This window comes from Neoarius graeffei, chromosome 3 (genome assembly GCF_027579695.1).
Source record: "Neoarius graeffei isolate fNeoGra1 chromosome 3, fNeoGra1.pri, whole genome shotgun sequence".
Lineage (NCBI taxonomy): Eukaryota > Metazoa > Chordata > Actinopteri > Siluriformes > Ariidae > Neoarius > Neoarius graeffei.
The window spans coordinates 53072828-53144916 of record NC_083571.1 but is presented as its reverse complement, the minus strand read 5'-3'; the positions used below and the strand labels follow the sequence as shown (position 1 = coordinate 53144916).

The 72089-nt window shown below is 40.1% G+C and overlaps 1 protein-coding gene across 4 annotated transcripts; it reads left to right on the top strand.

Moving 5' to 3' along the window:
* The first annotated feature begins 15830 nt into the window (after positions 1–15830).
* LOC132883402 (adenylate cyclase type 4-like) lies at positions 15831–66755 on the top strand. 4 transcript variants are annotated; one of them, XM_060916996.1, is made up of 26 exons: positions 15831–15949; positions 25455–26302; positions 28261–28458; positions 30292–30453; positions 31182–31331; positions 35001–35146; positions 35261–35372; positions 35514–35641; positions 39220–39378; positions 39913–40069; positions 40171–40344; positions 43402–43445; positions 43566–43625; positions 43724–43787; positions 43888–43985; positions 44132–44216; positions 44872–45006; positions 45140–45220; positions 45408–45586; positions 52153–52237; positions 52401–52559; positions 56130–56276; positions 56578–56685; positions 59687–59801; positions 61932–62056; positions 66135–66755. In XM_060916996.1, the coding sequence occupies exons 2-26, from the start codon at positions 25724–25726 to the stop codon at positions 66264–66266; spliced, it is 3582 nt and encodes a 1193-aa protein (XP_060772979.1). In that variant the 5' UTR covers positions 15831–15949; positions 25455–25723; the 3' UTR covers positions 66267–66755. The 4 variants fall into 4 exon arrangements, with proteins under 4 accessions (XP_060772979.1, XP_060772976.1, XP_060772980.1 ...); XM_060916993.1 differs by having other exon boundaries at positions 44869–45006; XM_060916994.1 differs by lacking the exon at positions 15831–15949 and adding an exon at positions 17898–18023 and having other exon boundaries at positions 44869–45006.
* The last annotated feature ends 5334 nt before the right edge of the window (positions 66756–72089 follow it).

The window sequence follows — 72089 nt, the reverse complement described above, 5'->3', positions numbered from 1 at the left end:
AAAGAGAGCTGTGACACCCCACCGCATGTGTGCTTAGTGTGTTTATGTTTCATCAATAGTGACTGAAAAGTGTGCACAATAAAACGAACTCACCTGTTCTGAAACCTGCTTCCTGTTCCTCTGTTTCCCAAAGTTAGAGAGTTGTTGCAACCAGGTAGTCATGATCTGTGCTGTCTTACATCTCCTTCAAAAAATGCTAGAATGCAGAATGTAATTGAAGAAGAAAATCAATGACATGTTTTGCATGTTTAACTCACTGAATTCATTATAAAACTAAGTTTTATTTGCTATAAGCTATATTGGTATATTAATGCATGTGTATTAAAGGTACTGACTGCAAAGTCATTTGAAATTTTTTTTATTATTATTATTATTATTGGGCATGGCATTTTCCTTTATCCCACAAGAACAATATCATGCAGACGAGATGAGATCATTTTGATGTGCTGAGGTTGCTTTTCTCCATTTTGGGACCGTTTTCCTACCTTTTCCGATATAATGATGTGACATAGTATAAAGTCACCAACAAGCCAGCTCTGCCCAATCACATGACAGCTACAAACCAGGGAGAGTGGAGACAAGCATGTGTTTCATCTTCACCATGAGATGCCAGCCAGCTCTGTTTTTTTTAAACTGCTGTAACAGGGCAGATAAACACACTCAGAGGAATGTGCTATCTGCCTTCTTCCGCATACATGGGATTGACAGAGGACAGAGGAATGCTAATTTTGTTCCCTTAATTGGGCTGTGGCATCTCATCTCATTATCTCTAGCCGCTTTATCCTTCTACAGGGTCGCAGGCAAGCTGGAGCCTATCCCAGCTGACTACGGGCGAAAGGCGCGGTACACCCTGGACAAGTCGCCAGGTCATCACAGGGCTGACACATAGACACAGACAACCATTCACACTCACACCTACAGTCAATTTAGAGTCACCAGTTAACCTAACCTGCATGTCTTTGGACTGTGGGGGAAACCAGAGCACCCAGAGGAAACCCACGCAGACACAGGGAGAACATGCAAACTCCACACAGAAAGGCCCTCGCCGGCCCCGGGGCTTGAACCCAGGACCTTCTTGCTGTGAGGCGACAGCGCTAACCACTACACCACCGTGCCGCCCCGGCTGTGGCATCATCAGAATTCAAACTCATGCTCTTGTGATCATGTGATGGATATTTTCTAGATCCCATATGTAAAGTGCCTTTAATGTTACTCATTTTAAGATTATGCATACTGTAATACAAAAGTTTATTTTCTGATCATAAACTGAGTGAATTTGATTTTGATATTCGAAATGTCACACCGTCACAAGCATATAACATGCCAGAAGTTACACGAGCCTATAAGGTAGAATGTCATAACACAATCTTATGTTAAAAAAATCTATGTCACATGAGTTATGTCTGTTATGTAGAGTTGTGTTATGACATCAGAACTGATGAACATCTTTATGATTGTTGATGCTTATTGGAATAAGCCTTTAAAAGTTTATGGAGGCTTCTGTCAGTTGTCAGTAAAGGTTTATGAATATATCATGTATATGTCATGCCCTATGAGTACTACAATCATGTAAATGTTTACTGCAAAACTTTTGTAGAAAACAGGTTTCTAGATCAATCGTTTGGTAAGCAAACAAATACATATGAGAAATAAACAAATGGCTGAGATATTATATCCATGACTGTATCAATTAATTAATTCCTTCACTTTACTTACTCTGCCAGTAGCAGCAATGACGACGATGATGGTCACACAAAACAAGATGGTCAATACCAGGCCTGGTACCACAAACGGGGTGTCCTCCAGGCACTGCAGAAATCCTAGCCGCACTGCTTTGTAACAGCGACGTGCACCTGTGGCTGCATTATGCCGAATTCTCCAACTCTGATGCTCAGGGACTCCCATGAGCTCTGGCTCTGCTTCTGAACAATCATGATCAGTTCTGCAGCATTGCAAGCAGTTCCCTACCCTATTGATATTTCTGTCTTCCACACTGACTTCAGAAAGTGATGGGTATGTGAGGCTGTTTGGGGTTAAATTGGATGTCCTCAAGGATATGCATGCTTGAAGAGGTTCTTCCGTTTTCTCCTTCTTAGCAATTCCTAGCTCAATGTTGGGCTGTCTGAATCCACTGCCATTGGGTTGTTTATTCACATTTTGGGAAAAATTATTGTCTTTCTGTGTATCTTCATTGTTACTCTGTGTTCCGATTTGGTTTATATCCAATTTTTCATGTGAGAAGTCTTCAGGAATATTGGTGTTCATTTCAAAGTAATCATGTGAGTCATCCTGCATAGTGACCCAGTGAAGATCAAAACCTGTCTTTTAGAGTTCTTTCTGTTTGTTTCTACACATTTTCTTCAAATGCAGATACAATAAATTGATTGCGTTCAAAATGTCTATATATGCCGGGATGGTCAAATCATCCATTTGCTTTGGGCCATGATCAAGGTGCACCAGGTTGCTTTATCAGCTTCAAAATTAAGTGAAAATTTGTGGACCACATGTTGGTCTTCTGTGGTAAATCCAATGTTGGACAGGGACCCTTTAGGCCTTTTCCTACAGTTTCAAAAGAAAGAACATAGGTATTTTAAATCCCAGTATCTTAGAACCAGTTATACCTTCTAAGACAGTCAAAGGAACTTGTTGTGAAGTGTTTAGTATATTAATGTTTTGCTGTATAACTCCTGAAGGGGTGGCACAATCGGAATGGATAGAGTTGCATCCTCAAAGGTCCAGGATCCCTAGTTCAATCTTGACCTAGAGTTACCATCTGTATGGAATTCCTCTGCATGTTCTTCCTCAGGTTCTGGTTTCCTCCCACCTCCAAAAAACATATAAGTAGGTGGACTGGCTCCTATGTAATAATTAAGATAAATGGTTCCTATTTGTTAAAGTGTGCGTGCCAGGGTGATTCCCTGCCTCATGCCCACTGTTTCTGGGATAGCCTCCAGATCCACTGTGATCCTGACCAGGATAAAACTGTTACTGGCAATGAGTGTGTGAGAATTCCTTAAAAAATTGATGCCCTGTGGCTGGATTTCACAAGCTTATTAACTATGGGTAACTGTACTATTTTAACTGTAAGCCTTTACATTACATTACAGGCATTTAGCAGATGCTCTTATCCAGAGTGACGTACAACATACCCAGAGCAGCCTGGGGAGCAGTTGAGGGTTAGGTGCCTTGCTCAAGGGCACTTTAGCCACTCCTGCTGGTCCAGGGAATCGAACTGGCAACCTTTTGGTCCAAACATGTGAGTGGCTTGTGGTTTGATATTAAGACTGGAGTTAAGCAAGGATCCAACATGTCAGGATTCCTGTTTTTGATTGTATTGGACTGGGTGATGAGAAGAACAGTTGGGAACAGTGAAAATGGTATCAAATGGAAATTTACATCTAAACTTAACGACCTAGACTTTGCAGATGATATAGCACTGCTCTCTTCCACCAAACAACAGATGCAGGAAAAGACAAGCAAGCTGAATGTAGAAACCAGACAAGTAGGGCTGAAGATCAATGTAGAGAAGACTAAGATAATAAGAATTAACTCCAGAAATCACAACAAAGTAACCATTGACGGACAAGATATCGAGGATGTTGAGGAAGTTACTTACCGTACCTAGGAGCTACAGTCTGTAAAGAAGGAGGTGGCATGAAAAACTTGAAGAACCGTCTGTCAAAAGCCAGGGGTGCTTTTGTGAGATTGAAGAAGATCTGGAGCTCCAACAACATATCAAGAAGAATGAAACTAAAGTTGTTCAAGATACTAGTTGTGCCAGTCCTTTAATACGGTTGTGAAACATGGAAAATGAAATAAGCAGACAACAGAGTAGTCGATGTCTTCCAGAATAAGTGCCTCAGACAAATCTTACTAATCCACTGGGAACATCATGTGACCACCAAAAAACTACTCGAAAATGCAGATATGAAACCATTTAGCGTAGACGTGAGATGGCGATGATGGAAGATGATTGGCCACATTCTAAGACAAGATTGAAACAATCACAGCAACACAGTGATGACTTAGGTACCACAGGGGAAAAGGAAAAGAGGGTGACCAAAAACAACCTGGAGGCATACAGTGGAGAAAGAGAGAGGAGAAGTGGGATGGAGCTCATGGGATGAGGCGCGAGTGACTGCTGTGGACAGGAAGAAGTGAAGGAACTCTGTGGAGACCTTATATGCCACTCGGCATGTAGAAGATAGGTAACAGGTAACCTTTTGATCCCAAAGCTGCTTCTCTAATCTTTAGGTGCTTCTCTAATCTTTAAGTGCTGCTCATTTGTGTTGGCAATCTCCAGAATCATAAAATGCAGGACGTTTTTTATCTCTGCAAAACATTTACATTTTGGATACACGGTGTGTGCAGCAGCAAAACATCTAGAAACTCCAACAGCAAAAGAAATAGAACATTTTGTCCAGAATTCAATTTTGCAGTCAAAACCTTTAATGATCAGGATGAGCTGGGGCAGCAAGGTGATGGAGAAGGTGATATTGGTGTCTCACAGTTTCTAATGTTTTCCTGGTCCATCTGGGTTTCCTCCCAAAAGTGTGCCAATATGTGGATTGTATGCACTAAGTGTTAGGACTGGGACTGTTTTGGCCTCTAGAGGCCGCTGTTATGTTTATCTTGTCATGTTTGTTTTGGCCTCTAGAGGCCGCCACTGTGCTTTGTGTTTGTCTTGATTGCCTGTTTCCTGCCCCACCCTGTTCCTTAATTGTTTTGTGTATAAATACCCCTCTGTTTGTTCCCTTGTCACGGAGTCTTTATGCTATGTTGTCTAGTGCTAGTTTCCTCTGTCCCACGTATCTTGCCTGTGCCCTTGTGTTTTTGATGTTTTTGCTTTCTTTGGACTTTGTATTTTTGATCTTCTGAGCGTTCTGCATTTTTGCCTTTCCTTTTGTTTTTTAGGACTTTGAACCTTTGGATATTTTTATTTTTGGTCATCTTCTGAGCTTTTGGATTTTCTTTTTGTTTTTTCCATTGGGTTGTATATATTGTAAATAAACTGTTTTTTGATACTCTACCTACGCCTCATGCCTCTTGAGTCATCCCCCTGGTGGCCTAGTGGGGGTTTGCTGGATTATCATACCAGCGACCCGGGTTTGAATCCCAGCAAAATCCTAACAGAAAGACTCCGTCATGACTGACTCAGCAGAGGCTTCTTCAACTGTCTACCCGGCTAACCTTCAGGGAATGATGGCCGCGTTAACACACCTCGGATCCACCATGGACACTCATGGACGGACTCTTGCAAGCCAACGTGAGACCCTTGCTTGCCATGAGGTTTGCTTCAACAAATTGGGAAAACCCTGGCACAGCTGACTTCTCTGCCCCCATCTCCTGTGCCTGATTCTGCTCCAGTGCCTCCTGCCATGCTGCCTCCTTCACCTTGTGAACCCAGCCTTCCTGTACCACAGAGGTATGATGGCAAGCACAGTGAGCGTCGGGAGTTCCTTACCCAGTGCCAACTCACCTTTAAGCTCCAGCCTACCACCTACACTACGGATCGCCGCAAGATTGCCTTTGTGATAACCTTGTTAGCTGGTAAGGCTTGGGCAACAGCCATCTGGCAGAGACAGGGGCCCGAGTGCTCTGATTTCCAGCTGTTTACAGAGGAGATGCTTCGATCAAGCAGACATGAGCAAAGATGCAGCCAGAAAGCTCATGTTCATCCGGCAAGGAGGAAGCGTCGCAGACTACGCCATCTCGTTCCGGACGCTCGCAGCAGTAAGTGGATGGAACGAGACTGCCCTGGTTTCAGCCTTTCACCATGGTCTGTTTGACCTCATCAAAGATGGTCTGGCCTCTATCGGATGCCCAAGTGACCTTGAAACACTGATTTCTCATGCCATTCGTCTGGACAACAGGATTAGAGAACGCCGCTGAGTCTCCCCGGCCTCACTGCCTCAACATGGAGCCCATCTACCTCCTCCAGTGACTGTGCAGAACCCATGCAAGTGGGCCGTACTCCCCTCTCCGCATCTGAGAGGGAGCGCAGAAGGAGGGACAAGTGCTGCATCTACTGTGGCAAGCCTGGTCACTTCCGAGCATCATGTCCCGAGCTCTCGGGAAAAGGACCGCCCCGTCCAGCCGAGGGAGGGTTGTGACGGGGCCTACCCTCTCTCCCGGACTTCCTGGCCAAGGAATCTACATCCCGGTTTCCGTCTCCTGGGGTGAGTCCGTCCACTCTTGCCAGGCCTTGTTAGACTCAGGGGCGGCTGGAAACTTTATGGATATCCACTTCGCCCAAAGTATCAATGTCCCGACTGCGCCTCTTGAAGTCCCACTGTCTGTGTCTGCCCTGGATGGCCAAGCTTTAGGTGATGGAAGAGTCACCCAAGTTACTTCTCCAGTCTTTCTCCAGTCTCAAGGTCACAAAGAAGAAATATCCCTGCACCTTATTCATTCACCTGAGTTCCCAGTTATTCTAGGCCAGGGGTCTTCAATCCTATCCACAAAGGGCCAGTGTGGCTGCAGGCTTTCATTCCAACCAAGCAGGAGCTACACCTGATTTCACTTGTTTAATCATTTCACCCTCGTCTCCAGTCAACAATCAAGTGAGCCTCCAATTTGGCTGTAATGAAAGCCTGCAGCTACACCGGCCCTTTGCGGATAGGATTGAAGACCCCTGTTCTAGGCCTTCCTTGGCTTACTCGCCACAACCCTCGCATAGACTGGGTAACAAGCCAGGTTGTGGAATGGGGTCCTGCATGCCATGCCTCTTGTCTGCTCTCTAGCTTTCCTGTGTCTCCTGCCGAGCCTCCTGATCTCACCGAGTTATCTCAAGTTCCCACAGAGTACTGGGATCTGAAAGAGGTTTTTAGCAAGAGCAGGGCCGCCGTTCTTCCTCCGCACCGCACCTACAACTGTGCCATCGACTTGCTCCCTGGGACTACTCCTCCTCGGGGCCGACTGTTCTCCCTCTCTCAGCCAGAACGCAAGGTCATGGAGGAATACATCAAGGAAGCCCTGGTCTCTGGGTTCATTCGACCCTCCACTTCACCTGCTGGTGCCGGCTTCTTCTTTGTCAGCAAGAAGGATGGGGGGCTCTGACCGTGTATTGACTATAGGGGCCTGAACAAGATCACCGTGCGCAACCGCTATCCCCTTCCACTGATGTCCACAGCATTCGACCTGCTCCAAGGCACCACCGTCTTCACCAAGTTGGACTTATGGAACGCATACCACCTCATCCGTATCCGACAAGGAGACGAGTGGAAGACCGCCTTTAACACCCCGTCAGGGCACTATGAGTACCAGGTGATGCCCTTCGGACTCACCAACGCACCAGCTGTTTTTCAGGCCCTAATTAACGACGTCTTGAGGGACATGATTAACCTGTACGTTTTTGTCTACCTCGACGACATCCTAATCTTTTCCAAGACCGTGCAGGAGCACCGCCACCATGTCCGCCAGGTTCTCCAGAGGCTGCTACAGAACAATCTGTTCGCTAAGGCCCAGAAATGCGAATTTCATGTTCCTGAGGTCTCCTTTCTGGGTTTTATTGTAGGGACAGGCCAACTCCAGATGGATCCAGCCAAGACCCTGGCCGTCCGGGACTGGCCCACCCCCAAGTCTGTCAAAGAGGTTCAGCGGTTCTTAGGATTTGCTAACTTCTACCACAAGTTCATTAGGAACTTTAGTTCTGTAGCAGCGCCCATATCGGACCTCACCAAAGGGACAGGTGGATCATATGTCTGGTCTCCTCAGGCGGAAAAGGCATTCAAAGACCTCAAGCACCGCTTCTGCACGGCACCCATTCTGGTCCTCCCGGACCCTTCGCAACCCTTCATCGTCGAGGTGGATGCCTCGGACAGCGGCATCGGCGCGGTCCTCTCTCAACGCTCGGAAGGAAGGTTGCACCCCTGCGCATACTTCTCCCACCACCTGAGTTCTGCGGGAGTCCCGGTATGACGTGGGGGGATCGAGAACTGCTAGCAGTTAAACTGGCCCTTGAGGAGTGGAGGCACTGGCTGGAGGGAGCGCAACACCCATTTTTGGTCTGGATGGACCACAAGAACCTGGAGTACTTCCAGCAAGCAAAGAGACTCAATCCACGACAGGCTAGGTGGGCCTTATTTTTCAGTCGGTTCGACTTTACCCTATCATACCGCCCCGGCTCCAAAAATACCAAACCTGACGCGCTTTCCAGGCTGTTCGCTCCCACCAATAAGGAGAGCGAAGTTGGTCCTATTATCCCTGTGTCCCGGATTGTGGCCCCTGTCCGCTGGGGTATTGAGAAGGCCATCCGACAAGCCCAACGCCAGGACCCCGGTCCTGGGACGGGGCCACCGGGCCTCTTGTACGTCCCACATCAAGCCCGGGCCAAGGTTCTCCAGTGGGGTCACTCATCCCCTCTCACCGCCCACCCGGGAGCTCGAAGGACCCTGGACTTTTTGAGAAGACGCTTTTGGTGGCCTAGCATGGAGAAGGAAGTGAGGTCATTCGTCCTTTCCTGCGAAGTGTGCACCAGAAGCAAGAACCCACGACAGCATCCCCAGGGTCTCCTGCATCCTCTGACCATTCCCCGGCGTCCCTGGTCCCACGTGGCAGTCGACTTCATCACGGGTCTCCCTGAGTCACAAGGTAATACTGTCATTTTGGTCATAGTAGACAGATTCTCTAAGGCCTGCCACTTCATACCACTGTGCAAGCTCCCTTCTGCCCTGGAAACTGCCAAACTCATGTTCACTCATGTCTTCCGAGTTTTTGGTCTCCCACAGGACATTGTTTCTGACCGGGGGCCCCAGTTCTCCTCCCGAGTGTGGCACGGGTTTTGCAAGGTCATCGGAGCCACTGCCAGTCTATCCTCTGGGTTCCACCCACAGTCCAATGGCCAGACGGAGAGGCTCAACCAGGACCTGGAAACCACCCTGTGAGGCCTGGCTATGGATAACCCAACATCATGGAGCACCTGGCTGCCATGGGCAGAGTACGCCCACAACACCCTGCAGTCATCGGCTACCAAGCTGTCGCCGTTCCAGTGCCAATTCGGGTTCCAGCCACCTCTGTTCCCGGACCAGGAGGAGGACGCGGGGGTGCCCTCGGTCAACCAATATGTGAGACGGTGTCGCAAGACCTGGAGCAAGGTCAGGAGGACCCTCATCCAGACCTCCAGAACCAACCAGACTCAGGCCAACCGCCATAGAAGACCTGCCCACGCTTTCCGACCTGGGCAGTGTGTTTGGCTGTCCACCAAGGACCTTCTGCTGCAGGTGGAGAACTGCAAGCTTGCTCCTCGCTACATTGGCCCCTTCAAGGTGGTGCGCAGGGTGAACCCTGTTGCCTACCGGCTCCAGTTGCCCCGGACTCTGAGGATCAACCCCACATTCCATGTTTCCCTGTTGCGGCCCGTACTGACGTCCACGTATGCCCCTGCCCCTAGGAATCCCCCACCCCCCTGCATCTTCCAGGGTCAGACTGTGTTCACTGTGCATCACCTGCTTGACTCCTGCCGTGTCCGTGGCGGGCTTCAATACCTGGTAGATTGGGAGGGCTATGGCCCTGAGGAATGCTGTTGGGTCCCCACCCGGGACATTTTAGATAAAGGACTGTGCCGGGACTTCCATTCGGCCCATCCGGATCACCCTGGGAATGTCAGGAGACGCTCCTAGGGGGGGGGGTCCTGTTAGGACTGGGACTGTTTTGGCCTCTAGAGGCCGCTGTTATGTTTATCTTGTCATGTTTGTTTTGGCCTCTAGAGGCCGCCACTGTGTTTTGTGTTTGTCTTGATTGCCTGTTTCCTGCCCCGCCCTGTTCCTTAATTGTTTTGTGTATAAATACCCCTCTGTTTATTCCCTTGTCACGGAGTCTTTATGCTATGTTGTCTAGTGCTAGTTTCCTCTGTCCCACGTATCTTGCCTGTGCCCTTGTGTTTTTGATGTTTTTGCTTTCTTTGGACTTTGTATTTTTGATCTTCTGAGCGTTCTGCATTTTTGCCTTTCCTTTTGTTTTTTGGGACTTTGAACCTTTGGATATTTTTATTTTGGTCATCATCTGGACTTTTGGATTTTCTTTTTGTTTTTTCCATTGGATTGTATATATTGTCAATAAACTGTTTTTTGATACTCTACCTACGCCTCACGCCTCTTGAGTCATCCCCCTGGTGGCCTAGTGGGGGTTTGCTGGATTATCACACCAGCGAGCTGGGTTCTTATCCCAGCAAAACACTAAGTTCCTTCTAGGTGTGAATGCATGTGTTCCTGCGATGGACTGGAATCTCAGAGAAGGAGCATTTTTGCCTAGCATTATACACAGTGGATGGATGAAATTACTCAATTATAAATGGCATATGATTTTATATATATATATATATATATATATATATATATATATATAATGAAAAGAAAATACACAAAGAGTTCATACACAAAACATGGGTAAATTTGCTTTGCCAGCCAGTTTATCCAGATTTTTCTACCGAACATCAATTGAATATTCACGAAGATCTATGTTTTTAGAAAGTTTTCTTTACATTTCATTAGTCTTACCACTAGATGGCAAACAAACAAAAATACTGTACCAATTTACATTACAGGTATTTAGAAAATGCACTTATCCAGAGCAACATACAACAAGGGGGTGTATGACACAGTACTCCTGGAGCAAACAGGGCTCAGGGTCTTACTTCAGGGACCAACAGCAGCACCTTATTAGGTGCTGGGGTTTGAACTCATGACCTTCAGATCAGTAATGCAGAGCCTTAACCATTGAATCACCACTGCCCGACTTCAAGCACCTGACAGGATCAGTGGTTCAACTTCACAGTAAATGTAGTGTGCTTTAAAGAAGGAAATGCAAAATATTTTTCCACAGAGGTTGATACAACATGGATAGACCTTCTCTGTAATGATCCAATGATGACCCACATACCACCATAGAATAATGGGACTGAACACAGCTACACTTCTGCCTCATTGAGCAACATTTAAATGCCACATAATTATTTGCTGCGTTAAGGCCACATGTGGCCCAGAGTCCAATTGCTGTTGGAAAAATTTTACTTACGGCAGTTTACTGTTGAGCTCCTATTGGCCCACAACACACTTGCCATTTTTGACCTGGATTCCACTGCTGTCTGGGTTGTTTGACCAAAAGAATGTGGAATTGACATAATGATCTGGATGAACATACTGATATATAATTAGAAAAAAGAGTTGATCAGATGCACAGCTTATTAATCAAGAAGCCTTTTGGCCAGGTGAGTGTATGTAAATCAGAATACTGAGCTATGATTCATAAGTTGTATAGTAAGATTAGCAATCAGGAAAGAGCGATATCAAGCAGGGGATACCATTCATACCGTATGACAAATCAGGTGATTTGAAGTTCATTACCTGACAGAGAATCTTCAGAAATGGAGGTTATATTAATGACTGATGCAGGTTGTGATGTATTTTTGAGTGTGTCGGATTGAGGAAAAGGCTTAATAACTGTAGCTGTTGGGGTAATATAATAGTTATAAAATACTATTTTCATCTGCACAGGTGTCCTGTTAGCCCTACTATAAGTGCTGACATCTGGAATAAAAACCAACTCACAGAAAGAAAGTGAGATGAAAAAGTGATGACGCAGTGAAAATGAATACTACAATAAAAATGCACACTTAATTTCACAGCTACTGTCTGCCTCATCTTTTCCAGTCACCACTGCTTTTCATGGATAATAGTATGACTTCTAATATGATTTCTAATAAATGTTTTTCTCATTAGATAGTCACTGATTTCCTGGTCATGGTTTCAACATACCATGCCATCTGCCTGATAACACAGGAGCTTGCTATTGTATTGGACAACTCACTCTGGCTTTTCTAATCAAGCCCAATTGTGTCGTCAATGACCTGAAGTAATCTATTTAGAATAAGTTGTGTCTCAGCCTATTCTATTGAAGGGTGCCAATTTCATCCATTCCAGAGTTGATGGCATACTTAAAAATTCCTGGCTGAAAAGAAAGTAAATATAACTATTAAAGTGACTGAGACTGTTGTACCTTCCAGTGCTTCAATCTGCAACATTGTATAGAGATCTTGCAGTCACGTGACTGGAAAGTACACAGCCGCCATCTTGTCGGTCAACAGCACAGCTGAATATTGCTGCACTCATGTACAGAATGGATCAATTTCAACCGACGGACTACACGGCTCATTTTTCTAATGAACAGATAACTAGATATATGTCTAAAATAAACGATCTACAGATTAGTGACCCTTATGGCTTTCCGGACGTAGTTTTCACAACCGTGTCAGTGGATGTGGAACTGCCAGCAGAATACCCGGATGTGTATAATTACCTCATTAACTTTCCCTCGCTGTTCAGTGGTGAAGCACTGCGTGCCTATAAATCTCTGGACAGTTATCTTTACAGAAATTCAGGATTTGTCAGCGACTCAGATGTGGCATCTTGTAAACAAGAAAATGATCCTCACTGGATGGGTAAGTCACTTAAGTATTGAGTATAGCACTGACCAGCCGATTATAGAATAGAATAAGGTAATTCCAGCTGTAATTCCAAATCGTCCGTCTTGTTTACCTGGCGTTGGAGAGGTAGAGGCTTAGCAGTGGAGGTTTGAGTGGCTGTTTTCTGAGCTTAGTCAACAGGCCGGCTCTGCAGCCTCGCTTTTGCTTCCTCTCCCGGCGCCGCCTCCTTCGCTTTGCTTCCGATAACAATCCACGGAGACCCCGCTGGTCTCGCTATCTTGTCCGGAATGTTTTTTTTTTTTTCTCGTCCGGAATGTTGTGCATGCGATGGAAATTGCTACAAACCGTCATTTTCTGCTGGAAACCAATGTCCAGTAAGTCCATACGGTTGTAGTGGATATTGAAGTCCGGTACAGACGAACAACACGCAAAAATACACACAAAAACATAAAAAACATGCACAGGTAGGGAGAGCTTGTAGCCGCAGCCGTTGTAGTAGAATTGTATATAGTAGGTTTTTCCAGAAGAAAAGGCAGAAGTAGAACCAGAAGTAGAAGTAGAAGGCGGAAATATGGCGTTTGACTGACAAGATGGCGTCTGTCACAATCTGGATCGGCTGTGACGTCACATGCAAGTGCTCCATAGAGCATGTAATGCTCATACTTACATACTCATGGCAAGAAGGTTTTGGGTTACAGCCAACTGGGATCTTTCTGTGTGGAGATTGACTGTTCTGCCCATGCCTGTATAGGTTTTCTCCAGGTGCTCTGATTTCCTCCAACAGTCCAATGACATGCAGATTAGGTCAACTGGCTACTCTAAATTGCCCATAGGTGTGAATGTGAGTGTGAATGGTTGTTCATCTCTGTGTTAAACCTGCAATAGATTGCCACCTAGCTCAGGGTGTACCCCATCTCTCACCCGAAATCAGCTGGGGTTGGCTTCAGCTCACCTGTGACCCTGATGGATATGGATAAGTGGTGTTGATAATAGATGGATGGATGGTTAACCTTTGTATTAAAAGGCACAAATACTTTCAGAAGTCACAAATAGTTGCTGACTTTTTCTGAATATATATACAAGGGTAAGTCAGAAATTTCGAAGACAGATGTTATAATTTCAAAAGGAATTCAAAAAAATTCAAAAAAGGAATACAAAGAAGGAATTCTCCAATGGAAACATCGCTTGCCGAAATGTTTAGACTTAAATGGAGGATATGTAGAGAAATAGCTTTGTTATTTTCATCTCATCATCTATAGCCACTTTATCCTTCTACAGGGTCGCAGGCAAGCTGGAGCCTATCCCAGCTGACTACGGGAGAAAGGCAGGGTACACCCTGGACAAGTCGCCAGGTCATCACAGGGCTGACACATAGACACAGACAACCATTCACACTCACGGTCAATTTAGAGTCACCAGTTAACCTAACCTGCATGTCTTTGGACTGTGGGGGAAACCGGAGCACCCAGAGGAAACCCACGCTGACAACATGCAAACTCAGCACAGAAAAGCCCTCGCCAGCCACGGGGCTTGAACCCAGACCTTCTTGCTGTGAGGCAACAGCACTAACCACTACACCACCATGCCGCCCTTGTTATTTTTCATAAATAAAGATTTTTTTTAATTTGTCTTAGAACTTTTTGACTTACCAGGCGGCACGGTGGTGTAATGGTTAGCACTGTCGCCTCACAGCAAGAAGGTCCTGGTTTCGAGCCCATCGGCCGGTGAGGGCCTTTCTGTGTGGAATTTGCATGTTCTCCCTGTGTCTGCTGTGGGTTTCCTCCAGGTGCTCTGGTTTCCCCTGCAGTCCAAAGACATGCAGGTTAGGTTAATTGGTGGCTCTAAATTGACAGTAGATGTGAGTGTCAATGGTTGTTTGTCTCTATGTCAGTCCTGTGATGACCTGGCGACTTGTCCAGGGTGTACCCCACCTCTTGCCCATAGTCAGCTGGGATAGGCTCCAGCTTGCCTGCGACCCTGTAGAACAGGATAAGCGGTTACAGTTAATGGATGGATGGATGGATGGATGTGTGTGTGTATATATATGTGTATGTGGACACTCCCTAATTTTTTTATCCATTAAAAGTCACTTCATGCCTTAAAGTAATGATGGGTGTCGTTTCTCTTTACTTAAGATGGATTACTACAGTTGTGGAATAGGGCTATTTACTGTATTTTTATTATTTACTATTTACTGTTTGATCTGAGACTCATTAAGAAGGCAAGAAATTCCACTAATTAACTTTTGATGAGGCACACCTGTTAATTGAAAAGCATTCCAGGGGACTACCTCAAGAAGCTGGTTAAAATAATGGTTGAGGTAAATGGTGACTACTTTGAAGAATCTAAAATATAACACATTTTGTTTTTTAGCATGTTTTGTGGGGTTTTTTTTGACCATGTAATTCAATATATATGTTCCATATTTTATTTCATAGTTTGGTTGTCTTCAGTATTGCAGTATTGTACAATGTTGAAAATAGTCACAATACAAAAAAAAAAAAAACAACCTATGAATGAGTACGTGTGTCCAAACTTTTGACTGGATCTGTATATATGCATGAAGTGGAAACATGTACAAACATAAAGAAGAAGAAGCTTTTATTTGTCACATGCACACTCAAGCACAGTGAAATTCATCCACTGCATTTAACCCATCTGAAGCAGTGAACACACGCACACACATCCAGAGCAGTGGGCAGCGACGCTACAGCGCCCGGGGAGTAGTTAGGCATTAGGTACCCTGCTCAAGGGCACTCCAGCCCAAGGCCACCCCACGTTAACCTAATTGCATGTCTTTTGGTCTGTGGGGGAAACCGGAGCACCCGGAGGAAACCCACGCAGACATGGGGAGAACATGCAAACTCTACACAGAAAGGCCCCTGTCGGCCACTGGGCTCGAACCCAGGACCTTCTTGCTGTGCTAACCACTACACTACTGTGCCGCCCTGGGGATGTGAGAATTGTAAATACAAGGGGACAACTAATCAATCATGCTGTAAATGTTAGTATGTAAATGGTAATATGTTAAAATGTGTCCTTGGATTATGATCATTTTAAACACAAAAGTTTGCATGAGGATCTTCATGGAAACAGATTAAAGGGATTAAATGGGACACACTGACATTTTTGATCAATGTATAAGTTAGATATTGTAGAAATAAGTAAGTAGATTAAGCATTGTAAATAGCTTTAGTATATTTTTTATTGTTTCTTTGGATCATATTACAGTGCCAAATGTCATGAATGTATAGGGAACTGCTCTGCCTGGCTCTTTTAAGGTAACTCCCCTGTGTGGTTTTCCTCTTACAAATCTCACCACAGATTGAATAGACATGCCAAGCCTACTCATATTCTGAAAATTCACAACCTCATTGTACTGTTTTGAAGGTGTTGTTTAACTGGTTTGACATGCTTGGGTGAGTTAAAATGGAACAGCAAACTATTTCTGGAGCGTTCCTTTACACTAGGGTAACAAAGAAACTACAGTAAATGAGAACATCGGAGCAAAGACGACACTCGAAATAGGTATGTTTACAAGTAAAGGTTTTTTTTTGACAGGTAAATGTGCCATTTTTTGTCTTTGATGAAATCTTTCACAATTCAGTAGAACAGCTGAAGCTACCACATTATTACAGCTGGGGAGCAAATTTCATGAGACAGAGACAAATTTGTCAGATTGTCTTCGTGAGATAAGATATAACTCAAGAATTATCTACAGGCAGATTATCAGAGGTTTCGAATTTTGAAATCTGAAATTTAGTCACAAGTTAGTGGCATTCAAATTACAGCAATGTACAAGAGATTACAACAGTGTATTCTTTTTTACTTATATGTCTATCTTGAGTATACTCTGTGTCATTTCTGACACATGTCCATAATTACAAGACACCACTGAACTTTGGACATTTGGCTGATATCTAGAAAGGAAAAAAAAACTAAATCCTAAAGACAGTCCATCAAAAACAGTAGCAAAACACTGTCAATGAGTAAAATGAATATAAAGTGAAAGTGTGCAGTAAACTTGAGGATTACTTGAGGATTATTTTTTTTAAATGTTATCTTCATTTTTCACTCTACCTTTATATTTTGCATTCCATATGCATTTTATATTTTATATTTCATATTTTATATATATATATATATATATATATATATATATATATATATATATATATATATATATATATATATATATATATATATATATATTTCTTTTAATATTGGTAAGCGTAGTTTGGTCGGGCAGTTGCAAAATAAGAATTTCATTACCCAATAATAAACCACTGTGTCTGTTATTGTGTATATGACAAATAAAAATCTTGAATCTTACTGTCACACTTCAGTAGAATATGCATATATATATATATATATATATATATATATATATATATATATACACACACAGTAGTGTGCAAAAGTCTTAGGCACATGCAAAGAAATGCTGTCGACCAAAAATGGCTTATAAATAATGAAATGAAATGTTTCAACAGTCAAAAAAATACTATAAACAGCAGTACGTCATAATAAATGAAACAAAGTCGATATTTGGTGTGAGACGACCCTTTGCTTTAAAAAAAAACAGTAGTCTGAGGTACAGTGAGTGCAGTTTGATAAGGAAATGAGCTGTAGGTTTTACTTTCTTCTGGACACTTTGACTGTCACACTCGCTTCTTCATTTTGCACCAAAACCCAGTAGCCTTCATTATGTTTTCTTTTTTAATCTGAAAAGTGCTCTCTTATGTAATATGCTGCTCAGATACAACCTTTTTTGTTTCTGTAACATTTAATTTTGTGCTGGAAAACAAACGTTTGGAACTCTATTTTTTTTTTTTTTTTTACTGACTCCATAATGTAAAAGTCATAAAATAGATATCTGTAACAAAGTTTGTATAAAAAAATAGACTTTTGCACAGTACTGTATATAATGAAGGAATTGTTGTGGGCACATAATATCTTAGTGCTTCATAAGTACTCTATCAGAGTTTGTGGTTTGAATTGCATTAGGTGTTCTCTGTACTGGTGGCATTACCGTGTTACCTGTGTGGGGTGCCAATAATTTTGAAACCAGTATTTTGCAGAAAATAATTTTGTATGTTTGAAGTAATCACATATTCAAATAGAACTATACAGAGTCCTCATATGTTTACATTCAAAATGTCACACATTTCATGTTCCTTACAGTTCACGGTTTACTCATTTTTCACAGAGTGCCAATACTTTTGCTACTTTTAAAATTCAAAAACTTTCAGTGCTGTTTTGGGGCACCTGGGCTCCTTTGACTTATATATGGATATACACCATAAATACATAAGGTGATCAATGCTGCCAGTAATGGGTTGTATGTAAGTGTGTCATTGACAAGCCTGATGCATTATCTAAACGAGGAAGCACGGAGGAATATAGGAGGAGCATGGGAAAGGAGAGATATGATGAACTGAGAGAAAGAGGGAACAGAATAGCGAGTGGGAGGAAGAGGAAAAACAGGCACGCATGTATGGTGGAGAACAGAGAGACAGGGTTGAAGAGATTTGCAGAGGGACATGTGAAAGAGATAGGGAAAGAAGATAAATATATGTACATCGGCAAAGGAAAGTCAAAGGTAACACATTACAGTTTGTTCAGCCATTTATTATGTATATCTAAAATGTATTCTATATCTGTTTAAAATATTCACAAGAGCAGAAAATATTTTTGTGCTGTCCATAAATTAAATAAGGCTTATTTCCCTTTCATCACATTCTTAAAATATTGGAGATTTTTTGCTTTTATCTTCTTCATCTAATATTGTATTTTTAATTTCTTTTTGAATCGTTAAAATGCCAACAATTCTTAAGAATTGACTGAAGCACAGTTGTATAGTCAGTGTCTATGTCTGAAATACTGCTATTAGTTTAGTGGCAACTATATTTGTTTGCCAGTGATCATGCAGCGAATTCACTTCTTCTGTATTTTCTTGCTTGAATTTGTCTTTTTTTCTGTCTGGGTTCTTGTTACTTCTCAGTCATTGTATTGTGGTTTGAAAGGGAAGCAAAGGTTCAGTATCAGAATCATTATCACTGGTGAATTTTAAATACAGGAAATGCCCATTACAACTTTGAAACAGTGAGGAGCTACCATTGGTCACATAACTGGGCCTGTTCTTGGAAAATATAAAAGAGAGGAAGCTTGAAGTCACACCAGTGTAAATTTTTCCAGTTTGACCAGTCATCGAACTGTATTTCCAGAAATCAATGCTCATTTTCTCATTATTTAATAATATAATTTGTAAAATGGGTCAATCTGAGTATGAATCAGTATTATAACTGGATATCCATTTCACACCTCATTTTTAAATTGCATTTAAATTTCATTTCAATTGTAACATGCTTGAAAGCTGTGTGTCTCTTTTAAATGTCTCTTTTAACCTAACAAATGCTCTTGACCTCATATCAGTATGGCAATTTATGGACATATCTGAAAATGAGATATTTTAAGTTTTTGGACATTTATATTTTGTTTGAGAAATATATTGAGAGAAAAAAACGCTATCAAGTCCTCTTTCTATGTCCTCGGCCCAGCAAGAGCTCATTAAATGTCTTTCACTCTGCTATGCTGAATGTTTCTGATGACAGACTGATTTTTTTCTCAACTAGACTATCATCACCACTTTTTTTCTGAATAATAACAACAATAACAATAATGACAATGAATAATAAGAAAATAATAATAATCACAGTTCTTGGTACAATAATATCCATGGGTACTATTGTACTGATGAAATACTGATGACGCTGTTGAAGTCACTTTGATGGCTCAGGTTTACTGGAGTTAAGAAAAAGATTGATTGAAATCAGCATGACCTCAGAACAAAAGCCGAGACTTTTTGTTCTGATACTCAACCATATTCAAAAGACTGATTAAATATTCAACAAAAGAAAGTGGGAACATATAACATGAATCATCCTAAGAGGACAAATTGCTGAAGGGATTTTTCCAGAATGTTATGGACATAATAAACCTGAGGTCAAAAATTATAAGCGGATCATAAAGAGGTGTTTTTATTTAATCAAATTAGTAATTAATCAAAAATAATATTTCAATTAAATAATTATTTCAGAGTGAAAGACGCCATGCTATAATGGAATGTGCTGTTGAAACATGCTATTTCATAAAACGCTATAATACGATGCGTCCCCCACTCACTATTCACTTTATTAGAAACACTTTGACAGTCAATTATGTAGTAGCAGCGCAATGCAAAAAATCATGCCGATACGGGCCAAAAACTTTGGTAAACATTCATATCAAACATCAGAATGGGGGGTAAATGTGATCTCAATGACTTTGCCGTGATGTGGTTGTTGCTGCCAGGTGGGCTGCTTTGAGTAGCTCAGAAACTGCTGATCGCCTGGGATTTTCACATCCACTCACCGGCCACTTTAAGAGGAATTTGTTCTTGATTCTAAGATTCCTGTTCTTGGCTGCAGGAGTGGAACCCAGTGTGGTTTTCTGCTGTTGCATGCTGAGATGCTTTTCTGCTCACCACGGTTGTAAAGAGTGATTATATGAGTTGCTATATCTTTCCTGGCAGCTCAAACCAACCTGCCCATTTTCCTCTGACCTCTCTTATCAACAAGATGTCTCCACCCACAGAACTGTCGCTCCCTTAGTGTTTTTTTGTTTTTCGCACCATTCTGTGTAAACTCTAGAGACTGTTGTGTGTGAAAACCCCAGGAGATCAACAGTTTCTGAAATACTCAAACCAGTCCATCTGGCACCAACACCCATGCCACAGTGAAAGTCACACCTTGGGATCACAATTTTTCTCATTCTGATGTTTAAAGTGAACATTAACTGACGCTCTTGATTTGTATCTGCATGATTTGATGCATTGTGCTGCTGTCAAGGGATTGGCTGATTAGACGACTGCATACAACAGCAGGTGGATGGGTGTTCCTAATAAAGTGGCTGCTGAGTGTACAATAGTCTCTAGAGTTTACACTAGTGTTGTAGTCAAGACCACCTAAACCAAGACCAAGTCATGATCAAGACCAGAATGTACCGGGACCAAGACAAGACCAAGACTTTGAGGGGTTGAGACCAAGTCAAGACCAAGATCAAGGCAGGGCAAGACTGAGTCAAGACCAGGACCAGACTAGTGGGTGTAAAGGGAGCAGGGAGGGGTGACAGCCATTAACAGCCACGAAAATTTCAAATTAGCAATGAGTCACATTATGGATTGTATTTGAAACAGGAAGTTTTAGATCCAATGACAGTATGATGTTAACAAATAAATCAGACAATGCATAGGCAATTTAGTGAAATCCCCACAGTTGTGGTCTTGACTGGTCTTGAAATAAAATCCCAAGTCCTCTACATCCGAGACCGAGACAAGACCGAGTGAAAATGTGGTTGATTCCAAGACAAAACCAAGACCTTCAAAAAGTGGTCTGGAGACCGGTCTCAAATACTACAACACTAGTTTACACAGAATAGTGTCAAAAACATCCAGTTAGTAGCAGTTCTGTGGGCAGAAAGACTAGGCACCATTTTGATAATGGGCTTTGGTATGACCCAAAAGCAAGTAGAACTCACAAGCTCTCGGTCAAGATGAAGACATGCTAACCACTAGACCAGGTATGAGTAGGGAGTCAAACTCTCCTGGTTACCAGAGGATCAGCCCCCCACTGTAACCCTAGCTACTGCTGGGTTTCACATGACGTCACATCCGCCTCATTAGTTATTCAAAACTTTAGCTGGTGGTCTACCAAAGCTCAGTCGACAAAGCGTTTGTACGGAGAAGGTGCATTGCTCGCATGAAAAATGCCTTACACTTCCATTGTTTTAGGTTGTTCGATTCAATCAAACCGTGAAACTGAAACGTTTCTTCAGGGTTTCCCGTCAACTAATAAAAATGGGTGAACGAACACAGGATTTCACAAAAAAGACGTTGAGAAAGGTGGCTTATTAACCTCTCACTGAAATTGAAGGGAGCCGAGTCAAAGCATGCTCGAGTTTGCAGTGATCACTTCGTGAAAGGTTTCTATGTCCCTCTCAGCTATGTCCTTAGTGTTTTCCAAGTACTTTTCTTGCTATGTGCCATTATTTTATGGTACTTTTTTAGTCACAAAGCGCTAAAGTCCCCAGCTGTTTCTTTGTTTACTCCTCACTCCTCACAAGGTCCATATGCATGAAGGTCACGACAAAATTCTTCCCCAGCCATATAGTTACAATGTGCCGTGATCACTTCTCCATCTTGTTTAACTAAGATCCAGGTCTTTAAAGAGGTTTCTGATGATCTTTGTGAATGATTTACCTGAGAGATAAGAGCCAACACAAGTGAGAATCAAGTGAACTGTTGTTTGTTTACACTTCAACTTGCAGCACTTCATTGTAAAGACGCAAACGAAAAGCTTAAAAAAAAACATACTTACAGTACAGGGGCAAAAACAATACAGGATTCATTCGGCGGCGACTTGATACCGAGGTCCTTTACCCAGCCACATACAAAAAAGTTGTAAGCCTCCATACTCTTCCACGCTTTCATCTGTTTTGCGGTGTAGAAGGACGTCTGCAACACCAGATAGTTCGAGATGTTGGGGAACTCAACTGAAGGATAGTTTTCAAGATCGTATGACAAATCCTTCTTTCCCAGACTGTAGAGGTCTATTCCATTACACATAGCAATCTTCTGAATATATCTAAAGCGAGCAGTGGCTTCTAGATTACGAGCATACTCTGATAAGTTATCGCTAGTTGTTTGCACTACGGCAGCCGTTTAGACCACCAGCTATTTCATTTCCGGTAAAACCGCTAAGAAAAGTCACGTGACTGAAACCCAGCAATAGAAATGGAGATCAGCGCTATCCAATGAGCCTTAAGAGCCTGGTTAGTACTGGGACAGGAGACTGCCTGGAAAGATCAGGTCTTGGCATGGGAAGGAACTTTGGGCAGAAATATCTTGTTGATGATAGAGGTCAGAAGACAATGATCAAACTCATTTGAGCTGATAGGAAGTCTACAGTAACTCAGTAATTACTAATAAATAATTATTTATCTTGTCGGGCATCAACAAAGAATATCTATCTATCTATCTATCTATCTATCTATCTATCTATCTATCTATCTATCTATCTATCTACTGTACTCATTTACACTGAGCACTGTATCTATCACTCTTTACAACTGTGATGAGCAGAAAAGCACCTCAAAATGTACAGTATGCCTCACACAGAAGCGAATGGGCTACAACAGCAGGTTCTATTCAAGTCAGCCAAAAACAAGAATCTGAGGCTACAGTGGGCACAGGTTCATCAAAACATCAGTCATATTAGATTGGGGGGGACAGCTAATATTTTTCTAATGTCCACCTGTCTAATTTCAGCCATTTTTCTCTGATCGCTCTCATCAACAATGCATTTCTACCTGCAGAAGTGTCACCCATTAAAACATATATATTTTTCTCAACATATTAATTGCTGTTCCTGAATTAGTAACTGCTGGTATTGGCTCAAACAGATATGAACAGTGGGTGTGATCCCCAGGGCTTTACTTTAGTAATAACCCACTTTGTTACCACGTATTAGTGAATCCTGAGTTTTACCAAAATTCTTCGGGCTTTTCAGATAATAGGATAAAGCGTTTATGAAATGGTCTACAGTCAGATGAGTGTTCTATAAGGAATAAGAGAGGATCTAAATAGAAAAAGGAAAGGATGATAAAGTAAATACTCCAGCTAATTCGTGACTGTATTTCACAGATGCCTTTTAAGTCACTGCTGATGATGTGTTTTAGTCCAAATGTACCATGTGGATGAGAGTGCAAAAGACACAAGAAATAAATATGTCATAAATATTCTGCTAGACATTGCTGACTGGTCTTGTTGTTTGAAATTGAATGTTGCTAATCTTGCCATAGGAAAATGAGCTTGTGTACATTTTTTCAAATCACAAAGGAACGTGTGTATGTTTTTTGCATGTGTGTACAAATTAGCAGGAAAATACAGTATATGCAAAGTCAGTTTCCTGTTATTGCTTAGTAACAAACACCCATCCATGTATCCTGTTTCATCTTCTGTCAATTGTTCTTTAGTTGTTTGTTTGTTTTTTTTTGTTTTGTTTTTTTGCTACTTCCTTCATACCAATGAATTTACCTTTAGCGTCCATCAACATATTTGGTGGTTTGTTAGCATACTGTTATCACTACAGTATTTTACAACAGAAACTCAGACATACTTTGTAGGTCAGTGTTACTGAACTCCAGTCCTGGAGAGCTGGCATCCAAGAGAATTGGGTATTTTCTTAAACTTTGGTATCAATTACAGTTAATGTTGGGGGAAGCCAACACCTAAAGGTTAGAAAAGCAGCTTTGGGATCAAAAGGTTACCTGTTACCTATCTTCTACAGTACATGCCGAGTGGCATATAAGGCCTCCACAGAGTTCCTCCACTTCTTCCTGTCCACAGCAGTCACTCGCGCCTCATCCCATGAGCTCCATCCCGCTTCTCCTCTCTCTTTCTCCACTGTATGCCTCCAGGTTGTTTTTGGTCACCCTCTTTTCCTTTTCGCCTGTGGTACCTAAGGCATCACTGTGTTGCTGTGATTGTTTCAATCTTGTCTTAGAATGTGGCCAATCATCTTCCATCATCGCCGTCTCACTTCTACGCTAAATGGTTTCATATCTGCATTTTCAAGTAGTTTTTTGGTGGTCACATGATGTTCCCAGTGGATTCGTAAGATTTGTCTGAGGCACTTATTCTGGAAGACATCGACTACTCTGTTGTCTGCTTGTTTCATTTTCCATGTTTCACAACCGTATTAAAGGACTGGCACAACTAGTGTCTTGAACAACTTTAGTTTCATTCTTCTTGATATGTTGTTGGAGCTCCAGATCTTCTTCAATCTCACAAAAGCACCCCTGGCTTTTGACAGACGGTTCTTCAAGTTTTTCATGCCACCTCCTTCTTTACAGACTGTAGCTCCTAGGTACGGTAAGTAACTTCCTCGACATCCTCGATATCTTGTCCGTCAATGGTTACTTTGTTGTGATTTCTGGAGTTAATTCTTATTATCTTAGTCTTCTCTACATTGATCTTCAGCCCTACTTGTCTGGCTTCTACATTCAGCTTGCTTGTCTTTTCCTGCATCTGTTGTTTGGTGGCAGACAGCAGTGCTATATCATCTGCAAAGTCTAGGTCGTTAAGTTTAGATGTAAATTTCCATTTGATACCATTTTCACTGTTCCCAACTGTTCTTCTCATCACCCAGTCCAATACAATCAAAAACAGGAATCCTGACATGTTGGATCCTTGCTTAACTCCAGTCTTAACGTCAAACCACAAACCACTCACATGTTTGGACCAAAAGGTTGCCAGTTCGATTCCCTGGACCAGCAGGAGTGGCTAAAGTGCCCTTGAGCAAGGCACCTAACCCTCAACTGCTCCCCAGGCTGCTCTGGGTATGTTGTACGTCACTCTGGATAAGAGCGTCTGCTAAATGCCTGTAATGTAATGTAAAGGCTTACAGTTAAAATAGTACAGTTACCCACAGTTAATAAGCTTGTGAAATCCAGCCACAGGGCATCAATTTTTTAAGGAATTCTCACACACTCATTGCCAGTAACAGTTTTATCCTGGTCAGGATCAGGATCACAGTGGATCAGGAGGCTATCCCAGAAACAGTGGGCATGAGGCAGGGAATCACCCTGGCACACGCTTTAACAAATAGGAACCATTTATCTTAATTATTACATAGGAGCCAGTCCACCTACTTATATGTTTTTTGGAGGTGGGAGGAAACCAGAACCTGAGGAAGAAAATGCAGAGGAATTCCATACAGATGGTAACTCTAGGTCAAGATTGAACTAGGGATCCTGGACCTTTGAGGGTGCAACTCTATCCACTCCGATTGTGCCACCCCTTCAGGAGTTATACAGCAAAACATTAATATACTAAACACTTCACAACAAGTTCCTTTGACTGTCTTAGAAGGTATAACTGGTTCTAAGATACTGGGATTTAAAATACCTATTGTTCTTTCTTTTGAAACTGTAGGAAAAGGCCTAAAGGATCCCTGTTCAACACTGGATTTACCACAGAAGACCAACATGTGGGCCACAAATTTTCACTTAATTTTGAAGCTGATAAAGCAACCTGGTGCACCTTGATCATGGCCCAAAGCAAATGGATGATTTGACCATCCCGGCATACGGTATATAGACATTTTGAACACAATCAATTTATTGTATCTGCATTTGAGGAAAACGTGGAGAAACAAACTGAAAGAACTCTAAAAGACAGGTTTTGATCTTCACTGGGTCACTATGCAGGATGACTCACATGATTACTTTGAGATGAACACCAATATTCCTGAGGACTTCTCACATGAAAAATTGGATATAAACCAAATTGGAACACAGAGTAACAATGAAGATACACAGAAAGACAATAATTTTTCCCAAAATGTGACTAAACAACCCAATGGCAGTGGATTCAGACAGCCCAACACTGAGCTAGGAATTACTAAGAAGGAGAAAACGGAAGAACCTCTTCAAGCATGCATATCCTTGAGGACATCCAATGCAACCCCAAACAGCCTCATATACCCATCACTTTCTGAAGTCAGTGTGGAAGACAGAAATATCAATAGGGTAGGGAACTCCTTGCAATGCTGCAGAACTGATCATGATTGTTCAGAAGCAGAGCCAGAGCTCATGGGAGTCCCTGAGCATCAGAGTTGGAGAATTCGGCATAATGCAGCCACAGGTGCACGTCGCTGTTACAAAGCAGTGCGGCTAGGATTTCTGCAGTGCCTGGAGGACACCCCGTTTGTGGTACCAGGCCTGGTATTGACCATCTTGTTTTGTGTGACCATCATCGTCGTCATTGCTGCTACTGGCAGAGTAAGTAAAGTGAAGGAATTAATTAATTGATACAGTCATGAATTTAATATCTCAGCCATTTGTTTATTTCTCATATGTATTTGTTTGCTTACCAAACGATTGATCTAGAAACCTGTTTTCTGCAAAAGTTTTGCAGTAAACATTTACATGATTGTAGTACTCATAGGGCATGACATACACATGATATATTCATAAACCTTTACTGACAACTGACAGAAGCCTCCATAAACTTTTAAAGGCTTATTCCAATAAGCATCAACAATCATAAAGATGTTCATCAATTCTGATGTCATAACACAACTCGACATAACAGACATAACTCATGTGACATAGATTTTTATTAACATAAGATTGTGTTATGACATTCTACCTTATAGGCTCATTTAACTTCTGGCATGTTATATGCTTGTGACGGTGTGACATTTCTCATTCTCATCTCATTATCTCTAGCCACTTTATCCTGTTCTACAGGGTCGCAGGCAAGCTGGAGTCTATCCCAGCTGACTACGGGCGAAAGGCAGGGTACACCCTGGACAAGTCACCAGGTCATCACAGGGCTGACACATAGACACCCATTCACACCTACGGTCAATTTAGAGTCACCAGTTAACTTAACCTGCATGTCTTTGGACTGTGGGGGAAACCGGAGCACCCGGAGGAAACCCACATGGGCACGGGGAGAACATGCAAACTCTGCACAGAAAGGCTCTTGCCGGCCACGGGGCTCGAACCTGGACCTTCTTGCTGTGAGGCGACAGCACTAACCACTACACCACCGTGCCGCCCCCGGTGTGACATTTCAAACAGCAAAATCAAATTCACTCAGTTTATGATCAGAAATAAACTTTTGTATTACAGTATGCGTAATCTTAAAATGAGTAACATTAAAGGCACCTTACATATGGGATATAGAAAATATCCATCACATGATCACAAGAGCATGAGTTTGAATTCTGATGATGCCACAGCCCAATTAAGGGAACAAAATTAGCATTCCTCTGTCCCCTGTCAATCAGAGTTAACCATGTATGCGGAAGAAGGCAGATAGCACATTCCTCTGAGTGTGTTTATCTGCCCTGTTACAGCAGTTTTAAAAAAAAACAGAGCTAGCTGGCATCTCATGGTGAAGATGAAACACATGCTTGTCTCCACTCTCTCTGGTTTGTAGCTGTCATGTGATTGGGCAGAGCTGGCTTGTTGGTGACTTTATACTAAGTCACATCATTATATACTAGATATACTGTACACTGAGCTACAAAGTCAATTCTTGTGATGTTCTAACCTAATCCAACACAATATTATATTATAACCTTACACAAGAAATAGCCATAAATATTTATGCATCTTGGCATATTATTGACGAGGGTGTTATTTCATTGCAATCAAAATTGACCTGTAATCAAATTTGTCTTCATGACAGCTGATGCTTATTGGAGTAAGCCTTTATAAATGTTTGTAAATCCTTAGTAGTCAGTGATGATAAAAAGGACATTGAAGGCAGACTGTGGAAGGAGTGGCACTCAGTTCTTTTTTTTTTACTTAATCACTTCTTTATAAAAAGAAAGAAAAAGCACTCAACGGTCCCGATGTTGTCAGTCTGTTTACTGTCGAGGTCATAGCGAGCACTATATGCGTCGACTCTCTCTCTTTCAGCTCAAAGGACACTCACTGAAACACAGACAGACTGTAAACACACTTCATTCTTAACCACCCACAGGTGTGACGACTCACACATTACCCGCTCATTCTCTATGCCCACAACGTTTATGTATGATCATGACTACTACATGTCACTTGTCATGAAGGGTAGATATCATGTAACCCTATGAGCACTACCCTTACGTAATGTGTTTATGAGTTTACTAATTTTGGGTAGATGTCATGTAACCTTATGAATGCTATCCTTAAGTAAAGTGTTAGAGTTTACTAATGTTGTCCTTTTTTTCATCCTTATATAGCAATTTGCTGGTCATGTAGGAGCATTAGCAGTGGTGAGCGTTGTGCTCTGTCTTTGTGTCCCACTGTTGGTGTGTTTGCCATGCCTGCCCACCTTGCGCAGGTGTGAACAGATGCTTGCGCTCTCCATCTGGTTCACACTATTCATCACTGCCATTGTCTTCATCTTCACCGACGAAGTCGTCACAGCATGGGAACAAGTCAGTCTCACTTCAGCTGTCTTTAAAGGAAATGAGATAAAACAGGATTAAAGGATTAAGAAAGCATTATCCACAGGTTTCGTAATCTATTTAAAACGTAGCAAAACATAGTAATGTAATGGCTGCCAAGTTCTGAAAATAATTTTCCAGCAACATCCTAAAACCAGGTTTAGTTCACAATATTCATATAGTACAGTGAAGGACACATAATAATAATACCCAGTTTAAAATGGTATCACAACTGTAAATTCATAACAGTTCCCGTGTTGACTGCAAAGTCATCTGAAATAAAAAAAAAAAAAACATTTTATTGTGCATGGCATTTTCCTTTGTCTCGCAAGAACAATATCATGCGGACGAGATATGATAATTTTGATGTGCTGAGGGTCACTTTCTCTGTTTTGGGACCGTTTTCCTACCTTTTGAGGTAAACAGTATGGCCTTATGGAAAGAGCCGCAAGCAAGGAGCTTTAACTACTTAGCATAATTGCTTCACACCATGATGGTGACACACGGAAAACATCACGACTCTGTATCGACCTCTGAGAGTTTTGAGTCGCAGGGACGAAATTTATGGTTGACATTCGCGAATAGATCCGTGAAACAAAAGATGAATATATCATTTCTCTGTTACTGCTTTTGTATTATTGTTTCTCTCTCTGTAAGATCAAAACATTAGGTGTATAACTCCATACTCACTACCGTAGAGTTGAGCCCATGCATTCTAAAGCTAAGATAGCTAAGTGCTAGCTAGAATGATTTAGTTATCTGTCCAGAAAAATAATATGTCATCGAATTTTGCTCGATCTTGCGGTTGCCCTCACTAGGCAGGCTTTTCTTTTCTTTTCCGCTGGCTTTTAACTGGTGGGAGAGCCAAGTCCACCATGTTTGCCCAAGCCGATTCGTTTTGGTTAAAAGTAGGTCAAACACACCCCATGGTGGTCACGTGATACTGTTGCTCACTTTCTTCGGCAGTCTCCAGAATCGTAAAATGCAGGACGTTTTTTTATCTCCGCAAAACATTTACATATAGGATACACGGTGTGTGTAGCAGCAAAACATCTCGAAACTCCAACAGCAATAGAAATAGCACATTTTGCCCAGAATTCAACTTTGCAGTCAGAACCTTTAAGTTGTATTAAATTTACAAAGGTTACAGTTGTGAATAGAGACATAGTTAGTTTTGTCTTACAATTTCTTACGATTTTTAATTTGTACGAAATGAACAAAATCCAGGTAGTCTCATGACCTTATTCATTTGGAGATGTGAATTTGTGTAAATTTCTCAAGAGATCATGTTGCTCACTAATTTGTGTTCAAACATTGTAAAAGCATTTGATTAAATATGTTTTCAGAATGCACTTGTAAAGAAAACAACTAGTTCCTCGAGCCATAACATTTAGAAACGTAATTAAAACTATCTGCTAACCTAAAATTGTTAGCTGGGTAATCAGAGAAAATAGGGAACTAGGAAATTAATTTGCAAGCTATACAGCCTCAGGGTACAGTGACAAACTGTGAACATTAATTTGTGTGCAACAACATCCTCTATTTACAGTCTTTGGATATTATTTTTAACTGATTGCTAATGAAAGACAGTATTAATGTCTTTTTATTTCCATCATTCTCTTTTGACTGCTGTTCTTTAATCCAAGAAGAATATGCATAGTACCCTGGTCAACATGTCATGTCATATTCATGCAGAATCTTCATGATTAGTCAAATATAATTTGAGTTTCACACAATCAAAGCTATATAACATGCAATATTCTTATGAAGCACTATGTAACCTGTGTTTATATCTGTGTCTCACTCTCTTTTTCTCTCCCTTAGGTGCCATTTTTTCTCTTTCTCTCTCTATCAGTATACACAATCTTGCCTCTTACTCTTTGGTGGGCTGTGATCTTTGGTATAGGAGCCAGTGTGTGTCACATTATCATCATCAGTGTCATTGTGTCTGTCAGCCACCCTAGGCGACGTGACGTGACAGTGCAAGTAAGACACGCAGTCATATCCAGAAAAGGGGTACAGCAGAAGGGAAAAGTCAAATGCAAAATGATTCAAATGAGCAACAGTTAGATATTTCACTCGCTAACCACAAAACTAAAACAGGCACTGGAACACCTAACAAAATGTTACCAGCCATAGTTGGTCAAAGCTAATATTTACATTTAGTGCTGTTAATTAACATCATTATTTGCATCTACATCCTGCCTCGGTTTCCATTTTATCTGACATATTCAAAAATTTTAGATATACATGGGGAAGACGTGGCCAAATGGTTAGAGACGCAGCTTTAGGACCAAAAGGTTGCTGGTTTGACTCCCTGAACCAGCAGGACTAGCTCAAGTGTCCTTGAGTATGGTGCCTCACCCCAAAGTGCTCTGGCAAGAGTGGTGGTCTACCTTGTGTCTGATTAGCCAGAGAAAAACTGATGATGTGGTTATCAGTTTGGGCAAGAACCTGGCCACAGCTTTGTGTATATATATCTCCCACAAACATATTAAAAATATATTAACTTCATCTTTGTCATATATTACTGTTAGGATTTAAGCGATTTATTTGGTTTTATTAATCTCCTGCATGTAGATCAATCTATACTAAAAATATATAAATAGTGTATTAGAGTATTTGTCTATGTATATGATATTAAAGTGAAAATTATTAGCAATTACACAACCGTTTTCTCTCTGTCTCTCTCTCTCTCTCTCTCTCTCTCTCAGCTGGTAGCAAATGCAGTGCTGTTTATATGTATAAATTGTGTGGGATTTTTTCATCTCTGGCTTACTGAGAACGCACGCAGAAAGTCCACCATGAACCGAGAAACCTTTAGCTACAACCGTTCCAAACGAGCTACACAGAAGCGTGATCAGGTACACATAATCTGACACATATATTGTCATGGAAACTCTCCCAAGCAAGACTCATTCAAAGTCAAAGAGTTTGCAGAAAACTTTAGACTTTTATTAAATCAATTAACAAAAGTCGAGTCAGTCTACAGAGTGATCTGACTCCAAAAGTGCAAAGCATCCATTTTTATAGTGTTCCAACATAAAGTTTGATAAGTATAATGAATTCTGATTGGTTCACACATCTCATCATACAAGAGCTCATTTCCACCAATGTTTTCGATTGGGCCATATAAAACTTCTAAGTTTCAAGTTTGTCTCCACCAATATTTCTAGTGTGGAACCAATGTCATTTTTAAAAAAGATACATTCAGGTCTTGCTCTACCAATATTTCCAAGGCCACACTGAGCAAACTAAAAATATATATAATAATTTAAACAAGACTTTATTCTGATTTCATGCATGATTCAAAGTTCGATAACAATGGAATGTTTTAACCAATCTATTTTTAATTTCTTTTTAAGTAGAATCAACTTAATTTACTCTTGACTGGAAAATAAACAAATTGGCTTTAAATACAATTAGCATAAAACAAATTACTGTATGTGTAATTGCATCAGTGTATGTGTGTGGTTACATCTGCATGTAAAATCACCACAATACACACATGCATACAAGCATACCCTTAGCAAAAAGAAGTTTATTCAAGTGTACTATGAGTATATTTATTTTTTACTAAAACTGAGGAAGTATATTTGAAGTTGACTTTTTATAAACTATATTTTATATACTTAAAAATAGTATAGTGAAGTATACTTGGCTTATACTGAAAAGTATAAACAAAAGTCTAAGACTAAGTACATTAATACTAAGACTTACACTTATACTGTAATACTAAAACTTATACTTTAGTATACTTTTTACGTTTTTCTGCCACAAAGTACTAATACTTAGTATATCTTGCTCCAAGTGCATAATAAGGTCAAGTCATTGACTCATGCTTAACATTTAATTTATATATTAATATAATATAATGCTGGAGTTTAAAACTTTACAGTATATAGTATGTGTGCTCAATTGCATTATCTTTATGTACCTTAAAATCATACACAAAAACAGAAAAACTTCTGACTTGACTTTATTGATCAAGAGACCATTATGTTTATATTTTTACATGCAAATGTGCACTTTTTCCTTTCATTTTCTCCAGTAAGGAAGGACTTGATTTCATAGGTCTTTGTTTTTGAAATGTTTGAAATGTTTGAAAATATATCAAACTTGTTTTCAACATTCTGTCTTGTGATTTTGTAAATGCATCACACTCTTGTGTACATACAGTATGAGTAAACTTTAAGAATACTTTAAAGAGTATATTTCCAGTATATAAATAGTAAGCTACAAGTAATATGCCAAGCAAACTTAAAGTATAACAAGTAAACTAGTGAAATAACCAACGTTTATAACAGTATACTTAAAGTATACAATAATAAACTAAAAATAGGGACTCGAAGTGTATAGCTAGTACAATGGCAGTATATCGATAAGTGTACTTGTGGTATACTTTAAGCATATGAAAGGGATATACTGTACCAAGTACATTGACAGTATATAGATGAGTGTACTTGTTGTATACTTTAAAGTGTACTTTTGCAAACTTAAAATTAACTTTAAAGTATACTTTTATAAACTTGAAATTTTCCAATTTAGTCCGAAAAAGTATTAAATTTGTATACTTTCTAGTACACTAAAAGTACATGGTCTGTAGTATACTTGCTATACTTATACTGAAGCATACTTAATAAAATGAACTTTAAGTATACTACTTTTTGCTACACACACTCCAAAACATTTGTAAGTATAATAGCATATTGTTGTGCGAAGTTCAAAATGTATTTCATCTGGACAGTGATCACTATTAACTGCACACCATACAATTACAGCGGTGCTTTAAAGTTTGTGAACCCTTTAGAATGTTCTATATTTCTACATAAATATGACCTAAAACATCATCAGATTTTCACCCAAGTCCTAAAAGTAGACAAAGAGAACCCAGTTAAACAAATGAGACAAAAATATTATACTTGGTAATTTATTTATTGAGGAAAATGATCCAATATTACATATCTGTGAGTGGCAAAAGTATGTGAACATCTAGGATTAGCAGTTAATTTGAAGGTGAAATTAGAGTCAGGTGTTTTCAATCAATGGGATGACAATCAGGTGTGAATGGGCACCCTGTTTTATTTAAAGAACAGGGATCTATCAAAGTCTGATCTTCACAACACATGTTTGTGGAAGTGTATCATGGCACAAACAAAGGAGATTTCTGAAGACCTCAGAAAAAGTGTTGTTGATGCTCATCAGGCTGGAAAAGGTTACAAAACCATCTGTAAAGAGTTTGGACTCCACCAATCCACAGTCAGACAGATTGTGTACAAATGGAGGAAATTCAAGACCATTGTTATCCTCCCCAGGAGTGGTCGACCAACAAAGATCACTCCAAGAGCAAGGTGTGTAATAGTCAGCAAGGTCACAAAGGACCCCAGGGTAACTTCTAAGCAACTGAAGGCCTCTCTCACATTGGTGAATGTTAATGTTCATGAGTCCACCATCAGGAGAACACTGAACAACAATGGTGTGCATGGCAGGGTTGCAAGAAGAAAGCCATTGATCTCCAAAAAGAACATTGCTGCTCATCTGCAATTTGCTAAATATCACGTGGATAAGCCAGAAGGCTATTGGAAAAATGTTTTGTGGACAGATGAGACCAAAATAAAACTTTTTTGTTTAAATGAGAAGTGTTATGTTTGGAGAAAGGAAAACACTGCATTCCAGCATAAGAACCTTATCCCATCTGTGAAACAGTGTGGTGGTAGTATCATGGTTTGAGCTTGTTTTGCTGCATCTGGGCCAGGACGGCTTGCCATCATTGATGGAACAATGAATTCTGAATTATACCAGGACATTTTAAAGGAAAATGTCAGGACATCTGTCCATGAACTGAATCTCAAGAGGTGGGTCATGTAGCAAGACAACGACCCTAAGCACACAAGTCGTTCTACCAAAGAATGGTTAAAGAAGAATAAAGTTAATGTTTTGGAATGGCCAAGTCAAAGTCCTGACCTTAATCCAATCGAAATGTTGTGGATAGACCTGAAGCGAGCAGTTCATGTGAGGAAACCCACCAACATCCCAGAGTTGAAGCTGTTCTGTACAGAGGAATGGGCTAAAATTCCTCCACGCCGGTGTGCAGGACTGATCAACAGTTACCGGAAACATTTAGTTGCAGTTATTGCTGCACAAGGGGGTCACACCAGATACTGAAAGCAGAGGTTCACATACTTTTGCCACTCACAGATATGTAATATTGGATCATTTTCCTCAATAAATAAATGACATATAATATTTTGGTCTCATTTGTTTAACTGGGTTCTCTTTATCTACTTTTAGGACTTGTTTGAAAATCTGATGATGTTTTAGGTCATATTTATGCAGAAATATAGAAAATTCTAAAGGGTTCACAAACTTTCAAGCACCACTGTAGGCATGTTGCAACTGCTTTATTTACTGTTATATGAAAAAATCTCATTATGTTAAGATATGCTGCTGGTAATTTCTTTAAAATAAAAAGAAAAATGGCTTGACGTTATTTATAACTTATATTTTCTTCTTGTGCCCCACCTTTCCCTCAGGAACACCTCCTCCTGTCTGTGCTACCACGATACATTGCCATGGAGCTCAAAGGGGAGGTTGTCAAAGGACTTTCGAGAACATTCACAGGCACTGACAATAAGCCAAACTTCCATAACTTGTATGTCAAGCAGCACAAGGACGTCAGGTGAGAGTTCAAACAGTCACATGAAATTACATACAATGCTAAAATCCAACATACTCCTAGGCATACCTAAATGCATTAACATAGCTGAAATGAGTCTGTTATACCTTTCTGCAGCATTCTGTATGCAGACATTGTAGGTTTCACCAGCCTTGCCAGCACCTGCACTCCTGAGGAACTTGTTGTTGTACTTAATAAACTCTTTGGCAAGTTTGATGACATTGCCAAGGTGAAGACTTCTCTTGCATTGTTCGTATATGTTGCTCCAAGTCTGGGCAATTTTTTTGCCACAAAATAATACCTTTCACAAACCTGGGTTCAAGAATTGTTTATAGTCTTTTTTCTGTTCACGCACTTGCCAACTTTGCAGGAAAATGAGTGTCTGCGTATCAAGATTCTGGGTGACTGCTACTACTGCGTTTCAGGCCTTCCAGATCCGATCCCTCACCACGCACGCAACTGTGTACAGATGGGACTGGATATGTGCACTGCCATAAAGTGAGTCAGTACGGTCTCTGTTACAGTGCCAGTGCCGTTCTTTCATGTTGATACTAACCAATGATATTCATTCAAGGGCTTTTGTTGGGTATAGTCTTGCAAGCCAGATTTGGCATTGTAGCTCTTTCGTTAACATGACCAAGCCCTGTGTACTTTCACAGGAATAAACTATTTGAGTGATCTTGCAAACATACAAACTACATTTCAAATCAAACTTTTTACTAACTTTTAAAGACACAATGCTGTCAGGAACTGGTTTTCTACATTGTGTGAATGGTCAGTAGGTGTGGAAATGGCATGAAGGAAGCAAGGTTTCTGGCAGCATCATGCCTTTAAAAGCTATTAAAAAGTTTGATTTGAAATATAGTTTGTAAGTTTGCAAGATCACTCAAATAGTTTATTGCTGTGAAAGTAGGAAGGCCTTGGTCATGTTAACTGATGAGCTACAATGCCAAAACAAACATTTAATAGCTTTTAAGGACATGACGGACTCAGGAACTGGTTTCCTGCATTGTGTGAAAGGTTAGTAGGTGTGCAAATGGCATGAAGGAAGCAAAGTTAAAGTATTAGCATTTGGCTATGAATCATACTGTGAGAATTCATATAAATGTCTGTCTGTTGCTATACACCACCAAGGGTGGATTAGTAAATCTTGGGCGCCTGGGCAGAAAGGTATTATATATCTCATCTCATCTCATTATCTCTAGCCGCTTTATCCTGTTCTACAGGGTTGCAGGCAAGCTGGAGCCTATCCCAGCTGACTACAGGCAAAAGGCGGGGTACACCCTGGACAAGTCGCCAGGTCATCACAGGGCTGACACATAGACACAGACAACCATTCACACTCACACCTACGGTCAATTTAGAGTCACCAGTTAACCTAACCTGCATGTCTTTGGACTGTGGGGGAAACCGGAGCACCCGGAGGAAACCCACACGGACAGAACATGCAAACTCTGCACAGAAAGGCCCTCGTCGGCCACTGGGCTCGAACCCAGACCTTCTTGCTGTGAGGCGACAGCACTAACCATTACACCACCGTGCCACCTGATATCCCCAGTGTTGAATTGACACCCAGAGTGTTGATTTAACGCCCTACTATGTTTATATGTGTCCAATTGGACAAATAAATACAGTAGGGTGTTAAATCAACACTCTGGGTGTTAATTCAACACTGGGGATTTTGCTGTGTAGATTGATTGATTGATTGATTGATTGATTGATTGGGCCTTTCTGTGCGGAGTTTGCATGTTCTCCCCGTGTCGGCGTGGGTTTCCTCCAGGTGCTCCGGTTTCCCCCACAGTCCAAAGACATGCAGGTTAGGTTAACTGGTGACTCTAAATTGACCGTAGGTGTGAATGTGAGTGTGAATGGTTGTCTGTGTCTATGTGTCAGCCCTGTGATGATCTGGCGTCTTGTCCAGGGTGTACCCCGCCTTTCGCCCGTAGTCAGCTGGGATAGGCTCCAGCTTGCCTGCGACCCAGCACAGGATAAGAGGATACAAATAATGGATGGATACCTGATCACCCTGCCCTGCAAACCAACGTATGCAAAAAACCAACACATACATAGGGTATGCAATGACATGAAGTTTATCTTCAGATGGTGAATTGTATACATCACAAGTGAGAAAAGTGAACGAGTGATATATTTTTCAACGTGAGAAGCTAATCGGCGGCACGGTGGTGTAGTGGTTAGCGCTGTCGCCTCACAGCAAGAAGGTCTGGGTTCGAGCCCCGTGGCCAGCGAGGGCCTTTCTGTGTGGAGTTTGCATGTTCTGTCCATGTGGGTTTCCTCCGGTTTCCTCCAAAGCCATGCAGGTTAGGTTAACTGGTGAGTGTGAATGGTTGCCTATGTGTGAGCCCTGTGATGACCTGGTGACTTGTCCAGGGTGTACCCTGCCTTTCACCTGTAGTCAGCTGGGATAGGCTCCAGCTTGCCTGTGACCCTGTAGAACAGGATAGAGATGATGAGATGAGAAGATAATCTTCAAATCTTGGCACCACCATGTAATGTTCTTTATATTATATGGACACATCCCCAAAAAAACACACAAGTTAATCAAAAGAATTTTTATTTTGAACCAGTTCACCATTTTGGCAATGCATGTCTAGTCAAAACACTGGGAGTGACATCATCGGAGTGAAATATCAGGAAATACGTCATTCAGAGCCGCGATGTATTTTGTATGAAAAATACAAGTTTTTCAACACAAGAAGATAAACTCCATATCTTCAAGCCCCTGTGTGATTTTCTTTTTATTATATAGATACATTCAGAAACAAAAAGTACCCAAATTTATCAAAGCAATTAATCAATTTCCTCACGAGTGACGTATAGAGATTTATGTGACGGTTTTGGTTCTCCGTGCCCTGGATGTAGCTCATATGAAAAATACAAGTGGCGTATTTCCCAGTAAAACACTTGTTTTCATTTAATATATTACTATATTACACATCAGTTAAGTGTGTTTGCGTAGTCTGTGTGATACACAGAAGGCAGGCTTACCTTAGGCGACTGGCTTCTTTCTTGCCTTCCTCCTCATCGAACTCACCAACCAAATCATCAGTGTCCACCTGTTTAAAAAACTCTGGTTAAATGGCCAACAGAGACAAAACATTGAGTCTTCTTTGTCCCATTTTAGTTCAGTTTATTTTGAACATTCTCTGTCTTCTCTTTCTTTTTTAAGTTTTCTTTTCATTGACACAGTATGGGTTTACGGCTATTTATGGTTTTGTTTTGTTTTTTAGTTGCTTACCAAGCTCGTTAGAACCAAATTCATTGCTCATTGGTTAGAAATTCAGATCTGTCTATTTATTTCAGAATCTGTGACTTTATATTCATTGACATGTGTTCTATATACAGTATTGTGTTGTTTGTAACTTAGAGGAATGGTCAATTGGTCTAATCATTCACTTCAAAATGTATGCTATTCAAGGGCCCCATACTAACCAGGGCCCCTGGGTATGTGTGTAGTAGGCCTGGTTGGTAATTCTTCCCTGCATAACAGTGATGTTATGCAGGGATGTCTGTTGTTGCCCAAATGAGGATGGGTTCCCTTTTGGGTCTGGTTCCTCTCGAGGTTTCTTCCTCATGTCGTCTGAGGGAGTTTTCCTTGCCACCGTCGCCACAGGCTTGCTCATTGGGGACAGATTAGGGATAAAATTAGCTCATGTTTTAAGTCGTTCAAATTCTGTAAAGCTGCTTTGCGACAATGTTTATTGTTAAAAGCGCTATACAAATAAACTTGATTTGATTTGATGTGCTAAAGAAAATTCTTTTTATTATTATTATTATCATCACATTTTTATTCTAGATTTGAGCTGTACCACATTAATGCAATCTGCTTCCTTCCTGAGGCCTGACAGGAGAAAAATAAAATGCATAAAACATCATCAAAATACACACAGTAAAAGATATTTTCATCATTGCAGTGTTATGGTATTAAAGTTTTTAAAGGCAGATGAAAACCAAATCTATCCATGTCTGACGGTTAAGCCCTTCTCTTGTTTTCACCCTGATAATGCACTAATCCCAGCCATTGTCCTAGAAACAACCTTTGATCATGTTTTTCACAGTAAGTTGAGGGAGGCGACAGGTGTGGACATCAGCATGAGGGTTGGCGTGCACTCAGGAAACGTGCTTTGTGGGGTAATTGGCTTGCTCAAGTGGCAGTATGACGTCTGGTCAAATGACGTAACTCTAGCCAATCGCATGGAGTCTGGAGGTGTTCCAGGGTAAGTCAATTGACTCGGTGGTATCTGGACAGATATTGCTTGATTGTGACTATTATGTACTTAGCATTCATGAGAAAATGATCATGTATCTCAGAAAGTCCATTTAGACTTTAGATCACATGATGAGGATAGTTTGCCTTTGAAAGACATTACCAGTAATTCGTACATCTTACAGAGAGATGAGCTGATTGTGAGAAATGCAATTGCATAGCCAGAAAGAATTTGAGATGTGTAATGCATTTCCTGACTTCACTGGGTATTGCTGTGTAGAAAACCTAAGACTCTATCAGCACACAATGACTTTTGAATTAAATACAAGATGCATTTCTTTTGTAGTGCTTAAATCAGAGATATGGCTTTTTATTACTACTTAAGTAAACCAATACCTATCTGATGACATCTTCTAAACTTATAGCAGCACACCAGCATTTTTGGAACCTGATGCACTGATTTACATGATCTTGCCACGTTGATATATTATTATATGTTCTTAAAAAGATTGTTCCATATAAATCATATTTTTTGCCATTATAGAAGGGTTCACATTACAGAAGAGACCCTTGGAAACTTAGGTGGGGCATACCAAGTTGAGGAGGGGAACGGATCCAGTCGGGATTCTGCTTTGGAGGGCAGGAAGACGTACCTAGTGATTGACCCTTACACACAGAACAACCCTGATACAAAACCAAAGGTGGTTGTGAACTGGAATTGATTATTTGGAAGGTTGATTAAAACTCAGTGTAATGGCAGAAATTACAATTAGCTTCTTCTTCTATTCCTGTATATACACAGACCAACAGCCTGCCGATAAGTGCTCGATCAAAGCAGAGGGCTTCAGTGAGAATGTCTCAGTATCTACAGTCCTGGAAAAGCATCAACCCCTTTTCAGAGCTCAACCGACCAAAAGACTCAATCGCTACCCCACTAAACCCATCAAGTGACCTCAGTCGGTCAGAAGGGGACACAGTGAGTACTAATATTATTCTTATGAATTCTTCTCAGGAATGTGCTGCTGTTGGTTCCAGTTAGACCAAAATATCTCTGGGGTCATATAGATTTATATTAGAAACTTAAATAGCTTATGGTGTCATTCTGTAGAAAGAAATGTCAAGAGGCCTGGCTGATTCTGGCATTTTCTGCTATAATGTCAGTGAATGTCTATGGATGAAATTACCAGAATATAAATAAATCAAGGGTATGCTATGCTCAGATACACAGAATTTAGCCCAATGTATGTATCTGTGTAAGAGTTGATGATAACAAATCATATTAACCTCTGCATGTACTGTATTGCTTAATGTTACTTGAAAGATCACTGGTTCTATTTTAGCCATCCTAACTGCCAATAGTGGTGAATTCTACCTGAATACCTTCTTGCATGTGTATTCATGAATGTCAAAACCAATCAACAAATTTTTCTATAAATACCATTGTCATACAGCCAACTTTCCCTTTCTTCACTTGTACACACCATACCTCATACGGTAGATCTATGTCTGTAACAGCTTGTGACTATAGTTGGGGCTACAGGTGCCCTGTCCTCCAAAGCTGGGGATAGGGTCCCAATAGTTGTGACTCTCTTTGGCTGCAGTGAGTGTACATCTTTATACTTTCAGAGTTCATATGGAACTGGTACAACTGAGACAAGATACAAGGGTCTTGCTCAATGACCCAACAGTTACAGATGGGTGGTGCCAGAATTTGAACTCACAACTTTCCAATCAGCAGCCCAATGCCTTAACTACTTAGCCACCAATTCTCTTGGTTCATCAATATTGCACTCACATCTCAGACCCTTGCTAGTGAACAGAAGACCTGTGAATATGTGGTGCTAGCATGGTTGAGTGATCCTCCCTTCAAAGCAAGCTAAACTCCACTAACATGCATTCAGTGGCCAGAGGTATGCTATTTAAATAATATTGGCTGGCATTGAGTGGTATATCAGATATATTCCATTCAGCTAGCATGATATTGAACAAGTCAAAGACGAGTTCAATATTATGCTAGCTAAATAGAATCTGATATACCATGAAAAAAGCCAGCCAATATTATTATTATTATTATTATTATTATTATTATTACAGTATTATACATACACACTCTAGTCATATCAGCATATCAGCATTCTCGAAGGCCAACGCTAGCTTGCCCGCAAGTTAGTGCTGTCAGCGCAGCAATGAAGTCACCTTCTAGCTGACATAGGGTTCATTAGCACAGCAGTGAAGTCACCTACAGCCACTGTAGCGTTCATCAGTAGCACAGACTAATAACCGAAAAACTAAGATTTCTGTCACAAGACAACTCTTCCACGCACGCTCACCCCAGCATTTTTCACTCAGACTTAAGTATTCATTTCCCAATGTAATTTACTTAGTTACTTTTAAAATCAACATCGACAAATACACACAACAGAGCAACCTGGCAGCAAAAATTATTTCAAAATCTTCCACTTTTAACGAAGCAAACCTCACAGCCATGTTTGTGTACAAACTATCACAGTCACTCGCTAGCACAGAAATTTTACATCTCCAACGCTTCTCTTTTCCAGTTTTTCGATGTCCATTGGTATGTTTTTCTCTTGTAAATATGTGTAAAGAATATATAATGAAGTTTCGGTAGCCTTTCAAGTGTTCAGCACGTCTTTGGTTTTACACTCTAAAAAAATGACACAATGTCTGAACTTAAACAATTGAGGTAACAATTTGCATCAGTCTTTTTAAGTATTCTCAACAAAGCAATTATTCAGTTCTGCTGACTCTTTTTTTAAAGTATGCTAAACTTAATTTCAGTTGACTTCTAAAAGCTTAGGTAGGTTGCACGAACTTAATTTTCCAAGTGCCAACTCAATTTGTTAACAAATTACTTAACAAATTTGAAAAAACTTAACAAATTGGGTTGGCACTTGGAAAATTAAGTTCGTGCAACCTACCTAAGCTTTTAGAAGTCAACTGAAATTAAGTTTAGCATACTTTAAAAAAAGAGTCAGCGGAACTGAATAATTGCTTTGTTGGGAATACTTAAAAAGACCGATGCAAATTGTTACCTCAATTGTTTAAGTTCAGACAATGTGTCATTTTTTAGAGTGTAGTTTTTAGTTTATTTATTTAGTGTTTAATTATAGCATAGCTCATCCTAGCAGTAGCACTGGATTAGCCTCATCTTCTATTTTTCACGGCAGACAAAGAAATGATTCTGCACATGCACAGCAGAAAAGTTTTGTCATTGGATATTCGCATGAGCTCTGATGTGTGGCGTCGTGTTGTCATGACAATGTGCAATACTGTAACAATATTGCACGTTCATTCTCCATTGGGGAGATTGGCATAATACATGGAGGATAAGTGATATGATAACAATATTGCATGCCATCAAGAAACCCACTAGAAGGATACATGTTTTTATTCCATGGAAAAAGTGTCCCATATGTATAATAATAAATGATATCATGCACCATAGAGGATGAAGGATTCAAATCCCTTCCAATCTTTCTTTGAGGGACATTCATTTTCTCATGCATTTGTTGACAAACTGGAGATCCTCGGTCCATCTTTGCTTCTCAGAGTCTAGGCCTTTCCTGGATACTGATTTTGTATTAAATCATACCTACAATCACCTGTTGACATCACCTGTTTCAAATCACATCATTATTTAATTGTTTTACCTCATTACTAGCCCTAATTTGCACCATCCCTTGAGTGTTGCAGGCCTGAAACACAGGAATGAATGTATCTTAACAATTGAAATGAAGTTGACCAGACAAAACATGAAATATCTGGGGTTCATTCTGTCTGCAATAAAATACAAAATTTAGAAATCACTGCTTTCTATTTTTATTTACATTTTCCATACCATCCCAATATTTTCTGATTTGCGGTTATACCTGCAAAATGTGTCTATTAGCACTGCAGATACTTTTAGGCAAATTGTGATATTTCACTATAGTTTAGGATGGTGTTAACATGAATATATGCTGTGTCTTCAAAGTTCACAACTGACTTTTTATGGCCTTTTTGTGATGTACAGGAATCAGCAAACCATCTGCCAAATACTTACTACCAAGAAAACAGGTACAATGCACAGCTTTGCTCTGCTTTTTTTCCAGTAAATAATGATTTTTTTAAAGCTTTTTTTTTAAATGCAGCTCTTGATTATCTGCTTAATTATTTGTCTTCTCCTTCTCTCTTCAGGCATTCATTTGTGTCAGAAATGGGGTCAGTGGAGTCGCTGGACCCACTAGATGTTTCTGGGTGAGAGAAAGAAGATGAGAACTCAAATCTGATTTGTACAATTATCTCATTTATAATCTATCTTGGCTATGATTGCTTTTTCTCTATTATTCTATTAGATCAAAAATGAAGAAACTCAACTGGTTGACACTGCTTTTCCGTGATATCAATATGGAGAAGCAGGTGGGACACCAGCTTTCTGTTGTGTGTGTGTATTAACAATAAAACAACAATTAGAAGGACGAATGCTAATAATTTGTGTGGGGGGGTGTTGTTTTTGCAGTACCGGCTGAGTGAGGTAAAGGATAGCTATCGGTCTGCAGCCTGTCTGGCGTTAATCTTCATTGCCATATTTACTGTACAGATGCTTACGTCACAAAAGTGAGCAAAAATTTCAGTTCATGAAATAAGTAGTGGACTTACTGAAATGATTAACAAGCACCAGTTTGTCAGAGATTTTAACGTCTGTCTGTCTGTCTGTCTGTCTGTCTGTCTGTCTGTCTGTCTGTCTGTCTGTCCAATTAAAGAAATGCACCTCTTGCAATATCATATGGAGTCACCTTTCCTGTCCAATTGCTGATACTGCTGGTGATCAGCATGGGATTCCTAAAGGTACAAACACCTGTACACATGCTCCTTCATGCAGTTATTCAATCAACCAATCATATGTCATATGTGGGGAAGCCATGGCCTAAAGGTTAGAGAAGCAGCTTTGGGACCAAAAGCTCACTGGTTCGATTCCCTGGACCAACAGGAATAGCTGAAGTGCCCTTGAGCAAAATACCTAACCCCCAACTGCTCCCTAGGCTGCTCTGCATACGTTGTATGTCACTCTGGATAAGAGTGTCTGCTAAATGCCATTAATGTACCATAATATGGGAGCACCATAAAGCGTAGAATCATGCAGATGCAACTCAAGAACTTCAGCTAATATTCGGAAACTAACATCAGTACAGGGAAAAAATGTCAGTGACATTGACTGTGGTGTGTTTAATGGTGCCAGGCAGGCTGGTTTGAGTATTTCAGAAAGTGCTGACCTCTTTGGATAGCCACATAGTCTATAGAGTTTAATCAGAATGGTGAGAAAAACAAAAACCATCCAGTGAGCAGCAGTTCTGCAAACAGAAATTCTTTGAGGTTAGAGAAGAATAGCCAGACCTTAGGATGCATAATGCTGTATTATATTTTCATACATTTTTACATGTGGTATTTTAGAGCTTGTTTCATAACTTGCAAGTACATTCCATACCTGTGTGTGTTTCAGCAGTGGAGCTCTAAGATTCCACCTAGTATACAATGGTTGTCATTAATGTCTTATGGAGCAGCCACCAAGGCAGTGCTGAGACTACTCCTGGTCTTCACCTGCCTCTTCATCACACTACTCATGGCCATCTTGAACCTAGTAAGGGTCATATATATATATATATATATATATATATATATATATATATATATATATATATATATACGCACACACACGTTTATGCCTTATGGTCTGGTCTTCCACCTATAAGTTAATTTTTTTCATGTTTCAGGAGTTCATTCCAGGTGATAACTGCCTAAACTTCACCAACAGTGCCATCACATTGGATAATCTAAACCTCTATTCTGTACCGGTAGGAATACTAAAATGTTGTGAAATGTTTATCATGATTTCCTTGTTTCTTTTGATTAAAAATAGGAATAATACACTCCAAACACAAAATATTTAAAATATAAAACATTCTACCTACATATCGGTTATGTTGCCACTGACTGACCTTTCTTGTCTGTCTCTTGTGTCTTTTGTGTGTGTTTCTGCAGTATTACCTGTATTGCTGTTTACTGGCGATGCTGGGGGTGGTGGTGTTTGTACGAGTGTGTTTTTCTGTTAAACTCTTTCTCCTCACACTTGCACTTGTTGTCTACCTTGCTCTCTTCCTGTACGTGTATGCACCACGTTCTGACTGCTATGTACTACAACTCTACAACAATTCCAACAAGTAAGAACAAACAATAATTAAAACAGTATACTCAAGTGCTAAATTCTGCATCCTTCATGGTTTCTAAATCCAAATTAACAAAAGGAAGATTTAAAGTGTAACATGGGTGTGTGCTGCAATAAAACAATCGAAGCAAAATCTACAAAAAAAGAAACAACATTTGAAGGAAGCTTTGTCACGACCCCCTTGTTCTCACACTCATATGCACTGATGTAAATATTTACCAGGACTGACTAATGAGCCAGCTGGATAAATACAAAGATGCAGTTTGTACTTTTCTCTGTTTCTCGTGCTCGTGTGATTTCAGAGACACCCTAGAATCTAGCAGAAAATAATTAAACTATTGGCAATATTGCACATCAACATATTCATCTAGGGCCTAGATGAATATGTTGATGTGCAATATTGCCAATAGTTTAATTATTTTTAGCTCCTGGTCATTTTTTTCTTATAGAAATTAGCTATGCCGCCAATGAAACCGCTCAAGCTTTTCCTCCAATGCATGATAGAGTAAAGGTATAGTGTGTTGAAGAGAGTATGATCATGTGTAATAGAATATAACACAGTATTTTGTTTGAATATAATACTGAGTGTTAGAGAGTGTGGTAGTACACTACCGTTCAAAAGTTTGGGGTCACTTTGAAATGTCCTTATTTTTGAAAGAAAAGCACTGTTCTTTTCAATGAAGATCACTTTAAACTAATCAGAAATCCACTCTATACATTGCTAATGTGGTAAATGACTATTCTAGCTGCAAATGTGTGGTTTTTGGTGCAATATCTCTATAGGTGTATAGAGGCCCATTTCCAGCAACTCTCACTCCAGTGTTCTAATGGTACAATGTGTTTGCTCATTGCCTCAGAAGGCTAATGGATGATTAGAAAACCCTTGTACAATCATGTTAGCACCGCTGAAAACAGTTGAGCTCTTTAGAGAAGCTATAAAACTGACCTTCCTTTGAGCAGATTGAGTTTCTGGAGCATCACATTTGTGGGGTCGATTAAATGCTCAAAATGGCCAGAAAAATGTCTTGACTATATTTTCTATTCATTTGACAACTTATGGTGGTAAATAAAAGTGTGACTTTTCATGGAAAACACAAAATTGTCTGGGTGACCCCAAACTTTTGAACGGTAGTGTATATCTGAAAGAATCATAGTGAGTGTTCAAGAGCATGATCATGTACGGTATATGAGATCATGGTAGCATGTCTAAAAGAACGCCAGTGTTTGTGCGAGTATGATAGTGTGTGTTAAATAGTATGTTAGTGTGTGTGACTATAGTAATGAGAATCAGAATCATGTCTGAGAAACCATAGCTTTTATTTCTTCTTCCTCCGATGTACATCAGTGGCACTGTTAAAGATCATTAAAAACTATTCGACAAAATATGATAAACTATGAAATATATTTTTTAAAAACTCCTGCAGCATGGGAGTTTAAACAAAAATCATCCTGTGAAACATTCAATTTATGTTAGAAGGGTGTCCTAGAGCCTCTAATACTGACAGGTACAGACTTTAAGATCTCAGACGATAACTGTATTCAATGTATACTACCGTTCAAAAGTTTGGGGTCACCCAGACAATTTTGTGTTTTCCATGAAAAGTCACACTTTTATTTACCACCATAAGTTGTCAAATGAATAGAAAATATAGTCGAGACATTTTTCTGGCCATTTTGAGCATTTAATCGACCCCACAAATGTGATGCTCCAGAAACTCAATCTGCTCAAAGGAAGGTCAGTTTTATAGCTTCTCTAAAGAGCTCAACTGTTTTCAGCTGTGCTAACATGATTGTACAAGGGTTTTCTAATCATCCATTAGCCTTCTGAGGCAATGAGCAAACACATTGTACCATTAGAACACTGGAGTGAGAGTTGCTGGAAATGGGCCTCTATACACCTATGGAGATATTGCACCAAAAACCAGACATTTGCAGCTAGAATAGTCATTTACCACATTAGCAATGTATAGAGTGGATTTCTGATTAGTTTAAAGTGATCTTCATTGAAAAGAACAGTGCTTTTCTTTCAAAAATAAGGACATTTCAAAGTGACCCCAAACTTTTGAACGGTAGTGTATGATAGTTATGTATGTATACATGGATGAATCATGTATGATAGTATGCATGTGAGAGTATTTCTACGTGAGCGTGTGTGATACTGGGTGTAAAAGAGTACGATATATGTGAGTATAATTGTGTAAGAGATTATGATATCTATCTATCTATCCATTATCCGTAACCGATTATCCTGTGCAGGGTCATGGGCAAGCTGGAGCCTATCCCAGCTGACTATGGGCAAGAGGTGGGGTACATCCTGGACAAATCGCCAGGTCATCGCAGGGCTGATACATAGAGACAAACAACCATTCACACTCACATTCACACCTACGGTCAATTTAGAGCCACCAATTAGCCTAACCTGCATGTCTTTGGACTGTAGGAGAAACCGGAGCACCCAGAGGAAACCCATACAGACACTGGGAGAACATGCAAACTCCACACAGAAAGGCCCCCGTAGGCCACTGGGCCCAAACCCAGAACCTTCTTGCTGTGAGGCGACAGCGCTAACCACTACACCGCTGTGCCGCCTTGAGATTATGATAGCGACTGTGAAAGTGTAAGAGAGTACAGCTGTATGATAGCATGTGGGAAACAGTACGATAGCATGAGATAGTACAGTATAACTTGAAGTGAGTATGATATTGAATATGATAGCATGTGGGAAAGAGTATGACAGTACGAGAGGGTATAACTCTGTAAGATAGTATGACTGAGGTTGTGAAAGAGTATGATAGTGTTTAAGAGATCATAATAATGTGTCTCAAAGAGTATGCATGTTCCTAAACCATCCACCTGCACACCACATAAGCACAGAAAAGATTTTTTTTTTTTTTTAAAGAAAAAGTTTTTCAAATTGACTAACAAAGTATGTGGGCGTTTCTTCAACTAGGGGCACTTTTACCATTGTGAAGTTGATGAAAAAAACCTTTTTCAAAATTTACCTAATTCAGTATCATACATTTAAATAACATACCTAGTTTTAAGATATGTAAGAGTTCAAACTTAGATTACAAGACAAATTGTTATTTTTGACATTTTATCTGACCCGCAGTGAAGAAACGTCATTTCCACCACATCTCAATCTACAACTGTAAAGTAAAAGTAGACTAAATTACACCATTTAATAATTGTTTAGGATCATGTTTGTAAGTAACTTTACCCATTTGTCCATGATATAAAACAACCATGCATTTTTAAATGAGAGAAATTAACTGTCCTATGGACCAAATGCTGTATTGAACACCTGTCACAGTGGGAAACTTAACGTTGGTTTGGGTAGGACCTTGTTAGAAAATAAATAGCGTTATTTTTTATGTTAAATAACACAAGATCTCAGAAACTGTGCATATAGTTTTAATGTGTGATGAGAACTGTTTGAATATTTTCAAAAAATATGTGTGGTGATGGAAATGACATGTGGTGGTGGAAATGACCAGGTGTTGTGGAAATGACAATGAATTGACATAAAAGTATATTTACAACCCCGATTCCAAAAAAGTTGGGACAAAGTACAAATTGTAAATAAAAACGGAATGCAATGATGTGGAAGTTTCAAAATTCCATATTTTATTCAGAATAGAACATAGATGACATATCAAATGTTTAAACTGAGAAAATGTATCATTTAAAGAGAAAAATTAGGTGATTTTAAATTTCACGACAACACATCTCAAAAAAGTTGGGACAAGGCCATGTTTACCACTGTGAGACATCCCCTTTTCTCTTTACAACAGTCTGTAAACGTCTGGAGACTGAGGAGACAAGTTGCTCAAGTTTAGGGATAGGAATGTTAACCCATTCTTGTCTAATGTAGGATTCTAGTTGCTCAACTGTCTTAGGTCTTTTTTGTCGTATCTTCCGTTTTATGATGCGCCAAATGTTTTCTATGGGTAAAAGATCTGGACTGCAGGCTGGCCAGTTCAGTACCCGGACCCTTCTTCTACGCAGCCATGATGCTGTAATTGATGCAGTATGTGGTTTGGCATTGTCATGTTGGAAAATGCAAGGTCTTCCCTGAAAGAGACGTCGTCTGGATGGGAGCATATGTTGCTCTAGAACCTGGATATACCTTTCAGCATTGATGGTGTCTTTCCAGATGTGTAAGCTGCCCATGCCACACGCACTAATGCAACCCCATACCATCAGAGACGCAGGCTTCTGAACTGAGCGCTGATAACAACTTGGGTCGTCCTTCTCCTCTTTAGTCCGAATGACACGGCGTCCCTGATTTCCATAAAGAACTTCAAATTTTGATTCGTCTGACCACAGAACAGTTTTCCACTTTGCCACAGTCCATTTTAAATGAGCCTTGGCCCAGAGAAGACGTCTACGCTTCTGGATCATGTTTAGATACGGCTTCTTCTTTGAACTATAGAGTTTTAGCTGGCAACGACGGATGGCACAGTGAATTGTGTTCACAGATAATGTTCTCTGGAAATATTCCTGAGCCCATTTTGTGATTTCCAATACAGAAGCATGCCTGTATGTGGTGCAGTGCCGTCTAAGGGCCCGAAGATCACGGGCACCCAGTATGGTTTTCCGGCCTTGACCCTTACGCACAAAGATTCTTCCAGATTCTCTGAATCTTTTGATGATATTATGCACTGTAGATGATGATATGTTCAAACTCTTTGCAATTTTACACTGTCGAACTCCTTTCTGATATTGCTCCACTATTTATCAGCGCAGAATTAGGGGGATTGGTGATCCTCTTCCCATCTTTACTTCCGAGAGCCGCTACCACTCCAAGATGCTCTTTTTATACGCAGTCATGTTAATGACCTATTGCCAATTGACCTAATGAGTTGCAGTTTGGTCCTCCAGCTGCTCCTTTTTTGTACCTTTAACTTTTCCAGCCTCTTATTGCCCGTCCCAACTTTTTTGAGATGTGTTGCTGTCATGAAATTTCAAATGAGCCAATATTTGGCATGAAATTTCAAAATGTCTCACTTTCGACATTTGATATGTTGTCTATGTTCTATTGTGAATACAATATCAGTTTTTGAGATTTGTAAATTATTGCATTCTGTTTTTATTTACGATTTGTACTTTGTCCCAACTTTTTTGGAATCGGGGTTGTATTAGAAAAATTATAAAACTCATTTCACAGTTCACAAAATAATTAAACACACCTGTTTTTAGTTTAGTGCCAAGCCAATATCTGAATTTCATCAAACAGTTTGACTTGATGTCTCAAACATGAATGAGTACAGTTCATAGGGTGCAAATAACTCATTAAACCTATGGCTTAAGGCAGAAATATTAAAAAGTGGATTCTGAAAATTTCTAATTGATCTCTTAAATGAACACTCTGTACTTGAAACTGTAACTAACTCCTGAAATTGTATGATTTGTATCATGGAACATCATGGAACTGCCTACTAATAGAAAAATGACCTAACAGAGGGTCTTAAAAACAGGGTATCAACGCCCACAATGCTGAACTTGAAGGGGGCTTAGATGGGTGTAACAGTCTAGGCCTATAAGTGTGTGTGTGAGAGTGTATGAGAGAGAGAGAGTGTATGAGTGAGTGTATGAGCGTATGAGAGAGTGTATGAGAGAGAGTGTGTATGAGAGAGTGAGTGAGTGTACTGTATGAAAGAGAGAGTGACTGAGTGTATGAGAGAGTGAGAGAATGAGTGAGTGTATGAGAGTATGAGAGAGAATGTGTATACATACTGTCTTTTCCACCACAGAGAGCAGTGTGGTGGAAATGACCGTGGTGGAAATGACATTTCTACACTTTTTTGTGAAAAAATGGAAGATGGCTTCACTGATTAGCTTTGAATTAATACTTAGCATTTCATGTATGCAAGATACTCTTATTTAACTTAAAATGTTCATCTCTTTAAAAACACCCATGACAGTACAGCATGTTTGGAAATGACGTACAATAAATGTATTTACTGATCTAGCAATATTTACCTTGATTTTTCTTCAGTAGTTTTTAATGAAAATTTAAATGCCCTCCATGTTCGACATGTGCTCTGATGTCAGTGTAGATTTCCATGGTAACCACACAAACAATCTTTCTCACAAACTTTTTAAAGGGACATTACAGTGTTGTGGTGGAAATGATGCCAATACTGTGCGACAGGTATATTTTGTATAAAAAAATATATTAATGATGGACTCAAATGAAATATTATATGACATTGTATTTATGTGACTATTATTTAATACAGGTACATTAATAATTACCAGCTAAGTCATATTCTTAAACTTTATTTTCAGTCTTTTAGTTTAAAAGTCTGGGTGTGCGACAAGGAGAAAACAGTGATTTTGACACCTTCCAGGAGGTTGAAAAGTATGAAAAAATCATAATAGAAAGCTAGTAAAAATTTTTTAAGTGGGTTTCATTGGTAGTGTGACAAAGAAAGTGGAATTTGTCCAAAATTATAAGTATTTTTTAAAATATGACCAAATAACATAAAAGTACCCGTAGTCTAAGAATCACCCATAAAGTGCTATTCTTAGCCTGTTTTTATTTCCCTGTGTTAGACCTGGAGTTCTCATGGAGCCCAAGATCATGTCAGGCATTTGGCTCTGCATTTTCTACATCACTTCTCTAATACTTGCCCGACAGGTAGGGTTTGTCTGCCAGTGACTGTAACTCTGACTTTGTGTGGTGTAATGATATATGTAGTCAGTATTTCCATTCTGCATGGTATAAGTTATTTGTGTGTGTGTGTGTGTGTGTGTGTGTGTGTGTGTGTGTGTGTGTGTGTGTGTGTGTGTGTGTGTGTAAGGACGAGCTGGCCTGTCGAGTGGAGTTTCTTCTACAGAGGTGTTTTGAGAAAGAGCGTGAAGAGATGGAGATGACGGAAAATGTCAACAAGCTCCTCCTCGAAAATCTGCTTCCTTGTCATGTTACCAACTTCTTTATTGGCAAAAGTGTCCCCAACCAGGTGATAAAACACACAGAGATAAAAATGTTGTTGCTAATGCAAGCTCGACACTTACAAAAGAACATACAGTAATATTAAACAAGAGTGCATCACTTGATCTACGAAGTCTATTAATGCAGATTGGTAGGTTCCATCACACTTTCCTTTTCGCCATTTCGAATTTATTAAACATGTTTTTTCACGAATGTCATTTTAGATAGTCTTATTTATTAAAAGTAGTAAGTGCTTTATTCCTCTTATACCACAGCAATTTGCCAGCCCTACTGTAACCATTTCTTTAATTAAAGAATGACATGTTGTACTTTTTATCCAATTATAGTTAGAGTTTAATGTTTTCAAACATCCTCAAAACAAGTTCGTTCCTGTTATCACTTACAGTGGTGCTTGAAAATTTGTGAACCCTTTAGAATGTTCTATATTTCTGCATAAATATGACAAAACATCATCAGATTTTCACACAAGTCGTAAAAGTAGATAAAGAGAACCCAGTTAAACAAATGAGACCGAAATATTCTACTTGGTCATTTATGTATTGAGGAAAATGATCCAATATTACATATCTGTGAGTGGCAAAAGTATGTGAACCTCTAGGATGAGCAGTTAATTTGAAGGTGAAATTAGAGTCAGGTGTTTTCAATCAATGGGATGACAATCAGGTGTGAGTGGGCACCCTGTTTTATTTAAAGAACAGGGATCTATCAAAGTCTGATTTTCACAAGACATGTTTGTGGAAGTGTATCATGGCACGAACAAAGGAGATTTCTGAGGACCTCAGGAAAAGTGTTGTTGATGCTCATCAGGCTGGAAAAGGTTACAAAACCATCTCAAAAGCGTTTGGACTCCACCAAGCCACAGTCAGATAGACTGTGTACAAATGGAGAACATTCAAGACCATTGTTACCCTCCCCAGGAGTGGTCGACCAACAAAGATCACTCCAAGAGCAAGGTGTATAATAGTCGGCGAGGTCACAAAGGACCCCAGGGTAACTTCTAAGCAACTGAAGGCCTCTCTCACATTGGCTAATGTTCATGAGTCCACCATCAGGAGAACACTGAACAACAATGGTGTGCATGGCAAGATTGCAAAGAGAAAGCCACTGCTCTCCAAAAAGAACATTGCTGCTCATCTGCAGTTTGCTAAAGATCACGTGGACAAGCCAGAAGGCTGTTGGAAAAATGTTTTGTGGATGGATGAGACCAAAATAGAGCTTTTTGGTTTAAATGAGAAGTGTTATGTTTGGAGAAAGGAAAACACTGCATTCCAGCATAAGAACCTTATCCCATCTGTGAAACATGGTGGTGGTAGTATCATGGTTTGGGCCTGTTTTGCTGCATCTGGGCCAGGACGGCTTGCCATCATTGATGAAACAATGAATTCTGAATTACAATATACCAGTGAATTCTAAAGGAAAATGTCAGGACATCTGGCCATGAACTGAATCTCAGGAGAAGGTGGGTCATGCGGCAAGACAACGACCCTAAGCACACAAGTCGTTCTACCAAAGAATGGTTAAAGAAGAATAAAGTTAATGTTTTGGAATGGCCAAGTCAAAGTCCTGACCTTAATCCCATCAAAATGTTGTGGAAGGACCTGAAGCGAGCAGTTCATGTGAGGAAACCCACCAACATCCCAGAGTTGAAGCTGTTCTGTACGAAGGAATGGGCTAAAATTTCTCCAAGCCGGTGTGCAGGACTGATCAACAGTTACCGGAAACGTTTAGTTACAGTTATTGCTGCACAAGGGGGTCACACCAGATACTGAAAGCAAAGGTTCACATCCTTTTGCCACTCACAGATATGTAATAATGGATCACTTTCCTCAATAAATAAATGACCAAGTATAATATTTTTGTCTCATTTGTTTAACTTGGTTTTCTTTATCTACGTTTAGGACTTGTGTGAAAATCTGATGTTTTAGGTCATGTTTATGCAGAAATATAGAAAATTCTAAAGGGTTCACAAACTTTCAAACACCACTGTATGTTAGAACTTTTCTCGGTCAGAAAAATGAAAGGAACAGCTTTACCTCTAACTCTGACTTAAGTGTTGACACTGGAGACTCCCTCCAAATTAAGCATAATGATTAAAAATATATTGTGTAAAAAAAAATCACTGAGAAATAGATGAATAGATAATGGGTTTGTTTGAAGTGTTCTTGGTGTTCTAGAGGGCGGAAAACACATCATAAAGATCGGCAGTTATCAGATTTGACTTGGAAACCCTTACAAAAAAGAAGTTTATTCAAGTGTGCTTCTAGTGTACTTCTTTTAAACTAAAAATAAGAGAGCATGCTTTCAGTTTACTTTTTATTTACTTATCAGAGATATACTTAATAAAGTTAGACATAAGTATACTCGGCTTATACTGAAAAGTATATAGAAAAGTCTAAGTATATTAAGCTTATACTTAAACTTTTAGTCAAGATATACTTAACAAAAGTGTAATAAAGTATTCAAATATTTGTGCCTTGTGTTTAAGTGTACCTGCCCTGTAGTTGTGCTTCAGCATTGTTGACTTTTAGGTATGTCTGTGGTTCCATATAAGGGCTTTTTGTTGTTGTTGTTGTTGTTGTTGTTGTTGTTGTTGTTGTTGTTTTTGTTTTGTTTTTTTAGTTTCCCCTGAGTGGGATAATTCAGTTTATTTTTTTATTTGGAGCTTGGATGTCAATTTCAGTTGTCATTGCCATGTTTTTATATTTTGGCATTTAATACAATGTTGCTTTAAATTTTGATTTTTAAAGAAAAATTAATATGTTCTTAATCCTGAGTATCTGTTGTTATTTTGTGAATTCTTACCTTTATAACTTCATTGTAACTTAAGGTACAAAACACTTTAGTTGTCTACCGGTAGTGTGTATGAGGTAAGGGTTCGGGCTAGAAAACTAATAGTAGACCTGGAAGGGTAATTGCAGTAAACTTCAAAACTAAAAAGTGGACTTGATGTATATAACCAGTAACTAATAGTATATTTCCAATATGCTATAAACTAAAAAGTGGACTAGAAGTGTGTAACGAGTAAACCAGTAGTATATTTTCAGTATACTACAAAGTATACTTTAGTAAACTAAAAAGTGGACTAGAAGTATAAAACAAGTAAACTCATAGTATATTTCCAGTATCCTATGAAGTATGTTTTTGTAAACTAAAGAATGGACAACAAGTATAAAACTAGTAAACTATTAGTATATAAGTTTACTTGTGGTAAACTTGCAATACAAAATAAAAAATACTAGTTGTATACTCAAAGTTGACTTCTCTTAGACTTAAAGTATACTTTTTATAAACTAAAAGTGGGCCAATTTAGTCCAAAGAAGTATTAGATTAGTTTACTTACAAGTATACTGTAAGTACATTGATATCAGTATACTTGGTACACAAAAAATTTATATCCTTATATATTATATACTTATTATCTTAAGTATACTTTATAAAATGAACTTGAAGTATACTTCGTTTTGATAAGGGAAGAAAATACTGTTTGTGGCAGCAATATGTGTGCCGCAGCATCATGTGTGTGTGTGTGTGTGTGTGTGTGTGTGTGTGTGTGTGTGTGTGTGTGTGTGTTTTCCAGGACTTGTACAGTCAGTCTTGTGAAGCTGTGTGTGTGATGTTTGCCTCAGTGCCTGAGTTTAAGGAATTCTACACAGAGAGCAGTGTAAATGGAGATGGCTTGGAGTGTCTGAGGTTCCTCAATGAAATCATCACAGATTTTGATGAGGTAAATTTTTATTATCCCACAATCTGGTGTTACGTAGAAGAGGATAGGGTCCCCTTTCCGCTCTCAAGGTTTCTTCCTCATGTCATCGGAGGGAGTTTTTGCTTGCCGCTGTCATCCATGACATGCTCATCAGGGATCTAAATCTACATCTGGATTTCTGTAAAGTTAGTAGTACTAGTGCTAGTGAAATTGAAATAACTCAAATGATCAAGAAGCCAACATTTAAGCCACCTTAACTTTGCCTTGCTTTCGTTTAAGAGGATCTGACCTAACCCTGCCCGCTCTTTCTTCCTCCCTCCAGCTCCTCAGCAAGCCCAAATTCAATGTAGTTGAGAAAATTAAAACTATTGGCACCACGTACATGGCTGCTGCTGGACTGACCAATCCCACCACAGGAGAGGAGCGAAAGGTAAGGAAATATGGAAAGGTGTGTCCTCTTATGATTACAACCTTGATTCAAATTACGGTAAATGTCACATCATTCCATTCTGCTGTCATTCTAACTTTGCTGGCAATGGTTGGAATGTGATACACAGACAAGCTGTTTTTATATTCACCGTAGGTGTGGTGTTAAAGTTTGTGCATCAAGAATATTTTTAGCCAGCAGTTTGAAGAGGAATTGTGTAACTTATTATACTGAGACTATAAATAGAAATAAGATTTATATTTTCACCTCGGGCGGCACGGTGGTGTAGTGGTTAGCGCTGTCGCCTCACAGCAAGAAGGTCCTGGGTTCGAGCCCTGGGGCCGGCGAGGGCCTTTCTGTGTGGAGTTTGCATGTTCTCCCCGTGTCCGTGTGGGTTTCCTCCGGGTGCTCCGGTTTCCCCCACAGTCCAAAGACATGCAGGTTAGGTTAACTGGTGACTCTAAATTGACCGTAGGTGTGAATGTGAGTGTGAATGGTTGTCTGTGTCTATGTGTCAGCCCTGTGATGACCTGGCGACTTGTCCAGGGTGTACCCCGCCTTTCGCCCGTAGTCAGCTGGGATAGGCTCCAGCTTGCCTGCGACCCTGTAGAAGGATAAAGCGGCTAGAGATAATGAGATGAGATGAGATTTTCACCTCGATACAAGAGCCTTGGTTATGAGTATTCGGGGTGAAGTATTCATTTACTGGTCATTTAATGGTATAACAAAAATTAGGTTCATCTCTGTTGTGAAATGTTGCCTGAAGCAAACTGTGTATAAACAAATCCTACTTTTAGAGCAAAAATGGGAAGTGATATTGCTGGAGCAAGCAGCTTGTAATGAACATGTTATTTTAAAACTTCATAGGTATTTGTGCAGTATTGGAATGAAAGATGGGATTTACTATTAACCAATAGTAAATGTTTTCATATTGGAAATTATATTGCAAAGTGAAAAAGGCTAACATAGTGAATTAAATAAAGAAATGAAAACTAAAAATGTTAACTGCAATGCTATCTCAAAAAAAAATTGGGAAAACATGATTACATTTTCAGTTGTGTTTTTCCATATAACAGTGATGTACCCGGAGTTCGGGTTTTGCGTAGAAAATGGCCTCTGGCATTAAGACAATGATTCCTCCCTTCAGTGACGTTATATAATGTTCCTTATGTATTCATGCAATCCTTTTATCAAGAGCAGACATAAAAACATCTTCACTGTTTTCAATCTAAAGTGGTGCTTGAAAGTTTGTTAACCCTTTAGAATTTTCTATATTTCTGCATAAATATGACCTAAAACATCATCAGATTTTCACCCAAGTCCTAAAAGTAGATAAAGAGAACCCAGTTAAACAAATGAGACAAAAATATTATACTTGGTCATTTATTTATTGAGGAAAATGATCCAATATTACATATTTGTGAGTGGCAAAAGTATGTGACCCTCTAGGTTTAGCAGTTAATTTGAAGGTGAAATTAGAGTCAGGTGTTTTCAATCAATGGGATGACAATCAGGTGTGAGTGGGCACCCTGTTTTATTTAAAGAACAGGGATCTATCAAAGTCTGATCTTCACAACACATGTTTGTGGAAGTGTATCATGGCACGAACAAAGGAGATTTCTGAGGACCTCAGAAAAAGCGTTGTTGATGCTGATCAGGCTGGAAAAGGTTACAAAACCATCTCTAAAGAGTTTGGACTCCACCAATCCACAGTCAGACAGATTGTGTACAAATGGGGGAAATTCAAATCCATTGTTACCCTCCCCAGGAGTGGTCGACCAACAAAGATCACTCCAAGAACAAGCCGTGTAATAGTCAGCGAGGTCACAAAGGACCCCAGGGTAACTTCTAAGCAACTGAAAGCCTCTCTCACATTGGCTAATGTTAATGTTCATGAGTCCACCATCAGGAGAACACTGAACAACAATGGTGTGCATGGCAGGGTTGCAAGGAGAAAGCCACTGCTCTCCAAAAAGAACATTGCTGCTCGTCTGCAGTTTGCTAAAGATCATTTAGACAAGCCAGAAGGCTATTGGAAAAATGCTTTGTGGACGGATGAGACCAAAATAGAACTTTTTGGTTTAAATGAGAAGCGTTATGTTTGGAGAAAGGAAAACACTGCATTCCAGCATAAGAACCTTATCCCATCTGTGAAACATGGTGGTGGTAGTATCATGGTTTGGGCCTGTTTTGCTGCATCTGGGCCAGGATGGCTTGCCATCATTGATGGAACAATGAATTCTGAATTATACCAGCGAATTCTAAAGGAAAATGTCAGGACATCTGTCCATGAACTGAATCTCAAGAGAAGGTGGGTCATGCAGCAAGACAACAACCCTAAGCACACAAGTCGTTCTACCAAAGAACGGTTAAAGAAGAATAAAGTTAATGTTTTGGAATGGCCAAGTCAAAGTCCTGACCTTAATCCAATCAAAATGTTGTGGAAGGACCTGAAGCGAGCAGTTCATGTGAGGAAACCCACCAACATCCCAGAGTTGAAGCTGTTCTGTACGGAGGAATGGGCTAAAATTCCTCCAAGCCGGTGTGCAGGACTGATCAACAGTTACCGCAAACGTTTAGTTGCAGTTATTGCTGCACAACGGGGTCACACCAGATACTGAAAGCAAAGGTTCACATAATTTTGCCACTCACAGATATGTAATATTGGATCATTTTCCTCAATAAATAAATGACCAAGTATAATATTTTGTCTCACTTGTTTAACCGGGTTCTCTTTATCTACTTTTAGGACTTGTGTGAAAATCTGATGGTGTTTTAGATCATATTTATGCAGACATATAGAAAATTCCAAAGGGTTCACAAACTTTCAAGCACCACTGTATCACAAGAACCAACATTAATAAAAATCTCATTTTAAATCTAAATATCTCTCAACATTCTAACAAATTAATAAAAGCACTCAAGCAAAATTAATTACAAAAAAAAACTAAAGCTGGGCCTGGAGACTGAAAATATATATGTTTGTCTCTGTCACTTCCTGCAGGACAATGATGCATGCAAACATAATGTGCGGAGTATGGTGGATTTTGCCATGGCTTTGATGGGAAGACTGGAAAACATCAATAGACACTCATTCAACAACTTCAAACTCAGAATAGGTATAGTCAAAGATCAGTGTGTGATCTGTAATGGCCTGGGAAAACTGTTCACGCTGTGAAAATTGTATATTTTCTACTATAATCAGTTCTGAAAACTACATGTGTTCCTGAACTGAAATATGGTTTTCTTTCAGGCATATCCTCAGTAAAGTTCAAGTATTTTAAAATCTGATGACTCCCAAAATTCCATTTCATCAGTCGGTATCTGATTACAAACTTAACTGATCAGACTTATGTCTATTTTTCAGAGAAAGAAAATTCACTGTGTGAATGTATTTATGGTTTCTTAAAGATGAGGTGTAAAAATGCGTTGCAGAAAAATTCTATTTTGACCCAAACCGGATTTCTTGGCTGTTTTCCCAATTTCATCCACAGTGACATCCTCTTCTGATTTTTTGTGGACTGCCACACATACTGTATACACTATGCATTAAGTTTAATTACTCATCTCATCTCATTATCTCTAGCCGCTTTATCCTGTTCTACAGGGTCGCAGGCAAGCTGGAGTCTATCCCAGCTGACTACGGGTGAAAGGCGGGGTACACCCTGGACAAGTCGCCAGGTCATCACAGGGCTGACACATAGACACAGACAACCATTCACACTCACATTCACACCTACGCTCAATTTAGAGTCACCAGTTAACCTAACCTGCATGTCTTTGGACTGTGGGGGAAACCGGAGCACCCGGAGGAAACCCACGCAGACATGGAGAGAACATGCAAACTCCGCACAGAAAGGCCCTCGCCGGCCACGGGGCTCGAACCCGGAACCTTCTTGCTGTGAGGCGACAGCGCTAACCACTCCACCACCGTGCCACCAGTTTAATTGCTAAAACCTGAATTAGTACTGTAGACCAAAAATGGAATAAAAAAATAATGAAATGTTTCAACATTTAAAAAAATACTATAAACGGCAATAAACCATAATAAATTAAACAAAGTCAATATTTGGTGTGAGATGACCCTTCGCTTTAAAAAAAAAAAGTAATCTCAGGTATAGTGAGTGCAGTTTGATAAGGAAATGAGCTGTAGGTTTTACTGAGCATCTTACAGAACCAGCCACAGTTCTTCTGGACACTTTGACTGTCACACTCGCTTCTTCATTTTGCACCAAAACCCAGCAGCCTTCATTATGTTTTCTTTTTTAATCTGAAAAGTGCTCTCTTATGTAATATGCTGCTCAGATACAAACTTTTTTATTTCTGTAACATTTAATTTTGTGCTGGAAAACGAATATTTGGACTCTAAAATGTTTTTGTACTGACTCAATAATGTAGAAGTCATAAAATAGAAATCTGTTTTTTTTTAAGCAACCTGTGTGAACTCTAAAGACTATACTGTGTGTAAATTGCAGGATATGGGCTCTTGATCCATTACAACCCTGGACAGAATGTAGCAGTTGCTAAAGATGAATGAATATATATACTGAAGATATACATTTTTTATTTTCATTATGTACATTCATACTTGTCCAGGGTGTACCCCGCCTTTCGCCCGTAGTCAGCTGGGATAGGCTCCAGCTTGCCTGTGACCCTGTAGAAGGATAAAGCGGCTACAGATAATGAGATGAGATGAGATGTACATTCATTCATCTTCAGCAACTGTATATCATTCATTCTGCTTCTATAATTAGTATCTTATATATAAATGTATTTAAAGAATTTGTTAACTTGGTGCATAGTACAGTATATATGCTGAGGTTAATTATAGTTAAATGATTAACTAGAAGGGCACTCAGTAGAGTGCATACATCCTCCAAGCCACATGTTATCAAGATCAAAATCTGTTCACTGCTTTTTGAGTTACGTTGGGAAAAGACAAAAGAAAATCCTGGATCCGCATACATATCCAGATTTGCATCAAAATCTAAACAATTGTTCCTTGGCCCATGCCTCACCTTTCCACCAAATTTCATCAAAATCCGTTCACTATTTTTTGAGTTACGTTGGGAACAGGCAAACAAACAGAGGTGAAAACATAATCTCCTCCAACAAAGTTGATGGACGTAATAATAATAATTATCACATTGCCATTATAATCACATTCTAATACATTATAATAAGGTTAAGCTAATCTTGTTGGTCTTTTTTCTTTTGTTCTCTCATCTTCATTTTGTTGTTCATTTCAGGAATAAACCATGGCCCTGTCATTGCTGGGGTAATTGGAGCTCATAAACCTCAGTATGATATCTGGGGCAATGCTGTGAATGTTGCCAGTAGAATGGACAGCACTGGTGTACTGAATAAAATACAGGTGGGAAAGAGATGAGTATGTCAAACGTCAAGTGATTTAAAACTGTCGTTACAGGTAGCATGTATTTTGTAACCCTTTTACTCTTCATTTAAAAAAAATTAACCATTTTGAATAGTTAAAACAGTACAGGTAGTCGTCGACTTACGACTGCGTTTGGTTACGACTGGCCGGTCGTAAACCGATCTGGTCGTAAGTCGGTCTATGTTAAATGAACGTAAGTATATTGTGATGTGTAATGATATTGTAATCATCTTAAAGTCTTATTTTATCAACATTTTCTTATTTCATTACCTTGGCTCATTATTTGGCTGAAGTCAAACACTGCATACTACACTGCGTACAGTACAATTCGTTTAATATGTGCAAAACAAAAAATACGAAAGACAGGTGTGAAAAATAGAAAACATTTTAGTTTGAAGCATACCAAAATACAAATGTAAAACATAGAAAAATACAAAACTTAGTGACCGCTGGCATCACTGGGCTTGGCTGTGGGTCGTCTACGTCATCATCAGCTGTTACAGCGCTCGGGCTGGCGGGAGCATTTGCTCGTTTCATAAACCAGGAGCTGGAGCGGAAACTGGGCGGCACGGTGGTGTAGTGGTTAGCGCTGTCGCCTCACAGCAAGAAGGTCCTGGGTTCGAGCCCCGGGGCCGGCGAGGGCCTTTCTGTGCGGAGTTTGCATGTTCTCCCCGTGTCCGCGTGGGTTTCCTCCGGGTGCTCCGGTTTCCCCCACAGTCCAAAGACATGCAGGTTAGGTTAACTGGTGACTCTAAATTGACCGTAGGTGTGAATGTGAGTGTGAATGGTTGTCTGTGTCTATGTGTCAGCCCTGTGATGACCTGGCGACTTGTCCAGGGTGTACCCCGCCTTTTGCCCGTAGTCAGCTGGGATAGGCTCCAGCTTGCCTGCGACCCTGTAGAAGGATAAAGCGGCTAGAGATAATGTGATGTGATGTGTGTGTGATGTGGGGCGGAAACTGTATGACGGAGTGCGCGAGGGCGCGAGAGAGAGACTGCGCATGTGCCTGGAGCTGGGGCGGAAACTGTTGTACGCGGCAAGAGGCGCTGCCGGGAGCTGGGGCGGAAACTGTCGTATGCTCAGCTAGCTCAGCTGGGAAACACTTGCCAGTCATAACCAGACGGTCGTAAAGTCGATTGGTCGTAAGTCACATAGGTCGTAAGTCGACGACTACCTGTATATGGTTGACAGAAGTTAGCTGACAATGATTTTATTCAAGAAATTATTCAACGGGGGCGGCACGGTGGTGTAGTGGTTAGCGCTGTCGCCTCACAGCAAGAAGGTCCTGGGTTCGAGCCCCGGGGCCGGCGAGGGCCTTTCTGTGTGGAGTTTGCATGTTCTCCCCGTGTCTGCGTGGGTTTCCTCCGGGTGCTCCGGTTTCCCCCACAGTCCAAAGACATGCAGGTTAGGTTAACTGGTGACTCTAAATTGACCGTAGGTGTGAATGTGAGTGTGAATGGTTGTCTGTGTCTATGTGTCAGCCCTGTGATGACCTGGCGACTTGTCCAGGGTGTACCCCGCCTTTCGCCCGTAGTCAGCTGGGATAGGCTCCAGCTTGCCTGTGACCCTGTAGAAGGATAAAGCGGCTAGAGATAATGAGATGAGAAATTATTCAACGATTTTGGTTTATTGCACCAGGAATACTTAATTTGTCTGACTTAATCCAGTTTTGAATAAAAAATAACAATGTGATATTATTAAAACTTACCAGTTTATATTAAAACAGTGTTGTATTATTTTTTTAATCACCAGTTTAGTGTGATTACATTTTAAGTTGCTTCTTTTTTTTACATGTATAAGTACTTTTTCTGCAAGAGAACTTTTTTGTTTGTTTAATTCAGTAATTAAAATGTGATTTTAAAAAATACTCACAGGGAGCAGTTCTAGCTATCTGTAAACATATTTGTTCCTTTTAGTGTATGATTATACTGTAGAGTATCTGCTTTGTATACAGTATATCAGTATGTGCAATTTTGCATCTGTGCTTATAATGAACTACTTACTACCTGCCTATTAAATCTCTTGAGTATAAATACACAGATGATTATAGAAAATCGCATGCGCTGATTGGTCAAGAAATTCTGGTATTTCTCAATAATCACCTCGAGCGACTCAGCAAAATGGCGGCCAAACGCTTTGTCACCGTAAGTGAGGAAGAATTACAAATTATGAAAGAAAACGCTGTTCCTAAAAGCACTAAAGATGCTACAAATTTTGGTCTAAAACTATTCAAAGGTCAGGTGGAATTGTGATTTATTTTATCCATTTCAAAACTAAGTATTTTATGGGAGTCGGCATAGATAAGTGACACACATCGGTGCACACCTCTATAACATTTGCATGCTGCTTTTGAAGTTTGAAATCAATTGTTTTTTTAATATGATTTTTTTGTAAATAATCACCTGTGTATTTGTACTAAAATAATTATCCACCTCAGGCTCATTGAATATTGGTGAATAATAACCTTGACTTCGTCTTGGTTATTATTCACCTATATTCACTTCACCTTTGGCAAGTAATTGTTAATGATGTGAGTTGGTATAGGATATGACATTTGAAGCACAAAGCCAGTTTGGATTCCAACCTGGGCTAGAATTAGATAAATTAAAGCCATAGTGCATTACACACACCGTTCAAAAGTTTGGGGTCACTTTGAAATGTCCTTATTTTTGAAAGAAAAGCACTGTTCTTTTCAATGAAGATCACTTTAAACTAATCAGAAATCCACTCTATACATTGCTAATGTGGTAAATGACTATTCTAGCTGCAAATGTCTGGTTTTTGGTGCAATATCTCCATAGGTGTATAGAGGCCCATTTCCAGCAACTATCACTCCAGTGTTCTAATCAGGGCTTTGAACCGGTTCAAGGAACGAAAACCGGGAACTTTTTCTATTTCACATGGAACAGAAACGAAACCAGAAACTTTATTATTTTTTATGTTCCGGAACAGAAACGCTTATTAAAAATAATGGTAACCGGTTAATACCGGTTTTTATTTCATTCCTCAAAGTTTCCGTAGTCTACAAATAAAAAAGTCATTCTTCTCCAGTGCAAGTTTCTGTGACCCACTGGGGTTCACTTCCTGTGTGACGTTCGCTGACTGAATGTAGAGAGCGGGAGGGTGGATTACTATCACGTCTCCACATCTTAAATAAGAGGTAAATATTGCAGTCTATCGTTATTCAAAAACGTCAATTTCAAACACGATATCAATATATTTGTCCACGTTAATGAGAGGCTCGCGAACATTAAATGACGTGAACCTCTGTTAGCCTATCAATGCACAGGGCCTGACTAGCCTTTGGTAACACACTAAACGAATTATCTTTCATTTTTGGCACTTTTTCTGTTTGTGTAGATGGGAAGACATACTGAGAATCCAAATCGCCAACATTTGAAATAATAATTGTTTTGAATTATTTCTTGTCTTATTTAATGAAGGTTGTAATAGAATTAGCCTACATTTGGCTTAAGCTGGATGAGACAGAGACATAATTTTATAGCCATCTGTTAAACAGCCGACAGGGAACGTAATTAACCGTTCCGGGAACAAAATTTTTTTGTTCTAACCGGTTCGGGAACGTCTATTTAATGGTGGAACCCAAAACTGGAAACGTTAAAATTCCGTTTCTGTTCGGAATGAACCAATAGGAAAAAATTCTGGTTCAAAGCCCTGGTTCTAATGGTACAATGTGTTTGCTCATTGCCTCAGAAGGCTAATGGATGATTAGAAAACCCTTGTACAATCATGTTAGCACAGCTGAAAACAGTTGAGCTCTTTAGAGAAGCTATAAAACTGACCTTCCTTTGAGCAGATTGAGTTTCTGGAGCATCACATTTGTGGAGTCGATTAAATGCTCAAAATGGCCAGAAAAATGTCTTGACCTATATTTTCTATTCATTTGACAACTTATGGTGGGAAATAAAAGTGTGACTTTTCATGGAAAACACAAAATTGTCTGGGTGACCCCAAACTTTTGAATGGTAGTGTATGTAGCTAGGTGGTAAGGTACTCTGGGATGGAGTCTGAAAATGTTATTTGCTGCCTCCTTTAGGCGACTGAAGAAACTGCGCAGGTGGCTGAGAGCATAGGCTTCGTGGCGACCAAGAGAGGCATTGTTAACGTGAAAGGCAAAGGACAGCTTACCACTTACTTCATCAACACTGAGCCAGTACAGCACCCGTAACTGATAGCAAGAATACAGTACACACACTGTACCGTATGGATATCTCTCAAAAACCCATCTGTGAAGTCTACCTACCTAATTATGTGGTTGATAATACTGTACTGTATGTCTGTATCACCAGTCGTTGATTTTTTTTTTTTTACTGTATAGGAAATGACTGATAAATAAGACATGAATTTCAGGCAGAAATGTGCAAGATTTTGTATCTTGCAGTATCTCATTCAGTCCTCCACTAAATATCACTTTACCACAGCGAAGGGAGAATAAGAAATTCCTGTACAGTCAATGCTGCACTTATATGTTTACAAGCCCTGTGGCTTAGCACATTTGCCAAGTGCACTTACCTAATATTATATTAGAATATGGAATTTTGTCGGATGTTTTCATTCATGCCTTTGTTTAAAATATTTATTTATAAAAGACTGTTGTATGTACCTTCCTACATGCATTCACTAGTTTTCTATTCGTTATTAAAATTCATAAATGTAAGTTCCAGTTCCATGGTTCGTTTATTATCCAGCTCAAATAATCTTAGTCTTTGAAGGCTAATGATTCATATTGAGCAAGCAGTTCCATGCAATGTTGATTATTAATAGGACATTTTGTTAAGATAGATAGTCTAATCACTGTGTGCCAAGTGAAATGTATTTACTGTAGGTAAATACACAAAACAAAGAACAGTGAGGTGAGAGGGTGGGACAAAGAGTGGTGATCAGTGATTGGTCGTGGGAGGGAGGGCCGAACAGGGTTATCAGTTATATCTCACAGGGTGGGACCATGGTTATCGGTGATTGGTCACAAGTGCGAGTCAGGTGTGCTGTGAGTCCAACAAACCTGCTTTCTATACTCATATACCGTAACAGCGGCTGTGATGTGAGCTGGAGAGCCGTATTGAGCGCAAAACAGTCACTCTTGTATCCCTCATCAAAAAATTCCCGTGCAGAGATTGGCCAAGGATGGCTCATGTGACATAAAATAATTCCACCATTAATTAAGCAATGTATCTCATGACGTCAAAAAAATGTATATGGTGTGAGTCAGTCGTGGTATATCCTGGATATACCATGAACTGACGTCACAATTTCAAGCTATATGGCCAACTCGAGTCACAGCCTTGGCTCCGTGAGCATTTCTGTGTGTGTAGATCTATGTATCATGATCATGCCTAGCGAAGCAGGTGATAGCATGGTACATTGCACAAGTGTAGGTCGAAGGTCGTGCCGACATAACAAACATGGTTGCCTCCAGTGAGTTTAGGCTGAGATTCAATCTTAACACTTCATTTGGAATTTTTTGATGAGGGATATAAATCAAATATACCATGCGCTGAGAGGCACCGGGGATTATGGATTCTATTCAGTGACTGGCATAGTACTATTTTCTTTGGGGTGCCAGGCGACCCCAGGGGCAAACTGGCCAATCTGGCAAGCCGGTGAGGTTTGGAGAGCTGTTTGAAGCACAGCTCAGGGTCAGTGATAGGCTCCAGCAAGCCGGCCTGATCAGCAGTGTAGGGACAGCCACAGTCCCTGTCTAGAACTACAAATCCCATCAACTAACTCCCGCGATGACCTACGTCACATCCTCCATGATGACCTACGTCACGTCACGTGACCGACTCTATAAGTAACCCGGTCAACCTCAACTCTTTCTCTCTCTCGCTGTGGACTTCGCGTCATACAGACATATAGAGATACCCCCCGTTCATCGGACCATCCGAAATCACGACGTCTGCCTTGCAAGAAAGAAGACTCAACGCACTTTCATATATACCACTGGCCACGGTAAAAAGTACCTAAGTTGCGTCGTCTCACTCATTCGAGTTACAACCGGTTTATTTGTTTATTATAAGTAACATTACGACTGCAGCCCAAGCAGTTAATTAAAAGTTAGAAGCGACCGGATTTCTTCTGACTTAATCGCTGTGCACATTATTTGATCAGAGACTTTTCCTCACGAACGACGAAGCTTCGGACCAAGGAAATTCTCTGCGCTTTCACAGGAGCAACCCACGAGCTTCTGTGAGCCTCTGCGAAACTTCGGGACATCTTTGCATTCCTACATAGGAGCAAGATACTGGAAGTAAGGCTGGCATTTGGGCAAACTAGTCTTAGGAATTAGCTTTATGAAGTAGTATGAATTTAAACTCAGAAACTGTTTAATTGTGCACACTGTAGACACTTAGAGTGTCGAGTTGATCATTGTGGTTCTACATTGTTCTCTCTGTTGTTTTAATAGATAGGTTGTTGCATGCTCTTTCTCTATCCTTTCTAACACCCCTTAAATTCATTATTACACACACTTTGACCTCATCAAGATTTCAGGGGATTTGGTAATGTTATAAGTTAGTGGATTAAAACCACAAGGTGATATTCCTTTGTCTCAAGGAACCACGAGGTGAATTTCTTTGTCTCAAGAAGACCACGAGGTGATTTCCCTTCCCCCCAACACCTTAGATAACATTCAAATCTCTGATTTATTTACACATTCTGTCCACGCACCTCCCACACGCATATTCAAACTCTCTCTCTCCTCCTCTCTGCCTCGCGCTCCTCCCTTCTCACAGTGCGCAGCCGCGTACGGGACACGCCCTAAAAGCTCAGTCGCTCGCTTGGCAGGAAGGAGAAAACACCTCCCTCTCACACACACACACACACACACAGACACACGCTCACACACACATATACACACGCCCGCCATATATATATATATATATATATATATATATATATATATATATATATATTGCTGCTGACCATATTGAATGTATTCAACTGCTATTACCCATTTAGTATCATTGTTATAATAAATTCAATTATTCTGTTAAACTGTGCTTGTCTGTCTGTTGCTGCTGTATCCTTGAAATCACACAATCTCAAAGAACTCAAAATTGCCTTCACCCAAGAGTATATGAATACTATTGGCTGTAGTGTCTATGTAATACGGTAAGTAATACATTATTGCTGCATTGGTAGTGATCATAATAATTTGGAATATACCATAATTTAGCTGTTTGGTAATTTATTATTAAACACCAAAATTAATGGTAATGAGACTGATTTAATGAGACTGATTTAATGAGACTGATCACTTAAGACCAATTGCACCCACAGCAATAAGTGCTTATCAAGCTTCACCAACTGATAACCCTGTTCTCTTCATCTCAGAGAATCCATAATTTCAACCGGAGCCTTTCAGTGCATGGTATATTTGATTAATGTGTGCTGAAAAAGTCACTAGATTTGTCATTAAGCTTTTTTTTGGGAATTAAAGTCACTAAAGGGGTCAAAAATATATAACATCTAATATTTAGTTAAATACCCCTTTGCAAATTTCACCTTGACCAGACATTTTGGAGAGCCATCAACAAGCTGCTGGCAGAATTCCGGTTGGATATTTGACCACTCGTCTTGTCAGAATTGGTAGAGTTCATTTAAATGTGTGTTTCCTGCCACAGACCTGACTTTTAAGCACAGTCCACATATTTTTCATACGGTTGAGGCCAGGACTTGTTTTAAGCTTAATGTTAGCCTGCTTTATCCATTCCCTAAACAGCTTTGATGTATATTTGGAATCGTTCCCCTGTTGGAACATCCATTTGTGTCAAAGTTTCTGATAGTTTGAGGTTATGCTGAAGAATTCTGAGGTTCTTCATTAGTCCATTCATTTTGTGCAATGTGCCAGTTCCACTGGCAGCAAAACAGCCCAGAGCATATGAGTTCTTTCTTGGATGACAGCCTCTCAATCCATGGTGATGTAAAACTCACTTGACTGTAGACAGTGTTCCTGCAACATCCAGTTCATGGTAGGTCTGTGCCTTGGTGATTTCTGGGTTATTCCTGACCATCCGAACCAATTTCCTATCAGCTGAGGATGCCAGTTTGGGTCTTCTTCCAGCAAAAGTAGTAGTTTTTGTAGTTAAAGTTAAAAATGACACAGACATAGCTAAAAATGCCTATTTTTGGAACAGGAGTAAATACTGTATAATTGGTATTGGTAAATCTAGGAGAAATGCCGGGAGCGAAACATGGCACTGTATGCAGCTTTCATAGATCTTACTAAGGCATTCGACATGATCAGTAGAGATGGGCTCTGGAAGATCCTTTCGAGGCTTGGTTGTCCACCTACCTTGCTCACCATTATTCAGCAGCTTCATGAAGGCCAGTTGGGGCAAGTGAAACTTCACAACGAAATCCATCCATCCATTATCCATAACCGCTTTTCCTGTGCAGGGTCACAGGCAAGATGGAGCCTATCCCAGCTGACTATGGGTGAGAGGTGGGGTGCACCCTGGACAAATCACCAGGTCATCACAGGGCTGACACATAGAGACAAACAACCATTCACACTCACATCTACGGTCAATTTAGAGCCACCAGTTAGCCTAACCTGCATGTCTTTGGACTGTGGGGGAAACCAGAGCACCCAGAGGAAACCCACGCAGACACAGGGAGAACATGCAAACTCCACACAGAAAGACCCCCGTCGGCCGCTGGGCTCAAACCCAGAACCTTCTTGCTGTGAGGCGACGGTGCTAACCACTACACCGTCGTGCCGCCCCTTCACAGCAAAATTTCAGAAGAATTTCCCATCAGTAATGGAGTTAAGCACCGTTCTTTGCTATTTTCTTTAGCATGATGCTAAAGGAAGCTAAGGATGACCTTGTTGAAAGAATCTATCTATGGTTCAGGACTGAAGGATGTGTCTTCAATCTCAGAAGACTTATCACCTGCACAAAGACATTGGAGATGGTAATCCTTGAGCTTCTCTACACTGTTGACTGTGCACTTCTTGCACACAGCGAATCTGACCTTCAGACTGTAGTCGATCGCTTTGCTGTTGCAGTCCAGGCCTTTGGCCTCACTATCAGCCTGAAGAAAACAGAAGTGCTTTATCAAAAGCCATTACATTGCATGTATAGCCCTCCAAACATCAGCATTGAAGGATCAACTCTGAAGACAGTCAAACATTTCACATACCTTGGTAGCATTATCTCCAGCAGTGCCACAGTCGACAGGGATGCTGATAATCAACTAGCAAAAGCCAACAGCTCCTTTGGTCACCTTCAGAAACATCTACGAGAGAACCATTCTCTCCGTTTCTTGACCAAGGTCCTTGTGTAAAAAGCTGTCGTCAGAACAACTCTTCTCTACGGATCAGAAGCCTGGGTTCTGTACTGGAAACGTGAAATTATTGGAACACTTTCATCAGCGGTGCCTTTGCTCCATAATGGGAATAAAATGGCAAGACTATAAGACTAACATCGAAGTCCTTGAGCAAGCCAAGACCACCAGTATCGAAGCAATTCTACTGGCAAGACAGCGTCAGTGGGCTGGTCACCTGGCATGGATGGATGACACTCAAATGCCCAAAGCTGTATTTTGTGGAGAGCTGAGTCAGGGTAAGTGTGATTGGGAAGCTCCATGTACAACCCCGATTCCAAAAAAGTTGGGACAAAGTACAAATTGTAAATAAAAACGGAATGCAATAATTTACAAATCTCAAAAACTGATATTGTATTCACAATAGAACATAGACAACATATCAAATGTCGAAAGTGAGACATTTTGAAATTTCATGCCAAATATTGGCTCATTTGAAATTTCATGACAGCAACACATCTCAAAAAAGTTGGGACAGGGGCAATAAGAGGCTGGAAAAGTTAAAGGTACAAAAAAGGAACAGCTGGAGGACCAAATTGCAACTCATTAGGTCAATTGGCAATAGGTCCTTAACATGACTGGGTATAAAAAGAGCATCTTGGAGTGGCAGCAGCTCTCAGAAGTAAAGATGGGAAGAGGATCACCAATCCCCCTAATTCTGCGC

Bases quoted from the DNA above. Each gene is read 5' to 3' on its own strand.
- LOC132883402 (XM_060916993.1), top strand. From the start codon at position 25,724: ATGCAGGATGACTCACATGATTACTTTGAGATGAACACCAATATTCCT. The intron at 35,373-35,513 runs GTGAAGACTTCT...CCAACTTTGCAG, and splicing joins AGTTTGATGACATTGCCAAG to GAAAATGAGTGTCTGCGTAT. The intron at 40,345-43,401 runs GTGAGTACTAAT...TGTGATGTACAG, and splicing joins GTCGGTCAGAAGGGGACACA to GAATCAGCAAACCATCTGCC.